This window comes from Coregonus clupeaformis, chromosome 2 (assembly GCF_020615455.1).
Source record: "Coregonus clupeaformis isolate EN_2021a chromosome 2, ASM2061545v1, whole genome shotgun sequence".
In the NCBI taxonomy this organism is placed as follows: Eukaryota; Metazoa; Chordata; class Actinopteri; order Salmoniformes; family Salmonidae; genus Coregonus; species Coregonus clupeaformis.
The window spans coordinates 10,909,138-10,967,856 of NC_059193.1; the positions used below are offsets into that span (position 1 = coordinate 10,909,138).

Consider the following 58,719-nt stretch of genomic DNA (forward strand, 5'->3'; position numbering starts at 1 on the left):
GTAAATTCTTGTTCTACCGCCATGCTGTCTCACAGAAGGTTGTGACGGTGGAGAACACTTCAGGGGATCATTTGGTCTCAGGATCGTCTGAGAAGACCAAAGAAAATATCATACCGTTGATTTATAGGCTATTATCTGATTATATAATTTACATTTTGGCAACCTAGTTTGTATATCAATTGACACACGCGATGGATACAAATCAAAATGAACACTTATTTTTGCCTATAATAGTCATATGGGAAAAGTTAGTTTCAAAAGGGAAAATCAAGGTAGGTTGTGGTGAAATGTACTAATCATTTTGAAGTACTCAGATATGCCTAATAGGCTATCAATGTATTTTAGAATTTAGAATATCATATTTAGATATTTCATTATTGATAAGGAAGCTATAGCCCTACTTTATTTTCCACTGTATATCCCAATACACATCACACTTTTAATGCCACGTTTTTTACATACTTATAAATGGTGTTTGACTTGGGATGAAATAAGTGCAGGAGCTGTCTTTTTCCATGTCGGTCCATTAGACTATGTTCACCGAAATTCCCAAATGACATTATGCTATAGAGACCTCTGATTATTCACTTGAGGGTTCATACACATTTTCCATGACTTAGCCAAATTTTCATGACTATTATTATAGCCTACATAAAAAAGTAACCATTGTTGACACTGGAAGGCCGCTGAGTCTGATCCCATGTTGGCCTGCCATTGATTTAGATCCGGGCTCTTCGCTGGCCATGGCAGAACACTGACATTCCTGTCTTGCAGGAAATCATGCACAGAACGAGCAGTATGGCTGGTGGCATTGTCATGCTGGAGGGTCATGTCAGGATGAGCCTGCAGGAAGGGTACCACATGAGGGAGGAGGATGTCTTTCCTGTAACGCACAGCGTTGAGATTGCCTGCATTGACAACAAGCTCAGTCCGATGATGCTGTGACACACCGCCCCAGACCATGACGGAACCTCCACCTCCAAATCGATCCCGCTCCAGAGTACAGGCCTCGGTGTAACGCTCATTCCTTCGACGATAAACGCAAATCCGACCATCACCCCTGGTGAGACAAAACCGCGACTCGTCAGTGAAGAGCACTTTTTGCCAGTCCTGTCTGGTCCAGCGATGGTGGGTTTATGCCCATAGGCAACATTTTTGCCGGTGATGTCTGGTGAGGACCTGCCTTACAACAGGCCTACAAGCCCTCAGTCCAGCCTCTCTCAGCCTATTGCGGACAGTCTGAGCACTGATGGAGGGATTGTGCGTTCCTGGTGTAACTCGGGCAGTTGTTGTTGCCATCCTGTACCTGTCCCGCAGGTGTGATGTTCGGATGTACCGATCCTGTGCAGGTGTTGTTACACGTGGTCTGCCACTGTGAGGACGATCAGCTGTCTGTCCTGTCTCCCTGTCTTAGGCATCTCACAGTACAGACATTGCAATTTATTGCCCTGGCCACATCTGCAGTCCTCATGCCTCCTTGCAGCATGCCTAAGGCACGTTCACGCAGATGAGCAGGGACCCTGGGCATCTTTCTTTTGGTGTTTTTCAGAGTCAGTAGAAAGGCCTCTTTAGTGTCCTAGGTTTTCATAACTGTGACCTTAATTGCCTACCGTCTGTAAGCTGTTAGTGTCTTAACGACCGTTCCACAGGTGCATGTTCATTAATTGTTTATGGTTCATTGAACAAGCATGGGACACAGTGTTTAAACCCTTTACAATGAAGATCTGTTATTTGGATTTTTTCGAATTATCTTTGAAAGACAGGGTCCTGAAAAAGGGACGTTTCTTTTTTTGCTGAGTTTATATAAATGTGCAAACATTTCTAAAAACTTGTTTTTGCTTTGTCATTATGGGGTATTGTGTGTAGATTGATGAGGGGGAAAACAACTATTTAATCAATTTTAGAATAAGGCTGTAACGTAACAAACTGTGGAAAAGGTCAAGGGTTCTGAATACTTTACGAAAACACTGTAGATCTGTCATTCTCATTGAAAGCATGTTGGAAATTCTGAGGAAATGTGTATATATTTTTTTATTTTAATGATTCATCAGGAGGTGCTGCAGCACTCTTTGCACCCCTACTTCCCACGGCTATGCTGCCACTTGAAAATGGGGAAGAGGCAAGGCCTTCATATTGAGGTATTCACTGACTGGCTTTCCTATTATGTAAAACTGACATATGATGGTGATTGACTATAGAGAAGGTGTGCTGCCACTTGACAATGGGAAAGAGCATGAGAATGGGGAATAGTACCGATTATTACTGTAAACCTATTATTACTGTAAACCCAACGATGTGAGAAACCTGAGGAAATACTAGACTGGTTGTTTTAAAACTGACTCAAATGATAGATCGAGAAAGGTATGCTACCAGCTGAGAATGGCCCTGTAATTAGGCCCAACAATGTGAGAAATGTGGACCTACGTTTGAGAGAAATACTGGATGTTGTCACGGTTTCGGCCGAGGCTGCCTCTCTTCCTTGTTCGGGCAGGCTTCGGCGTTCGTTGTCTCCGGAATACTAGCTGCCACCGTTGTATGTTTCATGTTCGTTTGCTTTTGTCTGTTTGTTGTGACACCTGTTCTCGTTTAGCGTAATTAGTGTCCTATAAGTTTCTCGTTGTGTTTGTCTAGTGTTGTGTGTTATTGATTTAGGTCTGTCGTGTGTTGGGCTTGTATTTTGCTATTTAGCTCGGTTGAGCTTCCCTCCACTGCGTTGGAGCGTTTACGCACCTGTTTAGTGCGCCTTTTGTTTTGTTCGCCTTCGTGCGTAATTTCGCCTTCGGGCAAGTCTGTTCGTATTTTTCCTTGTTGGAAATTTACTAAAGTCTTTTGGACTATACTTCGGTGTCCTGCGTTTGATTCCACCACTACACCCACCTACAGCATTCGTGACAGAATAACACACCCTTGAGAATGGAATCAGCAGGAGCCGCAGCAGCCCCGGCGACGCTGGAGGACAAGGTCCGGGAACAAAGTGACCAGATCCTGCAGATGGGGACCACACTGCAGGAGGTGATCACCACCATCCGAGGCTGGGGGACGCCTCCACCGCCATCCTCCCTGCCAGCACCATCGGCCAGTCAGCCCCTTCCCGCACCGGAACCCCGAGGAGTCCGACTCTCGCTCCCGAGGGCCTACGATGGGACCGCGGCCGGGTGTCAGGGATTCCTTCTCCAGGTGGAGCTGTACCTGGCCACCGTGCACCCGGGCGCCCTCGGGACATGAGAGCGTGTCCGCCCTGATCTCCTGCCTTTCCGGGAAGGCGTTGGAATGGGCCAACGCGGAGTGGAGGAGGATCGACGCGGACACCATCACATACGACGAGTTCTCCCGCCGCTTCAGGGCGGTGTTTGACCATCCCCGGAGGGGAAAGCGGCGGGGAGCGTCTGGTCTTCCTCCGGCAGGGAGGAGGAGTGCCCAGGAGTTCGCCCTCGAGATTCCGTACTCTAGCGGCAGATGCAGGGTGGAATGAGCGGGCTCTCGTCGATCACTACAGATGTAGTCTACGAGAGGGCGTCCGTCGGGAGCTGGCCTGTAGGGACACCAGCCTCTCGTTCGACCAGTTGGTCGACATGTCCATCAGGCTGGATAACCTGCTAGCTACCCGCGGGCGTCCCGAGGGGGTCCGTCCATTTCACCCTCCAGCGCCTCCGAGCCGTGCCCCATGGAGCTCGGGGCGCTGGCGCTAGAGAGAGGAGGGGTCGGCTTACTAGGGGTCCATCTCCTGCACCAACTGTGGTCGGGGAGGACACACCGCGGCTAGGTGCTGGGGATGGCCTCCTAGGGGAGAGGACGACAGGTCCCGCACTGGGGATTCCTTCCAGGTGAGTAGGCGCCCCACTCACCCAGAGCTCTCTGTTGCACATTTCTGTATACCTGTGAGTTTTCCACAGGTAGCACCTCATTCCCAGCATAAGGCGCTGGTAGATTCAGGCGCAGCTGGGAATTTTGTTGATAAGAAGTTTTGTTTAGCCTTAGGGATTCCCCTTCTTCCTGTTGATGTTCCTTTCCCCGTTCATGCCCTAGATAGCCGTCCATTGGGTGCGGGCTTGATCAGGGAAGTCACTGCGCCACTTAGGATGTGTGCGCAGGGGGGTCATCAGGAGATGATTCAGCTATTTCTGATTGACTCGCCTGCGTATCCGGTGGTGCTGGGCATGCCCTGGTTGAGTACCCATAACCCATCTATTTCGTGGCAGGAGAGGGCTCTGATGGAGTGGTCTGCCCAGTGTGTGGGTCGATGTTTGGGCGTTTCCGTAGGGGCTACCTCGGTGGAGAGTCCAAACCAGGTGCCCGCATTGCACGTTCCCCCTGAGTATGGGGATTTGGCTATCGCGTTTAGTAAGTCGAGGGCGACGCGGTTGCCACCCCATAGGCAGGGAGATTGTGCGATAGACCTCCAGGCAGGAGCTGCGCTCCCACGGAGCCATGTGTATCCTCTGTCTCAGGAGGAGAAGAAAGCTATGGAGACTTACATAGACGAATCTCTGAGACAAGGATACATACGGCCTTCCACTTCCCCTGCGTCCTCGAGTTTCTTTTTGTGAAGAAGAAGGATGGTGGTTTACGCCCGTGCATCGATTACCGTGGTCTCAATCAGATCACGGTGAAGTACAGTTATCCACTCCCGCTGATTGCGACCATGACTGAGTCCTTGCATGGGGCGCGTTTCTTCACTAAATTAGATCTCAGGAGCGCGTACAACTTGGTGCGCATCAGGGAGGGCGATGAATGGAAGACAGCCTTTAGTACCACCTCGGGCCATTACGAGTATCTTGTCATGCCATACGGGTTGATGAACGCTCCGTCAGTTTTCCAATCATTCGTGGATGAGATCTTCAGGGACATGCAGGGGGTCGTTGTGTACATAGATGACATTCTCGTGTACTCGCCTACCCGTGTCGAGCATGTGGCCCTGGTGCGCAGAGTGTTGCGGAGGCTGGTGGAGCACGACCTGTATGTTAAGGCAGAGAAGTGTCTGTTTTTCCAGGAGTCGGTCTCCTTTTTGGGGGTATCAGTTGTCTGCGTCAGGGGTGAAGATGGAGGTAGACCGGGTGTCAGCCGTGCGTAATTGGCAAACACCAACCACTGTGAAGGAGGTGCAGCAGTTTTTGGGGTTTGCGAATTACTACCGGAGGTTTATCCGGGGTTTTGGACAGGTGGCAGCTCCCATCACGTCTCTTTTGAAGGGGGGTCCGGTGCGTCTGCAGTGGTCTGCCGAGGCGGACAGGGCGTTTGGGAGGCTGAAGGACCTGTTTACCTCGGCCCCGGTGCTGGCGCATCCGGATCCCTCTTTACCATTTCAGGTAGAGGTGGACGCGTCTGAGGCCGGTATAGGAGCCGTGCTTTCACAACGGTCAGGCGCGCCACCTAAACTCCGCCCCTGTGCCTTTTATTCCAAGAAGCTCAGTCCGGGCGGAGCGAAACTATGACGTAGGGGACAGGGAGCTGTTAGCCGTGGTACAGGCCCTAAAGGTGTGGAGGCACTGGCTTGAGGGGGCTCAACACCCTTTCCTCATTTTGACGGACCACCGTAACCTGGAGTACATCCGGGCAGCGAGGAGGCTAATCCCTCGGCAGGCAAGATGGAATATGTTTTGACCCGGTTTACATTTAAGATCACGTACATCCCTGGGTCACAGAACGGTAAGGCAGATGCGCTGTCTCGGCGGTATGACACGGAGGAGAGGTCCGTGGAGCCCACTCCCATACTGCCGGAGTCGTGTCTGGTGGCACCGGTAGTGTGGGAGGTCGATGCTGAGCTCGAGCGGGCGTTACGCACCGACCCTAGTCCACCGCAATGCCCGGAGGGTCGGAAGTACGTTCCGCTCGAGGTTCGGGATCGATTGATCTATTGGGCTCACACGTCACCCTCCTCTGGACACCCTGGTATCGGCCGGACAGTGCATTGTCTTAGTGCCAAGTACTGGTGGCCCACGTTGGCAAGGGATGTGAGGGTTTATGTTTCCTCCTGCTCGGTGTGCGCCCAGTGTAAGGCGCCTAGACATCTGCCTAGGGGTAAGTTACTACCCCTGCCCGTTCCACAACGACCATGGTCCCACCTCTCGGTGGATTTCCTTACTGACCTTCCTCCTTCACAGGGGAATACCACTATACTGGTCGTTGTGGACCGGTTTTCTAAGGCCTGTCGTTTGCTCCCCATGCCGGGCCTTCCTACCGCCCTGCAAACTGCCGAAGCCCTATTCACCCATGTGTTCCGGCACTACGGGGTACCCGAGGATATTGTGTCTGATCGAGGTCCCCAATTTACCTCCAGAGTCTGGAGAGCTTTTATGGAGCGGTTGGGGGTCTCGGTGAGCCTCACCTCGGGTTACCACCCGGAGAGTAATGGGCAGGTGGAACGTGTGAACCAGGATGTGGGTAGGTTTCTTAGAACATACTGCCAGGACCGGCCGGAGGAGTGGGCAAGGTACGTTCCCTGGGCCGAAATGGCCCAGAATTCCCTACGCCATTCCTCCACTAACCTAACCCCTTTCCAATGTGTGTTAGGTTACCAGCCGGTTCTGGCACCTTGGCAGCAGAGCCAGATCGAGGCTCCTGCGGTGGATGAGTGGGCGCGGCGCTCGGAGGAGACATGGAACGCTGCACACGTCCACCTGCAGCGGGCCCTCCGACGTCATAAGGCGAGCACCGATCTCCACCGCAGTGAGGGACCGGTGTACGCACCTGGTGATCGAGTCTGGCTCTCTACCAGAAACCTGCCCCTCCGCCTGCCCTGTCGGAAACTGGGTCGGCGGTTTGTAGGGCCATTTAAAGTCCTGGGAAGGTTGAACGAGGTGTGTTACAAATTACAACTACCTGTTGAATATAAAAGTATTAACCCCTCGTTCCATGTGTCCCTTCTCAGGCCGGTGGTAGCTGGCCCACTCCAAGAAAGTGAGATCAGGGAGACTCCTCCGCCCCCATTGGACATCGAGGGGGCACCGGCGTACTCCGTGAGGTCCATCTTGGATTCGAGGCGTCGGATGGGGGTCTCCAATATCTAGTGGAGTGGGAGAGTGCGGTCCGGAGGAGCGGTGCTGGGTGCCGAGGGGAGACATTTTGGACCCGTCTCTCCTGACGGAATTCCATCGTGGGCACCCGACGCACCCTGCTCCGCGTCCTCCGGGTCGTCCCCGAGGCCGGAGTCGGCGCACGTCTGGAGCCACGCGTCAAGGGGGGGGGTACTGTCACGGTTTCGGCCAAGGCTGCCTCTCTTCCTTGTTCGGGCAGGCTTCGGCGTTCGTTGTCTCCGGAATACTAGCTGCCACCGTTGTATGTTTCATGTTCGTTTGCTTTTGTCTGTTTGTTGTGACACCTGTTCTCGTTTAGCGTAATTAGTGTCCTATAAGTTTCTCGTTGTGTTTGTCTAGTGTTGTGTGTTATTGATTTAGGTCTGTCGTGTGTTGGGCTTGTATTTTGCTATTTAGCTCGGTTGAGCTTCCCTCCACTGCGTTGGAGCGTTTACGCACCTGTTTAGTGCGCCTTTTGTTTTGTTCGCCTTCGTGCGTAATTTCGCCTTCGGGCAAGTCTGTTCGTATTTTTCCTTGTTGGAAATTTACTAAAGTCTTTTGGACTATACTTCGGTGTCCTGCGTTTGATTCCACCACTACACCCACCTACAGCATTCGTGACAGATGTCGTTTGTTTTTACTGATGTTGAAGAAACGTTTGTTTGTGACAGCATGTAACTATTTATTGAAGTATTAACCAGAATGACCTACTTGGTACACAGTCAACTGTGATGACTGTCACTGTGAAGGCCATACATTGCTTAACTGCCTCCTGTTGAACAGGTTTTGGTCCCATGCTGTGGGCAGGAATTCTCATGCTCAGTTTTTGGGCTCGGGGGCTAGTTATGAGCAAAGTCAGACATGTTTATATGAATACATTTGACTGATTTAACCACTGCCGCTGCATAATGGCTGAGTTAGATCTGAGGTTTGGTTATCTGAAACCAACAGGTGAATGAGTAAATAAATGTGTAAATGAACCTCTCTGACAAATGTTGTGCACTTTTCAATGTTTCTCTAAACATTAAGCAATTTTAATCTTTGATTATTTAAATTTGAATCAAACACACTGGACAAAAAATCTTAACCCTCTCAGTCCCGAGACCCCCCCAAAAAATGTCCAGCCCTTACAGGACAACCAGGGCTACAAGTAGAACACAAAACAATTTGACAAACATTAGTTTTACTGACAAATGTCAATAAAAAATGTCTGCCAAAGCAAAAACCTGATAAAAAGGTGGCCTTGCAGTTACCATGGTAATGGAAGTGCTGACAAAATGGGGTTTACTGGTATGTTACTTCTATATGTGAAGCTACACTATATATACAAAAGTATGAGGACAGCCCCTTCAAATTAGTGGATTCTGCTATTTCAACAACACCTGTTGCTGATAGGTATATAAAATCAAGCACACAGCCATGCAATCTCCATAGACAAACATTGGCAGTAGAATGGCCTTACTGAAGAGCTCAGTGACTTTCAACGTGGCACCGTCATAGAATGCCACCTTTCCAACGAGTCAGTTCGTCAAATTTCTGCACTGCTAGAGCTGCCCTGGTCAACTATAAGTGCTGTTATTGTGAAGTGGAAACGTCTAGGAGCAACAACAACTCAGCCACGAAGTGGGAGGCCACACAAGCTCACAGAACGGGACCACCGAGTGCTGAAGCTCGTAAAAACCGCCTGTCCTCTGTTGCAACACTCACTACCGAGTTCCAAGCTGCCTCTGGAAGCAATGTCAGCACAAGAACTGTTCGTCGGGAGCTTCATGAAATGGGTTTTCATGGCCGAGCAGCCGCACACAAGCCTAAGATCACCATGCGCAATGCCAAGCGTCGGCTGGAGTGGTGTAAAGCTCACCGCCATTGGACTCTGGAGCAGTGGAAACACGTTCTCTGGAGTGATGAATCACGCTTCACCATCTGTCAGTCCAACAAACTAATCTGGGTTTGGCGGATGCCAGGAGAACGCTACCTGCCCGAATGCATAGTGCCAACTATTACGTTTGGTGGAGGAGGAATAATGGTCTGGGGGTGTTTTTCATGGTTCACTAATGCCCTTGTGGCTGAATGGAAGCAAGTCCCCGCAGCAATGTTCCAACATCTAGTGGAAAGCCTTCCCAGAAGAGTGGAGGCTGTTATAGCAGCAAAGGGGGGACCAACTCCATATTAATGCCCATGATCTTGGAATGAGATGTTCGACGAGCAGGTGTCCAGATACTTTTGGTCATGTAGTGTATATACTGAACGATGTATTAGCCATCATGGTGAGATAAGGGTCTAAGGTGCACTCACCAGGGTGTGAGTTTCTGCAGGTGTTGAATGTGGTCTCTGTAGAGTATGAAGCTGATCTCTCCCCTCACCTTCTCTCCTCTATAGGGTGTACAATCACATAGTCACCTGGGAGGGAGGGAGAGAGGGAGAGAGGGAGAGAGGGAGAGAACAAACCAATACTGAGTGGGACACAAAGAGCTTCATTGTGTTCAGTAGAAACCCACAGTGATTCTGTCAGTGTGACATTGAGGTGGTTGAACAACGAACAAAAGCACACTGTGACAGACGGGTATGCAGATAACATATGCAAACTAGCCAGTCAAGTTCAGGACAATCAGCCTTCTTTGGTGTTTCACTGCCAGTGGTAGTTACGCAGGAGCACTGGTGACTGTCAACCCACTACTAGACACAGTAGTAGGGATTAGATGCATCCCAAATGGCACCCTATTCCTTATGTAGTGCACTACTTTTGACCTGAGCCCTTTGGGTCCTAGTCAAAAGTAGTACACTACATAAGGAATAGGGTGCCATTTGGGATGCAACGTAGTATAAGGGGACATGTTACCTCTCTTGAATTTTTGCGGAATTTGGGGGGCATGCTGACCAGTAAGTTCTCCCCCTGGGCCGTGACAGCCTCATGCAGATTGTTGCCACGACTACCAAGAACCTGCATGGAGACAGGTACAGAGAGAGGGGATTTGTATGACAAAGAAACAGGTAAAATGTGTGTGCAGAAACAGATAATTAACTACAGGTGTAGGAGAGGTAAATGTGTGTGTCAGAGTCATCTTACATAAAGAATTTGCAGGCAGGCCAAAACACAAAAGGTGATCATCTTTAGTATGCAATGGAATCAAAAAGAGCCAGAATAACTTCAACTTCAAAGGGACAATAAACACTTCTTCCAGTAAATGTCAGTAGTATTCTGTTACATTAAAACTACTTAAAAGTTCCCATCCTCTTGCTTCATCCACTGACCCTATCTGTTTGGTAGAGTGGCTGAATGAGCGAATCAGGAGGGCAGACATCTAGGCTACACTCTTTGTTATGTGTGTGTTCAGTAAAACATCCTTCATGTCTGACTGCACAGTAACCAGAAGATTCCGACCCAACCGTTACGCTTGTTTACACCAAACTGCACTGGGGTCAGAACGGCATCATGGTTAGATTAAGACACTGCGGAGCCCGCACGAGATATGGGTCCAAAAACGTACCTCAATGCAGGGATGGGCCATTCAAAAATGGTTGTGGTGGCTTCTGCTAGCTAGCATGAGGATGAAAAGGGCAGTTTTCCAAATAACTAGCAGTATTTCAATCTTCTCCATTTATCAGTTTGGATAAAGGTAAAGTTTGGAGTACAGTGGCATATCCCATCCCTGCATTGAGGTATGTTTTCCGACCCATACCTCGCACCGGCTCCGCGGTGTCTTAATCTAACAGTGCAGCTCAGTGTAAACAAGTGTAATGGTAGAGTCGGAATCTTCTGGCTAACAGCACAGGTACTCACCCTCACGATCTGTTGGTTCTCTGTAGGTGTGATGTAGTCGTTGAGTGTCTGTTCGGGAAACGTACCTCTAACCAGGGATGAGAAATTCGTTGTACTCCGAATTGTCCTATTATCCCAACTGTTACACAGAGAAGATTCAACGACTGCTAATTTTCTAGCAGTCGTTCAATCTTCTCTGTGAAACAGTTGGGATAATGTGACAATTCAGAGTACAATGCATTTCTCATCCCTGGATTGCAGTGTTTGAAAATATACACAGGAATGCCTTCCGACCCTAGTGCAGCTATAAGCAAGCGGGTCAGATCTGCTGGTTAGTATGTGAGGAGGTCAGAATAGAGTCCCACAGCAGAGGTGTCATAATACCCATAACACCTAGCGGTCAAACAGGGAAATGGTTCCAATCGTTTTTCCACCATTCATTTTTCCCATTGGGAATTTTTGAAACACTTAAAATAAGGGCTGTGTTTCCTGGCATGAAGTTTTGATAACCATGTAAATCTCTCTTGGACAAGGTGACTTATCAATATATTTGGCTATATTGCAAACTATTACAGACTACAAAGGGTAGCACAGCCATGAGCTGCCCAGTGACACGAGCCTACCAGACGAGCGAAATTACTTCTATGCTCGCTTCGAGGCAAGCAACACTGAAGCATGCATGAGAGCATCAGCTGTTCAGGATGACTGTGTGATCACGCTCTCCGTAGCCGATGTGAGTAAGACCTTTAAACAGGTCAACATTCACAAGGCCGTAGGGCCAGACGGATTACCAGGACGTGTACTCCGAGCATGCGTTGACCAACTGGCAAGTGTCTTCACTGACATTTTCAACATGTCCCTGACTGAGTCTGTAATACCAACATGTTTCAAGCAGACCACCATAGTCCCTGTGTCCAAGAACACTAAGGTAACCTGCCTAAATGACTACCGACCCGTAGCACTCACGTCTGTAGCCATGAAGTGCTTTGAAAGGCTAGTCATGGCTCACATCATCACCATTATCCCAGAAACCCTAGACCCACTCCAATTTGCATACCGCCCCAACAGATCCACAGATGATGCAATCTCTATTGCACTTCACACTGCCCTTTCCCACCTGGACAAAAGGGACACCTACGTGAGAATGCTATTCATTGACTACACCTCAGTGTTCAACACCATAGTGACCTGAAAGCTCATCACTAAGCTAACACATCAGCCACGCTGATCCTCAACACGGGGCCCCTCAGGGGTGCGTGCTCAGACAACAATGGTGAGTCCAAAAATGTGTTGTATGCTGCTGCATAAATTAGCTCATGTGCTTTTCTTCAGGAGGAGGGGATACTATATAATGTTGTTGGGTCTATTCCCATTCAAATATTTGTTTTCAACAGAAAGTTCAGTAATAGACCCATGTAATTCCAGTTGATATCGCAACAGTTGTTTTGTTTGCGCAATGCGCTGTCTGTGAGTCGGTATATTGTCTACAAAAGTGGATCCTCGTGATTGTATTTTCCTTCCTTTTTAGACCACATAGGCCTAATAAAATAATTCAAATAATAGGCTAACCGCGTCTCTCTCTCTCTCTCCCTGTGGTGACTTAAAGAAGAGTAAAGTTAAGGCCTCAACATCTTGCTGAATTGATCTGAACTAACATCTATCTGAATTTCTGTCGGTGTCCATATTGAATGTGCTGAACAAAAAGGCCTACCTTGTCGCAGCTCGTTTGCTTGCACTTGCTAATACTTAGAGCTAAGTGTTAATGATATAAGAACAAACATTATGAATTTACTTAACATAAATGTAATAATGTTTGTGTATGTTTCAATAGTCAAAACTCATGTTGGCGTTCGTTATTATTAAAGGACAATGCGGTTCTTATCGACTTACACAAATCCACTAGGTGTCAGAAACCACATTTGTTTAAGCAAATCAGCCATGGTTTTAAAAAGTCAGTAAATGAGGCTGAATGAACTGTTTTGCTGCTAGACAAGGCTCCGCTGATAACCAGGTGTAGCGGTGGTAAGGATTCACTCCATGGTGCTGAAAGGAAATCTCCGCTCTCGGGACAGCTTTATGTAGGCCCTAACAGTTTGTGGGCACCGTTTGTCACCGTTGTAGCGCAATTAATGTATTGTTTAGTGTTGTGGCTTTGCTTTTGCCCCACCAAGATGTACACGCTAAAATCGCCATTGGGTATTATGACTCATGCTGTGGTACTCTATAAGTTAATAGATAGCAAAAATATGAGAAGAACATTGTAGGCTGTATACATATCCAATAACAGGCTAGCTAGTAATAATAAAAAATTAAAACATGTCAGCCAGAGCGATGTGATGCCATAAAATGAACAAGTTTTGTTTTGGGAGAAGTGGCAAGCTGTCCACGCTAGCTAGCTGGCTGGCTAAGTAAACAAAAAAAGCCTGTATTTACACAAACAGCTATCTAATGGTCAGAATTATACTAGCTCTTATGTTATGAATTTATAGAAGATTAGACCATATGATATTATATAACGATGTATTTCTAGATCTTTCTTGGTAACGTTAGCTAAGTTAAGTTAGCACGCACATACACTTGAAATTAGCCACTTCCTACATTCTTTGTAAATCTGAACTGCGAAAATGTGTATCTTTACTGTAGGTCAAAGATTCAGGATTGTTGAAAGGCATGTAAACTACAAAAAATACATTTATTTCTCAAATATTAGTTTATAGCAGCTAAGAAACGGCAAACGCATGCACTTCCTTTCCTTTTCGGCAACTCTTACCCCAGTTGCACTATGGGAGTTGTAGCAAAGGGTTGAAGCTAGCAAAGATATTTATAACCAACCCTTCTGTCTGTAGTTTTATTAAGAACCGAATGTTGCTGTGAATAGATAGTATTTGTTTCTCCAATGAGCCAGACAACATACAGAGGATATTGACTTCAGAAATGACAGTCAAAAGATAAAATATTGTTTTATTCAACCTTAGTTTGTCTAGTTACACAGCACAGCAATATGTATCATAGTTAATAGGCTACACATCAGCCGATGTTTGATCCTTTTAACAGCTCAGAAACCATGCCAATCCATTAATTCTAAGGACTTGTATAGTCAAGTTGTAAATTGTATACTAAGGGGAGAGATTGACATTACATGATATTGCACGGAACATGTTACAACAGAGGGGAAACTAGCAAAAATAATGCACAAGCATTCATTCTACACTAGAGCATCAGCACAGAGAGTGGTCACATTCAGGGGAGCATAACGGACACTAAAGAGCATGACCTGAAGTCTATCATTTAGACTCCGTTAATGTAAAGAGATAGATTACTGAATTTACCTCTGCCTAAAACACAACAATTAAATTAAAATATTCTAAAAGACTCATACTGAACAAAAATATAAACACAACATGTAGTGTTGGTCCCATCTTTCATGAGATGAAATAAAAGATCCCAGAAATTTTCCATTCGCACAAAAAGCTTATTTCTCTCAAATGTAATGCACAAATGTGTTTACATCCCTGTTAGTGAGCATTTCTCCTTTGCCAAGATAATCCATCCACCTGACAGGTGTAGCATATCAAGACGCTGATTAAACAGAACGCTCATTACACAGGTGCACCTTGTGCTGGGGACAATAAAAGGGCACTCTAAAATGTGCTGTTTTGTCACACAACACAATGCCACAGACATCTCAAGTGTTAAGCGAGTGTGCAATTGGCATGCTGACTGCTACCCCGTGGGTGGGCCAGTCATTTGAAATCCATAGATTAGGGACTAATTCATTTATTTCAATATAATTATTTCCTTATATGAACTGTAACTCAGTAAAATCTTTGAAATTGTTGCATGTTATGTTTATATTTTTGTTCAGTATAGATACAAATGTAAAAACCTACAGTAAAATCACAACAAAATATTAGTACTACCTTGAAACTATAACTTAATCGGAGCTGGTTTGTTTTGGTAAAGAAGAATGAGGTGATGTATGAATTAATACTGCCTCCCCTATTTGAGTAAGGTGTCAGCAGGTCTTCCAGTGCTCTGTGCAGTGTTCTGACTACACAATTATGGGGGTAGGGTGAGTAGCATTGCAGTTTGGTCAGTTTGTAGGTAGTGTGTGTGTGTGTGTTTTGGGGAGGGTGTTGGGTTTGTTTTTCTGTGTCAGGAAAAGGTTGGCATCAAATATTATTCAGGTCGTGTATATATATATATATATATATATATATATATGTGTGTGTGTGTGTGTGTTTGTCATATCGCCTAGTTCACAATGGCAGACGAGCACATCTTGTTGATCCCACAGAGCCTGGATCCTCTGTACAGGTAGTAGTAACCCTGGAGGGAAGGAAGAGGCAACAGGACATGTCAGTCCATGAACACACAAATACACATGTCAAAACTTCTATTTGCACAATATGTTCCAAGAGTTCATGCCTGACTACACTCTTAGAAAAAAGGGTTCCAAAAGGGTTCTGCGGCTGTCCCCATAGAAGCAATTTTAGATCCAAGTAAAACTATTTGGGGTTCCATATAGAACCCTCTGTGGAAAGGGTTCTTCTATGGGGACAGCCGAAGAATCCTTTTTGGTTCTGGATAGCACCTTTTTTCTAAGAGTGTAGGTTTTATGCATGCATTGCAAACAAATACACTCGGTTTGCAAATCCCCACATAATGCCTCTTCATAGAGGTTCAGTGTGACAGCTTTCTCTTACCTGTTCTCCATAGTCCTCTCCCCAGCTGTTCTTGATGGCCCAGAAAGGTTTGCCTTGACCTGTACACAGAAACAACCAGACACACGACTCACAAATTCTGACTCATCACTGTGTTGTTATTGCGCTAGGTTAATGTAAGGTAAATTAGTAGTTAAGTGTCAGTCTCACGTTCTCCGTAGCCCACGAGCAGCACTGCATGGTCAATCATCCAGGGGTTGCAAAATATCTTCAGAGGGTGGGAAACGCCCTTCCTGTAGAACTGAGGAGAAAAGGAGAGAAAGGGTGGTGGGATTAGACAGATGTATACTAGTATAGTGACTAGTATCTTAGTTACTGCCATGTTGTGTTCCTACCATGTTGTTGTCATGTGGTGTTGCTACCATGCTGTGTTGTCATGTGTTGCTGCCATGCTGTGTTGTCATGTGTTGCTGCCATGCATTTGTTGTCGTCTTAGGTCTCTCTTTATGTAGTGTTGTGGTGTCTCTTGTCGTGATGTGTGTTTTGTCCTATATTTTTATTTTTAATCCCAGTCCCCGTCCCCGCAGGAGGCCTTTTGCCAGGCTGTCATTGTAAATAAGAATTTGTTCTTAACTGACTTGCCTAGTTAAATAAAGGTTAAATTAAAAATAAAACGTAATTGTTCAGTTGCGTTTTAGTGATGCTAATTTAAGTATCAATAAGGAGCATACAGCAGTGATGCCTGTTACCTGCATTGCGAAGGCGTTCAGGGCCACAGATACTGGTCCATTCTCAGCCAGCCAAGCAGCGATTTCTAAACATAAAAAGGGAAGGAAACCAAGATTAACACATGAAGCCAACCCTCCTCCATATGTACCACATTGTTCAATCTTCATCCAAACGTCTGTGTCTTTCTGTGTACCCTACCCTCTCACGCTACCTTTTTTCAAAGTATCTTTATCCTCTTCTCCCACTCACCGTTCTCGTCCTTGGACAGCTCCACAGAGCTGTTGATGTAGGCGGTGACTTTGTTGGCGGTGAAGTCACAGCTCTGCTTCTTGCCGGTGTAGCTGTAGTCAGTCTCTGTCTCCAGACCACCCAGCTTCTCGATAGCTTCATATGCGTTTGATGGAAGCCCGCCCCCACAGGCCTGGTCCACAGTATCACAGTCCACCAACTCTGTGAGTCACAGGACATTGAACCAATCAATTCAAGGCTCTTATGTAGAAAAGGGAAACTGTACTGTTGTACAGGTGAATGTATGATACCTACAAATGCTTGTGCTTACCTTGCTCAGAGAGAGACACTAGTTTGCCAGTTTTCGCGAACCACTGGCCCTCAATGTTGCCTGTCACTGAGAATGCCCAGCAAGAACCACACATGCCCTGCAATACAAACACAAACCACATAATCAGCCGTACACACACACAGGCATTACCTACCTCCACACACAGCCATTACCTACCTCCACATTTTCCATGAATTGTGTCATATCTACAGTATGAATGACTTTTGCGTACCTATAAATGTTTAGTGAAGCATCAATGCAGAGTCATGAATACTTTATGAATGCTATATAAAGCCTTTTTAAGTTATTTGCCCGATCATAAATACACATTTACAGTCATACCTGTAGTCATCTCCAGTCTGTAAGACCATCTCTAAACCCGGTCCTACCTGGTTCTTGACGGGGCTGACAGCTCCATGCTCTCTCCAGTCCCAGCTAGGCGGGGCAGGGCCGCGGGGCATGGCTGCAGGCTTCATGGACTGCTGGAGGTTCTGCTGGCTCAGCAGGGGGTTCAGGTACAGAGTCCTAAACTCCTCCTCTGTAGGGAGAGAGAAAGAGGGTTGAGGGAGGAGAGAAAGAAAAGATAAGGATTATTCACAGTGTATAGCTGAGGAGTTGTACTGTAGCTTTGTGGGACTACCTTCGAGATCTGCTACCCGACCCGAGCCCGACATTATACATCGGGTTAGGGCCAGGTAGGGTCTGTTTTTTCATCAATAAATAGGTTACGGGCAGGGCTCTGGTATCAATAAAGTGTTCACAAACATTTTGAAGCTGAGCCATTTGCTCGTGCTCTGCTGCAGTAATCATATCTGACTAAGGTCATAACATGGTGTCAGAAGTGCATCAAACTCATCAAATACAAGTCAGGAGAGACTCAGAGTGCATGCAGAGTGAGCTGCGTGCAGGGAGCGAGTGACTGACAGAGAGGAGCAGCTAATGGATTTCAAATTAAATAAAATGTTATTTGCCACATGCGCCGAATACAACAGGTGTAGACCTTAGAGTGAAATGCTTACTTACAAGCCCTTAACCAACAACGTAGTTTTAAGAAAAAAAGTTAGTCGAGGTAATTGAGGTACTATGTACATGTGGGTAGAGTTAGTGACTATGCATACATAATAAACAGAGAGTAGCAGCAGCGTAAAAGAGGGGGTGGGGTGGGACAATGCAAATAGTCCGGGTAGCCATGATTAGCTGTTCAGGAGTCTTATGGCTTGGGGGGGTAGAAGCTGTTATGAAGCCTTTTGGACCTAGACTTGGCGCTCCGGTACCGCTTGCCGTGCGGTAGCAGAGAGAACAGTCTATGACTAGGGTGGCTGGAGTCTTTTACCCTTTTTAGAGCCTTCCTCTGACACCGCCTGGTATAGAGGTCCTGGATGGCAGGAAGCTTGGCCCCAGTGATGTACTGGGCCGTACACACTACCCTCTGTAGTGCCTTGCGGTCGGAGGCCGAGCAGTTGCCATACCAGGCAGTGATGCAACCAGTCAGGATGCTCTCGATGGTGCAGCTGTAGAACTTTTTGAGGATCTGAGGACCCATGCCAAATCTTTTCAGTCTCCTGATGGGGAATAGGCTTTGTCGTGCCCTCTTCACGAATGTCTTGGTGTGTTTGGAACATGGTAGTTTGTTGGTGATGTGGACACCAAGGAACTTGAAGCTCTCAACCTGTTCCACTACAGCCCCGTCGATGAGAATGGGGGCGTGCTCAGTCCTCATTTTTTTCCCTGTAGTCCACAAACATCTAATTGTTTTAAATTTTTTAGTCATTTATCCAGAGCGACTTACAGTTAGTGAGTGCGTACATTTTCATACTGGCCCCCCGTGGGAATTGAACCCACAACCCTGGCGTTGCAAACGCCATGCTCTACCAACTGAGCTACATCTCCTTTGTCTTGATCACGTTGCGGGAGAGGTTGTTATCCTGGCACGTACACCGCCAGGTCTCTGACCTCCTCCCTATAGGCTGTCTCATTGTTGTTGGTGATCAGGCCTACCACTGTTGTGTCGTCGGCAAACTTAATGATGGTGTTGGAGTCGTGCCTGGCCATGCAGTCATGGGTGAACAGGGAGTACAGGAGGGGACTGAGCACGCACCCCTGAAGGGCCCCTGTGTTGAGGATCAGCGTGGCAGATGTGTTGTTACCTACCCTTACCACCTGGGGGCAGCCCGTCAGGAAGTCCAGGATCCAGTTGCAGAGGGAGGTGTTTAGTCCCATGGTCCTTAGCTTAGTGATGAGCTTTGAGGGCACTATTGTGTTGAACGCTGAGCTGTAGTCTGTGAATAGCATTCTCACATAGGTGTTCCTCTTGTCCAGGTGGGAAAGGGCAGTGTGGAGTGCAATAGAGATTGCATCATCTGTGGATTTGTTGGGGCGGTATGCAAATTGGAGTGGGTCTAGGGTTTCTGGGATAATGGTGTTGATGTGAGCCATGACCAGCCTTTCAAAGCACTTCATGGCTACAGACGGGTCGGTAGTCATTTAGGCAGGTTACCTTAGTGTTCTTGGGCACAGGGAGTATGGTGGTCTGCTTGAAACATGTTGGTATTACAGACTCAGTCAGGGACATGTTGAAAATGTCAGAGAAGACATTTTCAGCGCATTGGTCAGCGCATGCTCGGAGTACACATCCTGGTAATCCGTCTGGCCCTGCGGCCTTGTGAATGTTGACCTGCTTAAATGGCTTACGCACATTGGCTATGGAGAGCGTGATCAGTCATCTGGAACATTCAGTGTTGCTTGCCTCGACGTCTGGTAAGCTCGTGGCTGGGTTTCCCTTTGTACTCTGTAATAGTTTGCAAGTCCTGCCACATTCGACGAGCGTCAGAGCCGGTGTAGTACGATTCAATCTTAGTCCTGTATTGACTCTTTGCCTGTTGAATGGTTCGTCGGAGGGCATAGCGGGATTTCTTATAAGCGTCCGGGTTAGAGTAACGCTCCATGAAAGCGGCAGCTCTACCCTTTAGCTCAGTGCGGATGTTGCCTGAAATCCATGGCTTCTGGTTGGGGTATGTACGTATGGTCACTGTGGGGACGAAGTCATCGATGCACTTATTGATTTACATTTGAGTCATTTAGCAGACGCTCTTATCCAGAGCGACTTACAGTTAGTGAATACATATATATATATATATATATTTTTTTTATACTGGCCCCCCGTGGGAATCGAACCCACAACCCTGGCGTTGCAAACGCCATGCCGGCCATTCCCTCCCCTACCCTGGACGACGCTGGGCCAATTGTGCGCCGCCCATGAGTCTCCCGGTCGCGGCCGGCTGCGATGCAGTGCCTTAGACCACTGCGCCACTCAGGGGTACCTATGAAGCCAGTGACTGTATTGATGAAGCCAGTGACTGATGTGGTGTACTCCTCAATGCCATCGGAAGAATCCCAGAATATATTCCAGTCTGTGCTAGCAAAACAGTCCTGTAGCTTAGCATCTGTGTCATCTGACCACTTCCTTATTAACCGAGTCACTGGTGCTTCCTGCTTTAGTTTTTGCTTATAAGCAGGAATCAAATGGAGGGCGAGGGAGAGCTTTGTACGCATCTCTGTGTGTGGAGTAAAGGTGGTCTATTGATTTTTTTCTTCTAGTTGCACATTTAACATGCTGGTAGAAATTAGGTAGAACGGATTTAAGTTTCCCTGCATTAAAGTCCCCGGCCACTAGGAGCGCTGCCTCTGGATGAGCGTTTTCCTGTTTACTTATGGCCTTATACAGCTCATTGAGTGTAATCTTAGTGCCAGCATCGGTTTGTGGTGGTAAATAGACAACTACCAAAAATATAGAAGAAAACTCTTGGTAAATAGTGTGGTCTACAGCTTATCATGAGATACTCTACCTCAGCGAGCAACACCTCGAGACTTCCTTAGTATTAGATTTTGTGCACCAGCTGTTGTTTAACAAATATACACAGACCGCCACCCCTTGTCTTACCGGAGTCAGCCGTTCTATCCTGCCGATGTAGCGTATATCCCGCCAGCTGTATGTTATCCATGTCGTCGTTCAGGCACGACTCGGTGAAACATAAGATATTACAGTTTTTTATGTCCCGTTGGTAGGATATCCTTGATCTTAGGTCGTCCATTTTGTTTTTTAATGATTGTACGTTGGCTAATAGGCCTGATGGAAGAGGCAGATTACTCGCTCGCTGTCGTATCTTTACAAGGCACCCCGACCTACATTCACGATATCTGTCTCTTTCTCATTCGGATGACAGGGATTTGGGCCTTGTCGGGTGTTTGTAGAATATCCTTCCGACTCGTTGAAGAAAAAATCTGTCCAATACGAGGTGAGTAATCGCTGTCCTGATATCCAGAAACTATTTTTAGTCATAAGAGACGGTGGCAGAAACATTATGTACAGAATAAATTACAAATAACGTGAAAAAGAACACAATAGCACAATTGGTTAGGGGGCCGTAAAACGGCAGCCATCTCCTCCGGCGCCATCTTTACTAACGGAGGAGGTTATTTCTGATTTGAGGTTGAGCGGGGCCTCAAATTTGGCAGAAGTAATCAGGCCATTGGTAGGGTGGGGCCTGAACGTCGCAGGCATGGGTAGGGCTTAACATTCATGCCTGCGCAAGTCTCTAAATCAGCTATGTAGAAGTGGAATTACTCAACAGATTAGCTCTCTTTGCAAGGGAACATGTTTCAAACTGTGACAGAATCACACACAGGATGTGCTGTTGCTCCAGAGAGGGCAGACAGTGAGCTCTCCGGCACGCTCAATGGTTGTTCTGGAATTGTGTCAGGCTTGTTAATCTGCATTCTCACACATGCACACACACCTGTGAGGTCGCTGAACTTGGTGACCCCGTACTCAGCTGTGCCCTTGTCCAGAGACTGGAGCTTCTCAGCGGTCTTCATGTTCTCATGGAAAATACGCAGCCGCCGGTCAGCCTCTGTAGCAGCAAAGGTCAGAGGTCAGACAAAAACGTTATGTTTAGATGTTTTACCATCTCATCTGTGGAGTTGGATGGACGGTATTGTGTAAAATTATGGATTTACATTTATCGCTTACCCTCTTGGCTGCTGTAAGTCCTATTGTATCTGACCATGAACTCTTTGAACTGACCCAGAAGCTCCACGGAATCCACTGACTCCTGTCACAAAAGAGAAGTTGATTATTGACAAGTAAATGAAATATATACACATACAGAATAAAAGAGAAACTCAAACACACATACAACAAACGCTATGTTTTCTATTACCTCAACTGGTTTGGTGGAGAGGGGCAGAAATTCAACTTTGTTGGTCTCAACTGGTTTGGGATCAACTGGAAACCAAGTATTATGAAAAACTATTAGATGTAGCTATGAGTATTTATATAAACAATCCTGAAACAAATAAACACACAAAGGTCAATTTAGTTCCCACAGTTGAACCTATGACACTAACCTGCTGGCTGGCACTTCTGTTTGAGCAGGGTGGACTTGCTCTCCCAGGGAATGTCCCAGACCTCAAACACACACACCTCCGTCTGACAGAGAACACATAAGCGGAGAGAACATGGTTAGTGAGATAATCTGTGTTTGTTTTATTGGGCTGCTGTGTTCATGACTTGTTTATAGACGGTGTATTAGAACGTAATGTATTGTTATGTGCGCTTTAGAGAAATGCCTGTTTAAAATGATTCACGTCAAATTAAATTAGATGTTCAATAGCATGGGAACATACAGTACATGTCCTTTGCATGTGGCCTAATGTTAACAATAATAACTAATTTCCTCCGTCAACAACAGTCTATTTCTGAACCTATACAGAAATGAAGCAGAGGGGTGACCACTAGGAACACTTTGTTCCCTTGACCTTGGAGACATTTCTGATTAAGTTTCTGCTAAGTCATGAAAACAAATACACAGGCGGAACAAAGAATAATATATAATAATATGCCATTTAGCAGACGCTTTTATCCAAAGCGACTTACAGTCATGTGTGCATACATTTTTACGTATGGGTGGTCCCGGGGATCGAACCCACTACCTTGGCATTACAAGCGCCATGCTCTACCAATTGAGCTACAGAGGACCAGGGGGAACAGAACTGGTCTGGTTGTGCACATAGTTGCAGTAACAGTGTGTCAAATCCAAGTCATGAGAAGTTATTTATCTTAAGGTCTTGGTCACATGACTAGCGGAAGGGCGAGCTGAACAGACGGACAGAATAATAACCTCCTGTAGACCCAGATACACACAATGGCCTTGATACTGGATACTCAGTGTTGCCAGTTTATTTATATTAGGTATTGCCAATGTTCACTATTGCGAAACTTTGAGTTTTTATTTTATTTGATGAGGAGGTCTCTGATATTAGTTTAGCTGTAATTTACCTCCAACAACCCACACTGTTATCATCCCAAGACAGAAAAACAAACAGACCCACACATACTGGCCTCACCTTCAGGTTGTGTTCCTCGGGGTAGAAGTCACAGGTCCTCAGTCTGGCAGCCTTCTTACACTGGGTGTTACTTAGCTCCACCATGATGCTGTATCGGATACCCTTCACCAGCTACAAGACAGTCAATACACAGTGAAGGTAGGCCTCTTTAAAAAAAGTATTAAATTCTGCAGTTGTTGTTTTGCCATCTAGCCTACAATTTAGCTCTGACGTCACTTTCAAGACCAATCCAGTAATTATGGCATTTATAGGCCTAGCTAAACGGTCTGATTATGCTGGAAATTGCAGGTCTCTAATTCAGCTTGTCTAGCGGAGACAATAGGTGTCACGGATCCCCCCGGTACTGCTGCTCATTCCGTTCACCAGCTCCGGAGGTCTACCTCACCGGCCTTCTAGGTGTCACTGAACTAGATCATTACCACCAACCCCGGACTGTCTTGTCTCATTAAGCACACCTGGTTCCCATTCCCCCTGATTAGTAAGTGTATATATATGCCCTCTGTTCCCCATTGTCCTTGTTGATAATTGTCCGTTGGTCTCGTGAGTACCGTGTGGAGGTTACACCTCGCTCTTTGTTTGGGTTACATCCCTTTGATATGTGTTTGTGTTAGGTGGAGTAAAATACACCCCTAATACGTATTCCTGCGCTTGTCTTCTAATCATTATACAACGTGACAATAGGTTTGTTGAGTCCGAGACCAGTGTAGGGGAAGTTACCTTGGAAAGGTAGTTTACCAAGCTAACAATTACTACACACAAAGAAGTTAAGCTAAACTAAAAAGGTACCCTTAAGAAACATAACTTACTGAACTAAAGTTACTCTGAAAAAGTACTTCACTACATCCAAACTACTTCATGAAAAATTATCATATATAATCTGAAATGTCAGACTACAAATTGCAAGAACAAATCACTTTGGGGTCGTATGTTAGCAGAATGTGTAACTTCGTTTTTAATAGGCTAAATTACATTCTGTTAACATGACCCCAAAGTGATTTGTTCTTGCAATTTGTAGTCTGACATTTCAGATATGATAATTTATCATGAAGTAGTAACTTTAGTTCAGAGTAACTTTAGTTCAGTAAGCTATGTTTCTTAAGGGTACCTTTTTAGTTTAGCTTAACTTATTTTAGTGTGTAGTAATTGTTAGCTTGGTAAACTCTTGAGTAACTTCCCCAACACTGGTCTCTGTCTCAACAAACCTATTGTCACGTTGTATAATGATTAGAAGACAGGCGCAGGAATACGTTTTAGGGGTTTATTTTATGCCACCTAACATGTTACACAAAAGGATGTAACCCAAACAAAAAGTGAGGTGTAACCTCTACACAATACACGGGATGAAACCCGTTAACAACAAGAGCACAATACACGGTACTCACGAGACCAACGGACATGAGAAAATTATCGACAATGGGGAACAGAGGGCACATATACACTTACTAATCAGGGGGAATGGGAACCAGGTGTGCTTAATGAGACAAGACAGTCCGGGGTTGGTGGTAATGACCTAGTTCAGTGACACCTAGAAGGCCGGTGAGGTAGACCTCCGAAGCTGGTGAACGGAATGAGCAGCAGTACAGGGGGGATCCGTGACACCTATTGTCTCCGCTAGACAAGCTGAATTAGAGACCTGTAATTTCCAGCATAATCAGACCGTTTAGCTAGGCCTATAAATGTCATAATTACTGGATTGGTCTTGAAAGTGACGTCAGAGCTAAATTGTAGGCTAGATGCCAAAACAACAACCGCAGAGCTTAATTCTTCTTTGCAATGTAGCTAACTACTTGAACTACACAAATTTTTTTGCAAAAATAAAATGTGGGTGAAGTAGGCAAGAATTTATTTTCCGGCATCAGACCTGCCAAATGATCACGTGAAACAGTTTGTGTTTAATAGGCTGTTTCACGTGATCATTTGGCAGATCTGATGCCGGAAAAGAAAGGAAATTCTTGCCTACTTCACCCACATTTTATTTTTGCAAAAAAATTAGTGTAGTTCAAGTAGTTAGTTACATTGCAAAAAAGTAATTAACTACTCGAAAGCACTACGTAGACTACCACCAAACTACTTCAAAATGTAGTTAGATTAGTTGAACTACATGTATAGGACACTGGTATTATTCCTGTGGACATCAAATGTAATGTGGATACAGGTTAGTCATTAGGCAGTATGAAAAGCAGCATTTTTTAAATTGTAGGCTTAGTTGATAATGTGGAAAACTTAACTGAAATCATTGTTAAATATTAGCGTGCTTGGTTGGGCTGCAGTAGAGTTAAAGGCCTATACAATTTAGGCTGAGCTACACAGATGTCATGCAGTTCAGACGCACTAGAACAGGTTGGTGCGCTCTGACGTAGGCAGTGGCATTATCTCACGAACTGAAATCTGTGATGGCCTACAATCACAATGGACATACACTTGATTTTAGGCTAATAACAGATTTATTTACATAGCACATGTTATGAGATAAAAAATAATAATAAACAAATATACATTTTCACAAGACTGTAGTCTACCTGTTTACTGGCAGAGAGGATCTTGCTAACTCTGCGAACGTGCATCGCATTGGACCCCTTGTTATAGCGCTCTTCTGCAAATTTCAGTGCCTTCTTCAAACCTGGGTCATTTTCCGACACACGGACGGCAGACCCGGGTGCCCCCATCAAAGGGCCATCCAAATCAGCCAGAACCGAGCCCAAAACCGCCAGGGTTAGGCAAAAGAGAACGGGGTGCCGAAATCCGACGTCCATGTTTACCCGTCTGTCTGTAGAGCAAAACAACTCCAACGGAGGGTGGACGGTGAGATTATAAAACGGGATGTTTGTTTTTCCCAGTTACCTATCAATGCGACAACAAATCAGAAGACCGCCCCAAATAGAAATGGTTACACAATGGCTACAATGGCCGTGTTCGAGAGGATGAAACCCGCAATGTATCATGGGTAAATTGTGACTGGCTGACCGATCTACATTAATGAGTAGTTATTGGCAGGTGATTTGTAGATATAATATTTGAATTAATATCCATTCCAAAGACAAGAAATTGTGTAATATCCTATTGTGAAGAGACTGGCTCAGACTTGGTGCCAAATTGTGAAATATTTCTACATCCAAAATATTACTCAACAACCGCAACTTTGTCCTGTCTCACACACAGACTTGTGATATTCTGCTATGTATTACACTTACAAAAGTCTTGATAATTAGAAAATATTGAATGCACCTGTTTAAAAAAAGAGTAAAATAAATGGAAACTATATACATATTAGATGTGCAAAAGCCATTTGTTTCTTATTTTTAAAAATATAATACAGTTCTCTAGTATAGTGTCACTACCACCACGACGAGCAAATTACATGATAATAACGTTTTTTCAAAGGTTTGTGTACTTGGTTACCATGGAAATGAATAGTGACAGTGGAGCACATGGACGTCATGGAGAGATTCAAATTTGGAGTTCGCATGCTAGAATCCCTGCTATTTATGACCAAATACTGTAAAAATGTCATTCCCACCACATAATGAACTGTGATGGTAAGGACAGAATATGGTGGTAATGACAAAATGTATTAGTTAATCAATTTTTACTTACCTTAATACCTGAAAAGACACACACATTACATATATGATCATGGTTCAGTTGAAATTGAACACGTATTTGCTAAATAAGACCATTACATGTTGTATCATGTTAAGATGATTGAGTGATTTTGATGTCTATTCATATGGTTGTTACTGACTTTCATTATTTATTTTCTATAAGATTCCCCCTAAATCAACCAAGGAGAGGACAAGGACATATATAAACAAAATCAAACAAGATCCTATAAGATACCAAGAGTATCTTAAGAAACAAAAAGGAAGATACCTCAATAGAAAAGAAAGTGGATAACTGAACCCCATCTCACAACTTTACCAGTGAGAAAAAAAGGGGGGGGAAGTATGTAAAGCAAAATAAACCAAAGAAACAGAAGATCAACTATCCAGAAAATAGTGATTATGGAGTCATACCTGTCAAGGAACACACCACCACACTCACCTGAAGTCTTACAGCTACAGAATGATGACCTACCTGCCCCTCGAATGACTCCACATCTATGTGATTGTTTTGGCCCACAGACCGTGATAATTCAACAAACAGAGGCAAACAAAGCACAACCTTCCACTTCAACCTACACAGCACCACAGCCATCTCCTAGCTCAATACAGCCCATTGCAGACATACATGAGGGACTGATTGGAAAGTGGTGTGTTGTGAAATATAATGAAGACCCTTACCCTGGTATTATACAAGATGATGATGCAGAGAGCTGCGCTCTAGTCAAGCTGATGAGTCGTGTGGGAGCCAATCTATTGTTTTGGCCTATGAGAGAGGACATTGTATGGTACCAACCAGAGAATGTGCTTGGGCTTGTCCCTGAGCCTCATCCAGTGACAAAACAGCATATGATGCTTGATGGCGCAGTCTGGGAGGAAATTTGCTCTCTCGTTAAGCATTAAGGGCAAAACCTAATCTTGAGTGAGCACACACCTGTCTGAATCAATAGACTGTAACCAGTGAACAATCATTTGTTTAATGTCAACCAGTGTTTCCAACCTTGTACATGTATTTCTGCCTAATGCATTGAATCACAAAATTGTTCTAAAATATGCTTTAAGTTCTTGAGGCATGTAACCTTTGTTTTTTTAGGTTTTGAATGGTGTGTTCTATATCTTCAATAAAATTAAACATGTTCAACTGTGATATTAAAATGTTTAATGGTATTTTTCATCAGTTGTTTTATATGAAATGTCTTTTCCACCAGACTGTCATTACCACAACGCTAAGTCATTACCATCACGGTACATATTGTTGAGGAAAAGGTGTATGAAATTACACTTGATATAGATTATTTTTCCCATAAGTGAACCTTATATGCTTGCTCTTAAGATAATTCCTAAAATAATGTAAAATATTAAGATTTTGATATGGTAAATACATGTTTCTGAGTATCATCAAGGCAAATATGGACATTTAGACATGACAATGATGAATATATATAATTAAGAAAACTTCCAAATAGTAAAAAAAAACATAATTAAAAAATAAACATTTGAAATGTTATATAAAATAACAAATTTTATGATGTGGTGGTAATGACATTTCTCCTCTGGTATTTGGGGAAACCGATAAAAATCTTTATATTCTTAAATAGTATGGTCTCAGCCACTATTAGATCTTGCTTCCAGGCAGAGTGAAGAAAATATTCAGCTAGATAAAAAGCAGTTTCAAGAGGTTTCATTTTCAAAAACATCTAACATCCAAAAGCGCCCGTATTTGCAAAATCAACCTTATACATTATGAAGTTTCATTTACATTTAAAAAAGTAATTTGAAACTGTAACCTTCCGTGAGCGATGTGACCCATCCGGTGCTTTTTTCTATCTCAGTAGCCTATTGGAGAGCTTGTCTATAAAGGGACTGACGCAGTGTTTTATATCATTTTATTTGTGCTGCAATAAACGCTCTAGAAGTTGGGAGAAGGTGGACAACTTTTACTGCTGTTCTCAAATTAGTTATTGAAACAGTAGCCCAATTCTATCTCTACACTGTCACGATCGTCGTAGGAGTGAGTAGACCAAGGCGCAGCGTGTGAAACAAACATGACTTTATTTAATTAAAGTACTAACAAAACACGACTCGTGAAGTCCACGGTTAACAATACCGACACGGAACAAAACCCACAACACCCAAGGGAAAACATACAGTTTAAATATGGCTCCCAATCAGAGACAACCCACAACAGCTGACACTCGTTGCCTCTGATTGGGAGCCACTCTGGCCAACATAGACATAGAACAACTTAGAATACCCAACATAGAAAATGAACACATAGAATGAACACACCCTGGCTCAACATATAGAGTCCCAGAGCCAGGGTGTGACAGTACTCCCTAAAGGCGCGGACTGCGACCGCGCCTCAACTAAAGCAAAACAGGGGAGGGCTGGGCGGGCATACCTCCTCGGCGGCGCTCCGGCTCGGGCTTGCCCACCACCCTCCAACAAACCCCCATAGCGCCCCTGGTCCGGTCTGGCCCCGCTGGCTGGAGCTGGACTGGACGTAGCAGGAGCGGTAGGCTTCAGCTCCTTAGTGGAGCAGTAGAGCGGTACCTGAATTGGCACCGATGACCCAGGCACGGGTTGTGCCGGACTGACGACTTCGCACCCCTGGCTTGGTGCGAGTGGCGAACGGGCCGGGCCGGCTGGCGACGCGCACCGTAGACTTGGTGCGAGTGGCAGGAACAGGCCGGACCGGGCTGGCGACGCGCACCGTAGACTTGGTGCGTGGAGCAGGGACAGGCCGGACAGGGCTGGCGACGCACACCGCAGGCTTGGTGCGTGGAGCAGGGACAGGCCGGGCAGGGCTGGCGACGCACACCGTAGGCTTGGTGCGTGGAGCAGGAACAGGCCGGGCTGGGCTGGCGACGCACACCGTAGGTTTGGTGCGTGGAGCAGGGACAGGCCGGGCCGGGCTGTCGACGCACACCGTAGGCTTGGTGCGTGGAGCAGGAACAGGCCGGGCAGGGCTGGCGACGCACACCGTAGGCTTGGTGCGTGGAGCAGGGACAGGCCGGACAGGGCTGGCGACGCACACCGTAGGCTTGGTGCGTGGAGCAGGAACAGGCCGGGCTGGGCTGTCGACGCACACAGTAGGCTTGGTGCGTGGAGCAGGAACAGGCTGGGCAGGGCTGGCGACGCACACCGTAGGCTTGGTGCGTGGAGCAGGAACAGGCCGGGCTGGGCTGTCGACGCACACCATAGGCTTGGTGCGTGGAGCAGGGACAGGCCGGGCTGGGCTGTCGACGCACACCGTAGTCTTGGTGCGTGGAGCAGGAACAGGCCGGGCTGGGCTGGCGACGCACACCGTAGGCTTGGTGCGTGGAGCAGGGACAGGCCGGGCTGGGCTGGCGACGCACACCGTAGGCTTGGTGCGTGGAGCAGGAACAGGCCGGGCAGGGCTGGCGACGCACACCGTAGGCTTGGTGCGTGGAGCAGGGACAGGCCGGACAGGGCTGGCGACGCACACCGTAGGCTTGGTGCGTGGAGCAGGAACAGGCCGGGCTGGGCTGTCGACGCACACAGTAGGCTTGGTGCGTGGAGCAGGAACAGGCCGGGCAGGGCTGGCGACGCACACCGTAGGCTTGGTGCGTGGAGCAGGAACAGGCCGGGCTGGGCTGTCGACGCACACCGTAGGCTTGGTGCGTGGAGCAGGGACAGGCCGGGCTGGGCTGTCGACGCACACCGTAGTCTTGGTGCGTGGAGCAGGAACAGGCCGGGCTGGGCTGGCGACGCACACCGTAGGCTTGGTGCGTGGAGCAGGGACAGGCCGGGCTGGCGACGCACACCGTAGGTTTGGTGCGTGGAGCAGGAACAGGCCGGGCTGGGCTGACGACGCACACCGTAGGCTTGGTGCGTGGAGCAGGGACAGGCCGGACAGGGCTGGCGACGCACACCGTAGGCTTGGTGCGTGGAGCAGGGACAGGCCGGGCAGGGCTGGCGACGCACACCGTAGGCTTGGTGCGTGGAGCAGGAACAGGCCGGGCTGGGCTGGCGACGCACACCGTAGGTTTGGTGCGTGGAGCAGGGACAGGCCGGGCCGGGCTGTCGACGCACACCGTAGGCTTGGTGCGTGGAGCAGGAACAGGCCGGGCAGGGCTGGCGAACGCACACCGTAGGCTTGGTGCGTGGAGCAGGGACAGGCCGGACAGGGGCTGGCGACGCACACCGTAGGCTTGGTGCGTGGAGCAGGAACAGGCCGGGCTGGGCTGTCGACGCACACAGTAGGCTTGGTGCGTGGAGCAGGAACAGGCCGGGCAGGGGCTGGCGACGCACACCGTAGGCTTTGTGCGTGGAGCAGGAACAGGCCGGGCTGGGCTGTCGACGCACACCGTAGGCTTGGTGCGTGGAGCAGGGACAGGCCGGGCTGGGCTGTCGACGCACACCGTAGTCTTGGTGCGTGGAGCAGGAACAGGCCGGGCTGGGCTGGCGACGCACACCGTAGGCTTGGTGCGTGGAGCAGGGACAGGCCGGGCTGGGCTGGCGACGCACACCGTAGGCTTGGTGCGTGGAGCAGGGACAGGCCGGGCAGGGCTGGCGACGCACACCGTAGGCTTGGTGCGTGGAGCAGGGACAGGCCGGACAGGGCTGGCGACGCACACCGTAGGCTTGGTGCGTGGAGCAGGAACAGGCCGGGCTGGGCTGTCGACGCACACAGTAGACTTGGTGCGTGGAGCAGGAACAGGCCGGGCAGGGCTGGCGACGCACACCGTAGGCTTGGTGCGTGGAGCAGGAACAGGCCGGGCTGGGCTGTCGACGCACACCGTAGGCTTGGTGCGTGGAGCAGGGACAGGCCGGGCTGGGCTGTCGACGCACACCGTAGTCTTGGTGCGTGGAGCAGGAACAGGCCGGGCAGGGCTGGCGACGCACACCGTAGGCTTGGTGCGTGGAGCAGGGACAGGCCGGGCTGGGCTGGCGACGCACACCGTAGGTTTGGTGCGTGGAGCAGGAACAGGACGGGCTGGGCTGACGACGCACACCGTAGGCTTGGTGCGTGGAGCAGGGACAGGCCGGACAGGGCTGGCGACGCACACCGTAGGCTTGGTGCGTGGAGCAGGGACAGGCCGGGCAGGGCTGGCGACGCACACCGTAGGCTTGGTGCGTGGAGCAGGAACAGGCCGGACCGTACTGGGAACACACACCACTGGCCTTAAACGGGGATCAGGAACGGGCCGGACCGGACTGGCAATACACCTCAGTACCTCTCGCCGTGCCTCTACAACTTCCTTCCCTCCTCTCGCCAATGGCTCCCGTAACCCGGTGGCCTTCTCTCCTCGTCTCCCCTTTCGCCCTGTGGCAGCCTCCTGCTGCCCAGTCGCCCATGCCGTGTGCCCCCCCCTAAAAATTTCTTGGGGTTGCCTCTCGCCTGTCCGACGTTGACCCGTTTGGCGCCGCTGCTCCTCTCCTGCCTGGGTCTCCCCCTTTATCGCCTTCCGGTACCGGACGGCCTCCTCCTCAGTAATCTGCCCCCAACCGAGGAGGACATCCACAAGAGTCACCTCCTGCGTGTGTTCCTGGACACGCTGCTTGGTCCTGGTATGGTGGGTTTTTCTGTCCCGATCGTCGTAGGAGTGAGTAGACCAAGGCGCAGCGTGTGAAACAAACATGACTTTATTTAATTAAAGTACTAACAAAACACGACTCGTGAAGTCCACGGTTAACAATACCGACACGGAACAAAACCCACAACACCCAAGGGAAAACATACAGTTTAAATATGGCTCCCAATCAGAGACAACCCACAACAGCTGACACTCGTTGCCTCTGATTGGGAGCCACTCTGGCCAACATAGACATAGAACAACTTAGAATACCCAACATAGAAAATGAACACATAGAATGAACACACCCTGGCTCAACATATAGAGTCCCAGAGCCAGGGTGTGACATACACCAATATCCGAAGTCATTGAGACATTTGGAGGTGAGTTGTAATGCTTTAGCAGGGTGCTCTCTATGTCAGCAACAGTCAGAGTTTATTCATATGGGACTATATCTTTCCACCCAGTTGTATCATTTAATAGCAATATTAAAAGTGTAATTTCATGTTAATGTTGGTATATTTTTGTAAAATTAGTGTCGATTGTTGAATTAGGTCCTTCATAAATCAGCTTTTTAGGAATATTCTGTATTCTCCAAACTCTCTATCTTGACAAACTTCTCTCATCTCATCATCTGATGTAGTTTGGTTACACTAGCCTCTTCTCATAAGCCCTCACATATAGAGTGCATTCAGAAAGTATTCAGACCCATTGACTTTTTCCACATTTTGTTATGTTACAGCCTTATTCTAAAATTGATTAAATTGTTATTTCCCCCCTCATCAATCTACACACAATACCCCATAATGACAAAGCAAAAAAAGGTTTTTAGAAATGTTTGCTAATTTATATATTTTTTAAAAACTGAAATATTAAATTTACATAACTATTCAGACCCTTTACTCAGTACTTTGTTGAAGCACCTTTGGCAGTGACTACACCCAGCCTCATGTCTTTCCACTCCTTTCCTCTTTTGACCTCACCCTCTCACCGTCCCCCCCTACTCACAAGGCAGGCAATACGCTTGACCTCATCTTTACTAGATGCTGTTCTTCTACTAATCTCACTGCAACTCCCCTCCAAGTCTCCGACCACTACTTTGTATCCTTTTCTCTCTCGCTCTCCTCCAACACTACTCACTCTGCCCCTACTCAGATGGTAATGTGCTGTCGCAACCTTCGCTCTCTCTCTCCCGCTACTCTCTTCTCTTCCATCCTATCATCTCTTCCCTCAGCTAAATCCTTCTCCCTCCGATCTCCTGATTCTGCCTCCTCAACCCTCCTCTCCTCCCTTTCTGCATCTTTTGACTCTCTATGTCCCCTATCCTCCCGGCCGGCTCAGTCCTCCCCTCCTGCTCTGTGGCTTGACGACTCATTGCGAGCTGACAGAAGAGGGCTCCGGGCAGCCGAGCGGAAATGGAGAAAAACTAGACTCCCTGCGGATCTGTCATCTTTTCACTCCCTCCTCTCTACATTTTCTTCCTCTGTTTCTGCTGCTAAAGCCACTTTCTACCACTCTAAATTTCAAGCCTCTGCCTTTAACCCTAGGAAGCTCTTTGCCACCTTCTCCTCCCTGCTGAATCCTCCTCCTCCTCCCCCTCCCTCCTCCCTCTCTGTGGATGACTTCGTCAACCATTTAAAAAAGAAAGTTGACGACATCCGAACCTCATTTATTAAGTTAAATGACACCGCTGGTCCTGCTCACACTGCCCTACACGATGCTTTGACTTCTTTCTCCCCTCTCTCTCCAGATGAAATCTTGCAACTTGTGACGGCCGGCCGTCCAACAACCTGCCCGCTTGACCCTATCCCCTCCTCTCTTCTCCAGACCATTTCTGGAGACCTTCTCCCTTACCTCACCTCATTCATCAACTCATCCTTGACCGCTGGCCATGTCCCTTCCGTCTTCAAGAGAGCGAGAGTTGCACCCCTCCTCAAAAAACCTACACTTGATCCCTCCGATTTCAACAACTACAGACCAGTATCCCTTCTTTCTTTTCTCTCCAAAACTCTTGAGCGTGCCGTCTCTAGCCAACTCTCCTGCTATCTAACTCAGAATGACCTTCTTGATCCAAACCAGTCAGGTTTCACAACTGGTCATTCAACTGAGACTGCTCTTCTCTGTGTCACGGAGGCTCTCCGCACTGCTAAAGCTAACTCTCTCTCCTCTGCTCTTATCCTTCTAGACCTTCTAGGCCTTTTAGATCCTCCTCTCCACCCTCTCCGAGTTGGGCATCTCCGGCGCTGCTCACTCTTGGATTGCGTCCTACCTGATAGGTCGCTCCTACCAGGTGGCGTGGCGAGAATCTCTCTCAGGGCTCAGTTCTAGGCCCTCTCCTATTCTCTCTATACACCAAGTCACTTGGCTCTGTCATATCCTCACATGGTCTCTCCTATCATTGCTACGCAGACGACACACAATTCATTTTCTCCTTTCCCCCTTCTGATAACCAGGTGGCGAATCGCATCTCTGCATGTCTGGCAGACATATCAGTGTGGATGTCGGATCACCACTTCAAGCTGAACCTCGGCAGGACGGAGCTGCTCTTCCTCCCGGGGAAGGACTGCCCGCTCCATGATCTTGCCATCACGGTTGACAACTCCACTGTGTCCTCCTCCCAGAGTGCAAAGAACCTTGGCGTGACCCTGGGAAACACCCTGTCGTTCTCCACTAACATCAAAGCAGTGACCTGATCCTGCAGGTTCATGCTCTACAACATTCGCAGAGTACGACCCTACCTTACACAGAATGCGGCACAGGTCCTAATCCAGGCACTTGTCATCTCCCGTCTGGATTACTGCAACTCGCTGTTGGCTGGGCTCCCTGCCTGTGCCATTAAACCCCTACAACTTATCCAGGACGCTGCAGCCCGTCTGGTGTTCAACCTTCCCAAGTTCTCTCATGTCACCCGCTCCTCCGCACACTCCACTGGCTTCCAGTTGAAGCTCGCATCTACTACAAAACCATGGTGCTTGCCTACGGAGTTGTGAGGGGAACGGCACCTCCTTACCTTCAGGCTCTGATCAGACCCTACACCCAAACGAGGGCACTACGTTCATCCACCTCTGGCCTGCTAGCCCCCCTACCTCTATGGAAGCACAGTTTCCGCTCAGCCCAGTCAAAGCTATTCGCTGCTCTGGCACCCCAATGGTGGAACAAGCTCACCCACGACGCCAGGACAGCGGAGTCACTGACCACCTTCCGGAGTCACTTGAAACCCTACCTCTTTAAGGAATACCTGGAATAGTATAACAGTAATCCTTCTACATTTTCAGGTCTCTCCAGAGATGTTCGATCGGGTTCACGTCTGGGCTCTGGCTGGGCCACTCAAGGACATTCAGAGACTTGTCCCGAAGCTACTCCTGCATTGTCTTGGCTATGTGCTTAGGGTCATTGTCCTGTTGGAAGGTGAACCTTCGCCCCAGTCAGGTCCTGAGCGCTCTGGAGAAGGTTTTCATCAAGGATCTCTTTGTACTTTGCTCCGTTCATCTTTGCCTCAATCCTGACTAGTCTCCCAGTCCCTGCCGCTGAAAAACATCCCCACAGCATGATACTGCCACCACCATGCTTCACAGTAGGGATGGTGCCAGGTTTCCTCCAGATGTGACGCTTGTCATTCAGGCCAAAGAGTTCCATCTTGGTTTCATCAGACCAGAGAATCTTGTTTCTCTGAGAGTCTTTAGGTTCTTTTTGTCTCCAAGCAGGCTGTCATGTGCCTTTTACTGAGGAGTGGCTTGCGTCTGGCCACTCTACCATAAAGGCCTGATTAGTGGAGCGCTACAGAGATGGTTGTCCTTCTGGAAGGTTCTCCCATCTCCACAGACGAACTCTGGAGCTCTGTCAGGGTGACCATCGGGTTCTTGGTCACCTCTCTGACCAAGGCCCTTCTCCCCCGATTGCTCAGTTTGGTCGGGCGGCCAGCTCTAGGAAGAATCTTGGTGGTTCCAAACTTCTTCAGTTTAAGAATGATGGAGGCCTCTGTGTTCTTGGGGACTGTCAATGCTGCAGAAATGTTTTGGTACTCTTCCCCAGATTTGTGCCTCGACACAATCCTGTCTCGGAGCTCTACGGACAATTCCTTCAACCTCATGGCTTGGTTTTTGCTGTGACATGCACTGTCAACTGTGGGAACTTTGATAGACAGTTGTGTGCCTTCCAAATCATGTCCAATTAATTGAATTTACCATAGGTAGCCTCCAATCAAGTTGTAGAAACATCTCAAGGATGATCAATGGAAACAGGATGCACCTGAGCTCAATTTCGAGTCTCATAGCAAAGTGTCTGAATACTGATGTAAATAAGGTATTTCTGTTTTTATTTTTACTAAATTCGCAAAAAATGTTTAACTTGTTTTGATTTGTCATTATGGGGTATTGTGTGTAGATTGCTGAGGATTTTTATTTATTTAATCTATTTTAGAATAAGGCTGTAACATAACAAAATGTGGAAAAAGTCAAGGGGTCTGAATACTTTCCGAAGGCACTGTATGTATCTTCAACGGTGCTCTTTATAGTCCATATACTCTCTATAGTCTCTGAGTGTCTATAGTCTCTATAGTCTCTATAACCTCTCAGTCTATACTCTCTATAGTCTCTATAGTCTCTATAACCTCTCAGTCTATAGTCTCTATAGTCTCTATAACCTCTCAGTCTATACTCTCTATAGTCTCTATAACCTCTCAGTCTATACTCTCTATAGTCTCTATAACTCTCAGTCTATACTCTCTATAGTCTCTATAACCTCTCAGTCTATACTCTCTATAGTCTCTATAACCTCTCAGTCTATACTCTCTATAGTCTCTATAACCTCTCAGTCTATACTCTCTATAGTCTCTAGTCTATATAGTCTCTATAATCTCTGTAGACTCTATAGTCTTGCTGCTACTTCCTAAACATATAGAATAACACCTCGTTCTCAATAACACCTTGTGCTATTATCAGTGGTTCTCAGACCACGTAGACACTTCTCATAAATGCCTACAAACAATTGTCAGTGGGGCTTTTTCTGCCCTCACTCTAGCCTTCTCCTAAGACTAGCTATAGCATTCTTAAGACTATGGTACCTTACTTCCTTTTTATGGTTAGTTTTATTTTAAATTTTAAATTATGTTTTATACAAATTCATTGAAATGGACTTACTGAAATTCAGTAGACGTGTCCCTCAGAGGTTCGCGGATCAGGTGTCTTCCCCTGGGCAGCTCACAGTGAAAGTCTGGTCTGGGCGGGTCCACGTCGTCGTTGGTCAGACTTGAATTTCCCTCACGCCTTCACGCGGAATGTGCCACCGGTGTTTCCTCGCAGACCTTCACTGGGATGCCACCGGTGGAATCACTGATTGTTCGTGACGCCAAGATTGTGGTGGAAATTCAACACCATGGACACCTGAAGTCAATATTAAATGAATCACTCTTTATTATCACGGCCGGAGAGGTTTACATTATTCATTATTCATTATTAACGTTGGTTCCTGCATGTGACTGACTGATACCTCACGACTGATACCTCACGACTGATACCTCTTTCAAAGCTGGGACCTTGAAACTGAGATACTCCTTTGGTTCCCAGAGCAATGTTCTGGGCATACACTGACAATTGGTCTGAGGAGGAGGTCACAGTCACCTGCACTAAACAAGATAGAGTGAGAGGAGATGCTGTGTACAATTCAAGGCTATCTCTTCAGACAATAAAAATGTCCCTCACAGTAGAGTGCTGCAGAGATGTTTGTCCTTCTGGATGGTTCTCCCATCTCCACAGAGGAACTCTGGAGCTCTTTCAGAGTGACCATCGGGTTCTTGGTCACCTCCCTGACCAAGGCCCTTCTCCCCCGATTGCTCAGTTTGCCCGGGCTGCCAGCTCTAGGAAGAGTCTTGGTGGTTCCAAACTTATTCCATTTAAGAATGATGGAGGCTACTGTGTTCTTGGGGACCTTCAATGCTGCAGAAATTTTTTGGTACCCTTCCCCAATCCTGTCTCGGAGCTCTACGGACAATTCCTTCATCCTCATGGCTTGGTTTTTGCTCTGACATGCACTGTCAACTGTGGGACCTTATATAGACAGGTGTGTGTGCCTTTCCAAATCATGTCCAATCAATTTAATTTACCACAGGTGGACTCCAATCAAGTTGTAGAAACATCTCAAGGATGATCAATGGAAATAGGATGCACCTGAGCTAAATTTCAAGTCTCATAGCAAAGGGCCTGAATACTTATGTAAATAAGGTATTTCTGTTTTTTATTTGTAATCAATTTGCAAAAATGTCAAAAAACCTGTTTTCACTTTGTCATAATGGGGTATTGTGTGTAGATTGATGAGGGATAAAACATTTTTGAATAAGGCTGTAACGTAACAAAATGTGGAAAAAGGGAAGGGGTCTGAATACTTTACGAATGCACTATAGGTCTCCCTGTTCATAGAATAGATCAAGCACTCTTAAAGGAAGACTCATGGGGACCTGACAGGATAGCTTGACCCGAGAAGTTCTATCGCGCATCAGAACAGATCATCCACACTCCAGAGATGGACACAGGAAGTGAACCTATGGGCACTGGAGGTCATTATGGGTCAGGTGATCCAGTTGGACCTGCACTGCTCTGGCTCCAGGACACGGTTATGACGGTAACGCTGCAGGCGTGTAAGATGGTGTTACAGGGAGCGTTGTTACTGTGTGCTCTGGGACTGTTGCTACTGACCACCATCTTCCTCTACGGGAGCTTCTACTACTCATACATGCCCCTAGCCACCTACAGTTCACCTGTCCACTACTACTGCAAGTGTGTCTCACACACTCACTCTCTCACGCATACAGACTCTCTCTCTCACACACATGCTCTCTCTGTCTCTCTTTCTCTCTCTCTCTCTGTCTGTCTGTCTGTCTGTCTGTCTGTCTGTCTGTCTGTCTGCCTGTCTGTCTGTCTGTCTGTCTGTCTGTCTGTCTCTCTATCTCACACACTCTCTCTGTCTGTCTGTCTGTCTGTCTGTCTGTCTGTCTGTCTGTCTGTCTGTCTGTCTGTCTGTCTGTCTGTCTGTCTGTCTGTCTGTCTGTCTGTCTGTCTCGTCTCTCTCTCTCTCTCTCTCTCTCTCTCTCTCTCTCTCTCTCTCTCTCTCTCTCTCTCTCTCTCTCTCTCTCTCTCTCTCTCTCTCTCTCTCTCTCTCTCTCTCTCTCTCTCTCTCTCTCTCTCTCACACCTCAGTACATACTTTTGCAATAGGAATTCAATTATTTTCCTTTCCTTTTGCAGGACGGACTGTGACTCCTCAGCTTCCCTTCTCTGCTCCTTCCCCACTGCCTACGTCTCTCTCCTGAGGAATGGCAAGAACCAGGTGATCCTTTATACACTGTTTATCCACCCACCTTCATTAGCCTTAGCGTATGTAACGTATAGAAAAGTCTTGCCAATCAACAGAATGAATTGGGAGGTTTTCATTATGATGTTTGAACTCATTTGAACCCTCCCACTGAAGGCGATGACATACAGCCAGCCCTATCAGATCTCTCTGGAGCTGGAGATGCCCGAGTTGCCAGCCAATCAGGAATGTTCATGGTTAAGATTTCCTGTTACTCCAGACAGGGCTTGTGCATCTAACATTTGCATATTAACTCTGCTTTGCACTTTTTAACTATCTGTTTTGATCTGTATTGGTGTGGTGTGATTTGAGTATATGTTCGATTTTTTTATACTGCTGCAACCAAATTGCCCAGCAATGGGGATTAATCAATATCTTCTGAATCTGTACAAATCAGCTGCACATTTAAATACTCACAGTAACCAATAATGGACTCTGATTGTCCTGTGTTGGTAAATTGACCACCCTGTTGGTCTGCCTCTCTGACTCAGGTAAGGCAGCTCAGCTCCTGCTCTCGCCGCTGCCGCACACTGACCTCCCATGCAGCTGTCATACTGCATGCTATGACTGCTTATGACATCTCTTAAATAGTTAAACATAACTATATAACTGCTTATGACATCTCTTATGTAGTGGTCATAACATTGTAATATGTTTTATGACAGAGGAATGTGGCAATGGACAATAAAGTCAAATATGCATGAGATGCTGTGTTCCCCCCCCCCCCTTCTCCGTGTCCTGTTCCTGTCAGACGATGCTGCGGTATCGCTCCGGCCTGCTCCAGACTGCGGACCAGAGACAGCTGGTAGAGGTGGAGCTCTTCTCCCAATACAGAGAGGATTCTGTGAGTCTCTGGCCGCCCAGTGTGTGTGTGTGAGTGTGTGTGTGTGTGTGTGTATGAGTGTGTGTATGTGTGTGTACAGGGCTAATCCCTCTCTCTCTGTAGTATGCCCCCTCTATAGGAGCCATCATTGAGATCCAGTCTCAGAGGGTGCAGATCTACTCAGCACAGCTCTACATTCATGCTGACTTCACTGGCATAAGGTTAGCTTTACCTCATATTAAATCATTTACATTTTGATTTACAAAAAATATATATACATATATATATATATATATATATACAGTGGGGAGAACAAGTATTTGATACACTGCCGATTTTGCAGGTTTTCCTACTTACAAAGCATGTAGAGGTCTGTAATTTTTATCATTGGTACACTTCAACTGTGAGAGACGGAATCTAAAACAAAAATCCAGAAAATCACATTGTATGATTTTAAAGTAATTAATTTGCATTTTATTGCATGACATAACTATTTGATCACCTACCAACCATTAAGAATTCCGGCTCTCACAGACCTGTTAGTTTTTCTTTAAGAAGCCCTCCTGTTCTCCACTCATTACCTATAGTAACTGCACCTGTTTGAACTCGTTACCTGTATAAAAGACACCTGTCCACACACTCAATCAAACAGACTCCAACCTCTCCACAATGGCCAAGACCAGAGAGCTGTGTAAGGACATCAGGGATACAATTGTAGACCTGCACAAGGCTGGGATGGGCTACAGGACAATAACCAACCAGCTTGGTGAGACGGCAACAACTGTTGGCGCAATTATTAGAAAATGGAAGAAGTTCAAGATGACGGTTAATCACCCTCGGTCTGGGGCTCCATGCAAGATCTCACCTCGTGGGGCATCAAAGATCATGAGGAAGGTGAGGGATCAGCCCAGAACTTCACGTCAGGACCTGGTCAATGATCTGAAGAGAGCTGGGACCACAGTCTCAAAGAAAACCATTAGTAACTGTCACGGTGCTGTGTATGGGTGTGGTGTGGAATCAGGCGCAGGCAGCAGAGGGTAAGTCCACCAAGACTTTACTGAGCACGAAAAGTAATCCAAAACAGCCCGGAGGCAAAAGACGCACACAGGCATAAATACAAGCGCACACACAGGTGCATAAATCTCTCCTCACACAACAAGGAGGAAGCTCAGGAAAAATAGCGTACCGACACGGGTAGCGCAACCACGACACGAACAATCACACACAACACAAACCTAACAACAAGGAAACTAAATAGGGTGCTAAATGAGACCTAACACAAAACAGGTGTGACTAACAGACAAAACCAAACAAACACGAAACATCGAGCGGTGGCAGCTAGAACTCCGGAGATGACGACCGGCGAAACCTGCCCGAACAAGGAGGAGGAGCCGCCTCGGCCGAAACCGTGACAGTACCCCCCCCTTGACGCGCGCCGCCTCCGGCCTCGGGGACGACCAGGGGGACGCGGAGCAGGGCGCGTAGGATGACCACGATGGAATTCGGTCATCAGGGACGGATCCAGAATGTCCCTCCTTGGCACCCAGCACCGCTCCTCCGGACCGTACCCCTCCCACTCCACGAGATATTGGAGACCCCCCATCCGGCGTCTCGAATCCAGGATGGTCCGAACCGTGTACGCCGGAGCCCCCTCGATGTCCAAAGTCCTGGAGTGGACCAGCTACCACCGGCCTGAGGAGAGACACATGGAACGAGGGGTTAATATTCTTGTAATCAATAGGTAGTTCTAACCTGTAACTCACCTCGTTCAATCTCCTCAGGACTTTAAAAGGCCCCACAAACCGCCGACCCAGCTTCCGGCAGGGCAGGCGGAGGGGCAGGTTTCTGGTTGAGAGCCAGACTCGATCTCCAGGTGCGTACACTGGCCCCTCACTGCGGTGTAGGTCGGCGCTCGTCTTCTGTCGACGTATGGCACGCTGCAGATGGACGTGTGCAGCGTCCCACGTCTCCTCCGAGCGCCGCACCCACTCATCCACAGCGGGGGCCTCGATCTGGCTCTCATGCCATGGTGCCAGAACCGGCTGGTACCCTAATACACACTGAAAAGGGGTTAGTTGGGTGGAGGAGTGGCGGAGAGAGTTCTGTGCCATCTCGGCCCAGGGCACATATCTCGCCCACTCCTCCGGCCGGCCCTGACAATATGACCTCAGAAACCTACCCACATCCTGGTTGACTCGTTCAACCTGCCCATTACTCTCCGGGTGGTAACCCGAGGTAAGGCTCACCGAGACCCCCAAACGTTCCATAAATGCTCTCCAGACTCTGGAGGTAAACTGGGGGCCTCGATCGGACACTATATCCTCGGGCACCCCGTAATGCCGGAAGACGTGAGTAAATAGAGCCTCAGCGGTCTGTAGGGCCGTAGGAAGACCCGGCATGGGAAGGAGACGACAGGCCTTCGAGAACCGATCCACAACGACCAGGATGGTGGTATTCCCCTGGGAGGAGGGAAGATCGGTAACAAAATCCACCGAGAGGTGAGACCAGGGTCGTTGTGGAACGGGCAGGGGCTGTAATTTACCCCTGGGCAAGTGTCTGGGCGCCTTACACTGGGCACATACTGAGCAGGAGGAGACATAAACCCTCACATCCCTGGCTAACGTTGGCCACCAGTACTTCGTACTAAGGCAGTGCACCGTCCGGCCAATACCCGGATGTCCAGAGGAGGGGGACGTGTGAGCCCAATAAATCAGCCGATCCCGGACCTCGAGCGGGACGTACACCCGACCCACCGGACACTGTGGAGGACTAGGCTCGGTGCGTAACGCCCGCTCGATCTCCGCATCGACCTCCCACACCACCGGTGCCACCAGACAAGACTCCGGTAGTATGGGAATGGACTCCACGCACCTCTCCTCCGTGTCATACCGACGGGACAGAGCATCTGCCTTCCCGTTCTGGGACCCAGGGATGTAAGTGATCTTGAACACAAACCGGGCGAGAAACATAGTCCATCGAGCCTGGCGAGGATTCAGTCTCCTAGCTGCCCGAATGTACTCCAGGTTACGATGGTCGGTCAGAATGAGGAAAGGGTGCTGAGCCCCCTCAAGCCAATGCCTCCACACCTTTAGGGCCTGTACTACGGCTAACAGCTCCCTGTCCCCTACGTCATAATTCCGCTCCGCCGGACTGAGCTTCTTAGAATAAAAAGCACAGGGGCGGAGCTTAGGTGGTGTACCGGATCGTTGAGAAAGAACTGCCCCGATACCGGCCTCAGACGCGTCCACCTCAACTTGGAAGGGTAAAGTGGGATCCGGGTGCGCCAACACCGGGGCCGAGGTAAACAGGTCCTTCAGTCTCCCAAAGGCCCTGTCCGCCTCAGCTGACCACTGCAAGCGCACCGGACCCCCTTTCAGAAGAGACGTTATGGGAGCTGCCACCTGTCCAAAACCCCGGATAAACCTCCGGTAGAAATTCGCAAAACCCAAGAACCGCTGCACCTCTTTAACCGTAGTTGGGGTTTGCCAATTACGCACGGCGGACACTCGGTCCACCTCCATTCTCACCCCTGACGCAGACAACTGGTAACCCAAAAAGGAAACTGACTCCTGGAAGAACAGACATTTCTCAGCTTTGACATACAGGTCATGCTCCAACAGTCTCCTCAATACCCGGCGCACCAGGGCTACATGCTCGGCCCGAGTAGCACTGTACACAAGAATATCATCTATGTACACCACTACTCCCTGCGCCTGCATGTCCCGGAAAAGTTCGTCTATGAACGATTGGAAGACTGATGGAGCATTCATTAACCCATATGGCATGACGAGATACTCGTAATGGCCGGATGTAGTACTAAATGCTGTCTTCCACTCATCGCCCTCCCTAATGCGCACCAAGTTATATGCGCTCCTGAGATCCAATTTTGTGAAGAACCTTGCCCCGTGTAAGGACTCCGTCATGGTCCCAATCAGAGGAAGTGGATAGCTGTACTTCACCGTCACCTGATTGAGACCGCGGTAATCAATACACGGACGCAAACCTCCATCCTTTTTCTTCACAAAAAAGAAGCTCGAGGACGCGGGAGAAGTGGAGGCCCGTATGTATCCCTGTCTCAGAGACTCGGCAATGTAAGTCTCCATTGCCCTTTTCTCCTCCTGTGACAAAGGATACACATGGCTCCGCGAGCGCTGCTCCTGTCTGGAGGTCTATCGCACAATCCCCCTGTCTATGAGGTGGCAACTGTGCCGCTCTGGTCTTACTGAACACGAGCGCCAAATCCTCATACTCAGGAGGAATGTGCAGTGCTGGCATCTGGTTCGGACTCTCCACCGAGGTCGCCCCTACGGAAACACCCAGACATAACCCCTCACACTGAGCAGACCACCCTTTAAGAGCTTTCTCTCGCCACGAAATAGTAGGATCATGGGTCATCAACCAGGGAAGCCCCAGTACCACCGGATACGCAGGAGAGTCGATAAGATAGAGTTGAATCGTCTCCTCATGACCCCCTGCGTCATCATCCGGTGGCGCTGTGACCTCCCCAATCAACCCAGATCCTAACGGACGACTATCTAGGGCATGTACAGGAAAGGGTTTGTCGACTGGAAGGAGGGGAATCCCTAACTTAACACAGAATCTCCGGTCTACAAAATTCCCAGCTGCGCCTGAATCGACTAGCGCCTTATGCTGGGACCGAGGTGCAACCTGTGGGAAACAAACAGGTAAGGTAATGTGAACGACAGAAAGCTCTGGGTAAGTAGGGCGCCTACTCACCTGGGTGGACTCCCCCACTGTACGACCTGCTCTCTCCCTCACCAGGGGACCCTCCCCAGCACCTAGCCGCGGTGTGCCCTCCGCGCCCACACTTGGTGCAGGAGACTGCCCCCCTCGGGCTCCTACCTCTTCTCCCTCTAGCGCCAGCACCTCCAAGCTCCATCGGACACTGCTCGGAGGCGCTGGAGGGTGGAATGGGGGGCCCCCACCTGGGACGTCCGCGGGTCGCCAGCAGGTTGTCCAGTCGGATGGCCATGTCCACCAGCTGGTCAAATGTTAGTGTACTGTCCCTGCAGGCTAACTCCCTGCGGACGTCCTCCCGAAGGCTACATCGGGAAGTGGTCTATGAGGGCCCTCTCATTCCACCCCGCATCAGCCGCTAGAGTCCGGAACTCCAGCGCGAACGCCTGAGCGCTCCTCATCCCCTGTCGGAGGTGGAATAGACGTTCCCCCCGCCGCTCTCCCCTCTGGTGGATGGTCGAAGACCGCACGGAAGCGACGGGAGAACTCCGCATAGGTGACGGTGGCGGCGTCTATTCCCCTCCACTCGGCGTTGGCCCACTCCAACGCCTTGCCGGTGAGACAGGAGATGAGGGCGGAAACGCTCTCGTATCCCGAGGGCGCCGGGTGTATGGTGGCAATGTAGAGCTCCACTTGTAGGAGGAACCCCTGACACCCGGCAGCGGTGCCGTCGTACGCCCTCGGGAGCGAGAGCCGAATCCCACTGGGTTCCGGTCGATGGACGGGCTGGTTGTCCGGTGGTGAAGGTGATGGTGCGATAGGTGGGGCTATGGGAACCCCGCTGGTCTCCCATCGACGAAGGGTGTCCATGACGCCCTCCAAGGCGTGCCCGATACGGTTGATCCGGTGCTCGTGTCCAAGGAGACGCTCCTCCATGGGGTCGACGGGTGCTCCTGCTGATTCCATCTAATGGTGTGTGATTCTGTCACGGTGCTGTGTATGGGTGTGGTGTGGAATCAGGCGCAGGCAGCAGAGGGTAAGTCCACCAAGACTTTACTGAGCACGAAAAGTAATCCAAAACAGCCCGGAGGCAAAAGACGCACACAGGCGTAAATACAAGCGCACACACAGGTGCATAAATCTCTCCTCACACAACAAGGAGGAAGCTCAGGAAAAATAGCGTACCGACACGGGTAGCGCAACCACGACACGAACAATCACACACAACACAAACCTAACAACAAGGAAACTAAATAGGGTGCTAAATGAGACCTAACACAAAACAGGTGTGACTAACAGACAAAACCAAACAAACACGAAACATGAGACGACGACCGGCGAAACCTGCCCGAACAAGGAGGAGGAGCCGCCTCGGCCGAAACCGTGACAGTAACACACTACGCCGTCATGGATTAAAATCCTGCAGTGCACGCAAGGTCCCCCTGCTCAAGCCAGCGCATGTCCAGGCCCGTCTGAAGTTTGCCAATGACCATCTGGATGATCCAGAGGAGGAATGGGAGAAGGTCATGTGGTCTGATGAGACAAAAATATAGCTTTTTGGTCTAAACTCCACTTGCTGTGTTTGGAGGAAGAAGAAGGATGAGTACAACCCCAAGAACACCATCCCAACCGTGAAGCATGGAGGTGGAAACATCTTTCTTTGGGGATGCTTTTCTGCAAAGGGGACAGGACAACTGCACCGTATTGAGGGGAGGATGGATGGGTCCATGTATCGCGAGATCTTGGCCAACAACCTCCTTCCCTCAGTAAGAGCATTGAAGATGGGTCGTGGCTGGGTCTTCCAGCATGACAATGACCCAAAACACACAGCCAGGGCAACTAAGGAGTGGCTCCGTAAGAAGCATCTCAAGGTCCTGGAGTGGCCTAGCCAGTCTCCAGACCTGAACCCATTTAGAAAATCTTTGGAGGGAGCTGAAAGTCCGTATTGCCCAGCGACAGCCCCGAAACCTGAAGGATCTGGAGAAGGTCTGTATGGAAGAGTGGGCCAAAATCCCTTTTGCAGTGTGTGCAAACCTGGTCAAGACCTAGTCAGGAAACGTATGATCTCTGTAATTGCAAACAAAGGTTTCTGTACCAAATATTTAGTTCTGATTTTCTGATGTATCATATACTTATGTCATGCAATAAAATGCGAATTAATTACTTAAAAATCATACAATGTGATTTTCTGGATTTTTGTTTTAGATTCCGTCTCTCACAGTTGAAGTGTACCTATGATAAAAATGACAGACCTCTACATGCTTTGTAAGTAGGAAAACCTGCAAAATCGGCAGTGTATCAAATACTTGTTCTCTCCACTGTATATATATATATATATATGAAAATATGAACTCTTCTCCCCCCTCATCAGGTACTTCCTGTACAACTTCCTAACGCTGTCAGCAGTAATGGGTTTGGCCAGTATCTTTTTCTTCCTCAGTGTCCTCCTCTTCTTCAGCTACCTGAGGCTCATCTGGGGCTTAGCTGGGATGGACGAGAGCGAGGACACTGAACACCTGCAAGATGACCAGGATGACACTACAGGTAAGTACACACTTGTACACACACCTGTGTGAGATGTATCATGTGTTGTGTTTGGGTGTGCTTTTCACTCAGAAATCGAGAACTCCTCATCAGATGCACTACTGGAGGCACATCAGATTACTGCTTTGAGAATGGACTCTTCCTCCTGGCCCATCTGAGCCAGGAGGAAGAGTCCATTCTCAAAGCAGGAGGGGGGGAGTTGTCAAGCAGCCAGACAGCATCCGCAGCACACTGACTGGAACCTCAACCTGTGTGATATCCTGATGGAGAGCTCCTGATGGAGAGCTCCAGTTGCGTAATGACCAATAGGTGGCGCCAAAGTATTATATTTCGAGGGGGCCCTCTTGTACTTTGTTACAGCAAAACAATAGGAAGATTTGTTACATTTAAAAACCTGCTTATATGTTTAAATCTGTGTGAATGTATTACTTTTTGTGTCCTCTTTTATTTAGTTTATTTAAAATTGTGTGATAATTCATGCAAAAAACAGACAATGTTGAAATATTTCACCATAGGCCTCCACCTAAGATGACCATTTTACTGTAGCCTACAGTTTTGCAAAAATGGAGTAAGGGTTATATCAGATGATCTCAGTATTATGAAACATCCAGGGTGGATGATAACACAAACAAAGTGCCTTCCTCATTTTCATATATTTGCAGGGCCGGTTCCAGACATAAGAGACATAAGCGGTCGCTTAGGGCCCCGGCCGCTAATGACATGACATTTCTTATCAAATGGCTACTTTTTCTCTCCGCCCCATGGCGAAATGTGTAGAATTGCAAGAAATTTACTTTAAAACACCATCAAGAGGGGGGCCACTAAAATGTTTTGCCACGAGATGAAGGGCCCCCAAAAGGCTAGAGCCGGCCTTTATATTTGCAATGTTACTGACAAACATTCCTATGTCTCCCATGTTCTCCTCATCATTGTCATGTAATAAATACTACAAATGTCTTTATTGGTGTTTGTATATTTACATCCTACATTTCGCAGTCTGTCACTCAAAAACATGCTCACAGCACAATCTGTCCAAAAATTGCAGCGTATACTTTTTGATTTTATGTCATTAATGAAGCCACCTAAGATGTTTTAAAATGTCCTATAGTAGCATAGGCCTGTTAGTAAAACCCCTCTGTATTTGGATACTAGACAGAGTACCCTATTCAGATGACGGAGATGCATTTCCTAAGAAACACACAAACAAGAGACACTCCTGTCAACCTGCAGTTCACTGCCATGCTGCCAGTCACACTCACTCACTTACCACAATGTTTTGAAAATGTTGTTGCATCACATCATGCAAAATACTACCACATCAGGGATAACGCAGGGAGACAGAGCTTATCCTATCCTACTACAGTCTACCTACTGTACAGGTGTCATTTCTACGGACTAAATGAACCCCTAGGGTCCATAAAGGGTTCCACAAATGTATCAAGGGGATGCTGTTGGATGCACAAGGTAGGCTACTGCAAGCAACTTTTATTATCAGTATTTCAAAATCCTTATTGCAACACCTAAATAGACATTGTCATTGCATTGTCAGTCCTGTACGTGTTTTTAAAAAAAAGTGTTGTAGCTATAGCTTATTCATGTGTCTCTTGTTAGTGAAATAATTTTTCATTAACAATTTTAGACTTAACCATTCAACTACCTTAATTTGCCTGTGTGTTTTGTGCTGTATATGATTTTATAAATATGTTTTCACATATGGAACATATAATCTCTACTCAGGAGACTTATCTAACACTCACAAAGAGGACTAGGCCTACTAACAATTGGAGTGGATTTATCAGGATAACTACATCCCCTGGAATATCACCCTTTCACCTGGGAATGATGGACAACACAACACCCCCAGCTCTGGATGAAATGAAGGATGTGGAGAAAGAAAAGGAGACGGTAGAAGGAGAGTTGGGGAATGAAGAACAGGATGATGGATTTCTTGGACTCTTGAATGACGTCGACCAACATCTGCCCATTGGTGACAGGACACCCAGTGTGTTTAGTGGGGTGAAACCCCAAACCAAACTTCTCTCTAGCCAGGACTCACCATCTAACAGTCTGGAACTACAAAACCATGATGGAGTACCAGAAGAGAGATACAGGCATCTGGGAGACACAGAACCAGGCTCTGAACTGCATGTGACTCAAGCCCTTTTGGTGGATATTCAAAGATGTGACAGTGGAGTGTGGGAAAGGGGAGAAGAGAGGGGAAAATAACATGTAGAGAAGGAGGAGGGGTCAGCGAGTGAAATAGTAAAGGATTCAAGGATGAGCAGAAGGAGCGTGAAGGAGAGATGGAGACTGAGGAAGAGGGAGAGGTTGGGAGGGAGCATGCCAGCAGCAAAGACAGAGGGATGGGAAAAGATGGAGAGAAGAAAGAGATGGAGCGGGTCAGGGAGGATGAGAAAGATGGAAGAGGAAGAGGGGATGCAAGATGGAGGTGTGCCGAATGAGAGGAGCGAGGAGAGGAAGAGTGCAGAGCAGACAGGTGATAAAGAGACAGAGAGGATAGGGGATAGAGAGATAGACAGAGAGGGCACAGGGGATAGAGAGATGAAAGGAGAAAGATCAGGGGATAGAAAGACGGAAGGAGAAAGTGTCAGGGATAGAAGGAAGGATGGAGAGAAGGAAGGTGCCAGCAGCCTGAGCTCTGAGGGGAGCTGTAGTGAACCCCCCTGGTCTGCTTCCCCCCATCCCATCCTCTCCAGGATGCTCATGCACTCCTCTGTCTCATCCTCCTCTTCCTCATTCAACTGCTCCTCAGCAGAGAGCGATGAGGTCTTCAGCGAAGGAGAGGACACTGCCAGCAAGAGGAGCACCATGAGAAGGGTGAGATTGAGAACTGAATGTGAAAAGAGAAAGTATACACCATACTTTTGGAGATAATATTTCAAATAGACAATATCTCACTGATTTCCTCCACTGTAGGCCTACACTGTAAATATTAGGGCTGGGAATTGCCAGGGTCCTCACAATACGATATTATCACCATACTTAGGTGCCAATATGATATGTATTGCGATTCTCACCATTCTATATGTATTGCAATTCAATTCTGTGATTTTATTCAGATTCCATGGTCCAAACATATTGCTCACCATATGTCTGCTGCAGAGAGACAAGAGAGAGCATAAGATTGCGAGTTTTGATCAGTCATGGAAATATAAGTGCTGAAAACAAATTGGCTCCATATTGAAAAAGAATATGGAGAACAAGCTATGAAGGAAAAATACTGTTATTTTGGTGCAGGTACCGCCAACTAGAGCAAAAATAATATTGCGATATTATCAAATTGATACAATACATCGTCCAAAATATATGTAACTGTATCGATTTTTTCCATTGATGCCTTTATTCTCCATGAAAGAATGTGTGTAATTTCCATCCCATTTTCAACCCCTCTGTCTAACTGCTGTCTGCGATTTGCATGAGTTTGAAAGCGAGCCTTGAGCCGGGCACATTTGAATAGGATTTGAATGGGTCCTACTGATGGAAATAGGGGAGACCGGAGACAGAGGGTGATGGGTGTTCCACCAGAGTTTTCCCACTCCCCTTAGTGTGAGCCTACAGAATTTTGACTCAAGTTATTCCACATTGCCCATTATGAAGCTAAGGAGAGAGATAATAGAAAGTAGACTATTTTAAAGTGCATTTGACAATGGAAATTCTCTTTACGCCAGTGTCGCTCCTGGAGGACCTTCCTGATGATGATACAGTGGTCAGTGCGTCGGCAGAGCTCATGGGTCCAGCTAGCAGGACATCAAGGCATGTGTCCATTCAACAACACAAACACATCTCTATAGCACTTTATATGTACTGTATAACTCACTCTATCACATCTCTCCCCTGCCTCTGTGTTGCTAGGTAACTTCCAGCTGAGTGAGGGGGGCGAGGTGCTGAAGCGTTTCAGTGAGGTGGAGGCTGTGTGTCTGCAGGCCCTCATGGTTGACCCCCTCCGTCCGTTTGTACCGCAGTACCATGGGTCGGTCACCAGGGGGGGTAACAGTTACATCCGCCTGGAGGATTTACTGAGTGGCCTGAAGAACCCAGTCATCATGGACTGCAAGATGGGCGTGAGGTACTGTGTGTGTGTGTGTGTGTGTGTGTGTGTGTGTGTGTGTGTGTTGGTTGGTTCTTCTATCCTCGTGGGGACCTAAACAAGGAAAATGATCTCTTATGGGGATCAGAAGAACATAACGTGTGTGTGTGTGTATCAGAGGAGTCTGGTGAGGGAGGACGGCTCAAATAATGGAAGGAATGGAGTGAATGGAATTGTATCAAACACATGGAACACCAGGTGTCTGATGTGTTTGATACCAGGCATTCCATTAATTCCGTTCCAGACATTACTGTGAGCCCATCCTCCCCATTTAAAGTGCCACCAGCCACCACTGGTGTGTGTGTGTGTGTGTGTGTGTGTGTGTGTGTGTGTGTGTGTGTGTGTGTGTGTGTGTGTGTGTGTGTGTGGGTGCTGGTGCGGGTGTGTGTGTGTAACTGTGTGTAATATAAACTACTGTTGCCCATAATGGTTTCTCTCAGGACATACCAGGAGGAGGAATTAACCAAATCACACACCAAGCCCACCCTGCGGACTGATATGTACCAGAAGATGGTAAAAGTAGATCCGACGGCTCCCACGGTGGAGGAACATGAGCAGCGAGGCGTGACGAAGTGGCGCTACCTGCAGTGGAGGGATAACACCAGCTCCACCTCCACACTAGGCTTCAGGATTGAGGGCATCATGGTGAGAGACACGGCTTCAACGCCCAAACCTCTGCTGTCCTCTGATTGGCTAAATGATAACGGAAGGAAATAAACATCAGCATCCAGATCAAAAATCTAGTTTTTTGCCAAAGTCTTTATTTATTGACTGCATCATTGATGTTTTAAAAGTCCTGACTGTTCTCGACCCCTCTGTCTCTCAGGCTACTAACCTCCCTGGATTATATATACTGGGGTTATATACAGTGCATTCGGAAAGTATTCAGAGGCCTTGACTTTTCCCACATTTTGTTGCGTTACAGCCTTATTCAAAAATGGATTACATAGTTTTTTTCCTCATCAATCTAGACACAATACCCCATAATGACAAAGCAAAAACAGGTTTTTAGAAATGTTTGCAAATGTATTAAAAATTAAAAACGGAAATATCACATTTACATAAGTATTCAGACCCTTTGCTATGAGACACAAAATTGAGCTCAGGTGCATCCTATTTCCATTGATCATCCTTGAGATGTTTCTACAACTTGATTGAAGTCCACCTGTGGTCAATTCAATTGATTGGACATGATTTGGAAAGGCACACACCTGTCTATATATGGTCCCACAGTTGACAGTGCATGTCAGAGCATAAACCCAAGCCATGAGGTCGAAGGAATTGTCCGTAGAGCTCAGAGAAAGGATTGTGTCGAGACACAAATATGGGGAAGGGTACCTAAACATTTATTCAGCATTGAAGGTCCCCAAGAACACAATGGCCTCCATCATTCTTAAAGTTTGGAACCACCAAGACTCTTCCTAGAGCTGGCCGCCCGTCCAAACAGAACCATCGGGGGAGAAGGGCCTTGGTCAGGGAGGTGACCAAGAACCCGATGGTCACTTTGAAAGAGCTTCAGAGTTCCTCTGTGGAGATGGGAGAACCTTCGAGAAGGACAAACATCTCTGCAGCACTCCACCAATCAGGCCTTTATGGTAGAGTGGCCAGACGGAAGCCACTCCTCAGTAAAAGGCACATGACAGCCTGCTTGGAGTTTGCCAAAAGGCACCTAAAGGACTCTCAGACTATGAGAAACAAGATTATCTGGTCTGATGAAACCAAGATTCAACTCTTTGGCCTGAATGCCAAGCGTCTGTGGCCTGAATGCAAACCTGGCACCATCCCTACGGTGAAGCATGGTGGTGGCAGCATCATGCTGTGGGGATGTTTTTCAGTGGCAGGGACTGGGAGACTAGTCAGGATCGAGAGAAAGATGAACGGAGCAAAGTACAGAGAGATCCTTGATGAAAACCTGCTCCAGAGCGCTCAGGACCTCAGACTGGGGTGAAGGTTCACCTTCCAACAGGACAATGACCCTAAGCACACAGCCAAGACAATGCAGGAGTGGCTTCGGGACAAGTCTCTGAATGTCCTTGAGTGGCCCAGCCAGAGCACAGACTTGAACCTGATCGAACATCTCTGGAGAGACCTGAAAATAGCTGTGCAGCAACGCTCCCCATCCAACCTGACATAGTTTGAGAGGATCTCTAGAGAAGAATGGGAGACTTTCTGAATGCACTGTATACTGGGGTTATGTATACTGGGGTTATGTATACTGGGGTTATGTATGCTGGGGTTATGTATACTGGGGTTATGTATACTGGGGTTATGTATGCTGGGGTTATGTATACTGGGGTTATGTATACTGGGGTTATATATGCTGGGGTTATGTATACTGGGGTTATGTATACTGGGGTTATGTATGATGGGGTTATATATGCTGGGGTTATGTATACTGGGGTTATATATGTTGGCGTTATATATGTTGGGGTTATATATACTGGGGTTATATATGTTGGGGTTATATATGTTGGGGTTATATATGCTGGGGTTATATATGTTGGGGTTATGTATACGGGTTATATATGCTGGGGTTATGTATACTGGGGTTATATATGTTGGGGTTATATATGCTGGGGTTATATATGTTGGGGTTATATATGCTGGGGTTATATATGCTGGGGTTATGTATGCTGGGGTTATATATGCTGGGGTTATATATGCTGGGGTTATATATGTTGGGGTTATATATGCTGGGGTTATATGCTGGGGTTATATATGTTGGGGTTATATATGTTGGGGTTATGTATGCTGGGGTTATGTATACTGGGGTTATATATGTTGGGGTTATATATGTTGGGGTTATATATGCTGGGGTTATGTATGCTGGGGTTATGTATACTGGGGTTATATATGCTGGGGTTATATACAGTGGGGAGAAGAAGTATTTGATACACTGGCGATTTTGCAGGTTTTCCTACTTACAAAGCATGTAGAGGTCTGTAATTTTGATCATAGGTACACTTCAACTGTGAGAGACGGAATCTAAAACAAAAATCCAGAAAATCACATTGTATGATTTTTAAGTAATTAATTTGCATTTTATTGCATGACATAAGTATTTGATACATCAGAAAAGCAGAACTTAATATTTGGTACAGAAACCTTTGTTTGCAATTACAGAGATCATACGTTTCCTGTAGGTCTTGACCAGGTTTGCACACACTGCAGCAGGGATTTTGGCCCACTCCTCCATACAGACCTTCTCCAGATCCTTCAGGTTTCGGGGCTGTCGCTGGGCAATACGGACTTTCAGCTCCCTCCAAAGATTTTCTATTGGGTTCAGGTCTGGAGACTGGCTAGGCCACTCCAGGACCTTGAGATGCTTCTTACGGAGCCACTCCTTAGTTGCCCTGGCTGTGTGTTTCGGGTCGTTGTCATGCTGGAAGACCTTGCCATGACCCATCTTCAATGCTCTTACTGAGGGAAGGAGGTTGTTGGCCAAGATCTCGCGATACATGGCCCCATCCATCCTCCCCTCAATACGGTGCAGTCATCCTGTCCCCTTTGCAGAAAAGCATCCCCAAAGAATGATATTTCCACCTCCATGCTTCACGGTTGGGATGGTGTTCTTGGGGTTGTACTCATCCTTGTTCTTCCTCCAAACACAGCGAGTGGAGTTTAGACCAAAAAGCTATATTTTTGTCTCATCAGACCACATGACCTTCTCCCATTCCTCCTCTGGATCATCCAGATGGTCATTGGCAAACTTCAGACGGGCCTGGACATGCGCTGGCTTGAGCAGGGGGACCTTGCGTGCGCTGCAGGATTTTAATCCATGACGGCGTAGTGTGTTACTAATGGTTTTCTTTGAGACTGTGGTCCCAGCTCTCTTCAGGTCATTGACCAGGTCCTGCCGTGTAGTTCTGGGCTGATCCCTCACCTTTCTCATGATCATTGATGCCCCACGAGGTGAGATCTTGCATGGAGCCCCAGACCGTGGGTGATTGACCGTCATCTTGAACTTCTTCCATTTTCTAATAATTGCGCCAACAGTTGTTGCCTTCACACCAAGCTGCTTGCCTATTGTCCTGTAGCCCATCCCAGCCTTGTGTAGGTCTACAATTTTATCCCTGATGTCCTTACACAGCTCTCTGGTCTTGGCCATTGTGGAGAGGTTGGAGTCTGTTTGATTGAGTGTGTGGACAGGTGTCTTTTATACAGGTAATGAGTTCAAACAGGTGCAGTTAATACAGGTAATGAGTGGAGAACAGGAGGGCTTCTTAAAGAAAAACTAACAGGTCTGTGAGAGCCGGAATTCTTACTGGTTGGTAGGTGATCAAATTCTTATGTCATGCAATAAAATGCAAATTAATTACTTAAAAATCATACAATGTGATTTTCTGGATTTTTGTTTTAGATTCCGTCTCTCACAGTTGAAGTGTACCTATTATATAATTTACAGACCTCTACATGCTTTGTAAGTAGGAAAACCTGCAAAATCTCCCCACTGTATGTTAGGGTTATGTATTTTTTTACATTTTAGCAGACGCTCTTATCCAGAGCGACTTACAGGAGCAATTAGGGTTAAGTGCCTTGCTCAAGGGCACAGACAGATTTTTCACCTAGTCGGCTCGGGGATTAGAACCAGCGACCTTTCGGTTACTGGCACAACGCTCTTAACCACTAAGCTACTTGCCGCCCACTGTGGTTATGTATGCTGTTGGTGGTCTACAATTGTCCCAGGGTTTTAGGGCCCGATTCAATCAGTTCCGCTTTAGCCAACATCCGCATAGCTGATGTTTTGACGGTGTCGGAGGTTGAACTGTGTTAGAGCTGTCAAATCCACAAGTGGCTCCTGACATTATACCTAAAGCAAACATTGCCATTGGCTGCACGGAGTCGCATTAAGAGAAATACCATGCAGCCTTGTTTACAAGTTGTAACACTGGATGTGAGATGTAATCTACACCTCCATTAGGATGATAGAAATCCTCTTTATTTCGTTTAATGATTTTCAATTAGAGCATAATTATTTCTATATAGCCTACACTTTCTCATTCTGAAATTCTAACGTGAGTGGGATGGGTGTGGCTTCATGACAATGATCACAAGAGCAGCTGCTCACCGATTTGACAGATTGAATGCATTTCCATCGCCGATTAACACTTGATCTGATTGAATCTAGGCCTTAGTCTGTGTCTGTCCCTGTGTGTCCATGTTAGATGGAGAATGGTAGCGTAAAGCGGGACTTTAAGAAGATGCTCACCCCAGCCCAGGTCACTGAGGCACTCCTCTCCTTCACCAAGAGTCATCTACACATCCTGGTAAGTCATTTACCATCAACATCACCTACATTATATACAATGTACAGGTTTCACACACCTCTAATAATGTATCTGAAATATATCTCCTTTTCACGCTGCACTCTCCCTTCCTGGTTCTCACCCTTAGAAGGCCTACCATTCCAGACTTCAGGCTCTGGATGAAGCCCTGAAGGAATCCCCATTTTTCAAATCCCACGAGGTCAGTTGATATTTACCACTTAAACATGTCGACCCTCCCTCTACTTCATAATAACATATTTAGCCTCAGAACTAGTCATACAGTAATGTTTTGGTTCACTTGGCAGGTGATTGGCAGCTCGCTCCTCTTCGTCCACGACTGGACCAGTAAGGCCAGCATCTGGATGATAGACTTTGGGAAAACCATCCCGTCGCCCAGCAGTGTGCAGCTGAGGCACAACGTCCCGTGGGCCGAGGGGAATCGGGAGGACGGGTACCTGATCGGGCTGGCCGCCCTCACCTCCTTCGTGGATCAGGCTATCAGCCAGGCAGCCTGCATACAGGAGGAGAACCATGGAGAGGAGACGGACAGTGTCACACACACCCTGCAGGAACAGGAACACACACAGACTAAAAGTCAGGGCGAGGTAGCACAGAATGAAGGTACTTCTGATGGAACAAGAGAGGCCACATCAGGTCAATACTCACAGGAATGTGTTCTCTAATTTACATGGATTATGTTTGTGGATGATTTGAGGCATTGCAATATACACTATTAATGGATAGAATTCTCTTAACTGTTTAGACATAATATAGGGTGAGTTAAGTTGAATAAGGTGTTTATGGACAATATTTTTCAATTCTTCACAATAAAAATGACCTACTGTACAAATGCCTCATCTATAGACATCATATTGACAGTTATCAATGTGTTCTAACTCAAATTTGCGCCATACAGTGGGGAAAAAAAGTATTTAGTCAGCCACCAATTGTGCAAGTTCTCCCACTTAAAAAGATGAGAGAGGCCTGTAATTTTCATCATAGGTACACGTCAACTATGACAGACAAAATGAGAAAAAAAAATCCAGAAAATCACATTGTAGGATTTTTAATGAATTTATTTGCAAATTATGGTGGAAAATAAGTATTTGGTCAATAACAAAAGTTTCTCAATACTTTGTTATATACCCTTTGTTGGCAATGACACAGGTCAAACGTTTTCTGTAAGTCTTCACAAGGTTTTCACACACTGTTGCTGGTATTTTGGCCCATTCCTCCATGCAGATCTCCTCTAGAGCAGTGATGTTTTGGGGCTGTCACTGGGCAACACAGACTTTCAACTCCCCTCCAAAGATTTTCTATGGGGTTGAGATCAGGAGACTGGCTAGGCCACTCCAGGACCTTGAAATGCTTCTTACGAAGCCACTCCTTCATTGCCCGGGCGGTGTGTTTGGGATCATTGTCATGCTGAAAGACCCAGCCACGCTTAATCTTCAATGCCCTTGCTGATGGAAGGAGGTTTTCACTCAAAATCTCACGATACATGGCCCCATTCATTCGTTCCTTTACACGGATCAGTCGTCCTGGTCCCTTTGCAGAAAAACAGCCCCAAAGCATGATGTTTCCACCCCCATACTTCACAGTAGGTATGGTGTTCTTTGGATGCAACTCAGCATTCTTTGTCCTCCAAACACGACGAGTTGAGTTTT

The 58,719-nt window shown here is 47.3% G+C and overlaps 2 protein-coding genes and 1 pseudogene across 3 annotated transcripts; 2 read left to right on the forward strand and 1 right to left on the reverse strand.

The window, feature by feature from the left end:
• Nucleotides 1-14,869: 14,869 nt before the first annotated feature.
• LOC121533542 (cathepsin F) lies at nucleotides 14,870-26,058 on the reverse strand. 2 transcript variants are annotated; one of them, XM_041839597.2, is made up of 13 exons: nucleotides 25,650-26,058; nucleotides 23,131-23,241; nucleotides 22,132-22,213; nucleotides 21,945-22,009; nucleotides 21,755-21,833; nucleotides 21,522-21,635; nucleotides 17,115-17,263; nucleotides 16,726-16,822; nucleotides 16,416-16,616; nucleotides 16,187-16,251; nucleotides 15,648-15,738; nucleotides 15,480-15,538; nucleotides 14,870-15,102 (listed from the first exon to the last, which is right to left on the reverse strand). In XM_041839597.2, the coding sequence occupies exons 1-13, from the start codon at nucleotides 25,881-25,883 to the stop codon at nucleotides 15,028-15,030; spliced, it is 1,422 nt and encodes a 473-aa protein (XP_041695531.1). In that variant the 5' UTR covers nucleotides 25,884-26,058; the 3' UTR covers nucleotides 14,870-15,027. The 2 variants fall into 2 exon arrangements, with proteins under 2 accessions (XP_041695531.1, XP_041695523.1); XM_041839589.2 differs by having other exon boundaries at nucleotides 21,755-21,836; nucleotides 25,650-26,057.
• Nucleotides 26,059-38,785: 12,727 nt separating this feature from the next.
• Nucleotides 38,786-47,780, forward strand: LOC121535670 (annotated as a pseudogene).
• Nucleotides 47,781-49,519: 1,739 nt separating this feature from the next.
• LOC121535663 (inositol-trisphosphate 3-kinase B-like) lies at nucleotides 49,520-57,831 on the forward strand. Its single transcript, XM_045225478.1, has 6 exons — nucleotides 49,520-49,664; nucleotides 51,551-51,764; nucleotides 52,226-52,430; nucleotides 56,951-57,052; nucleotides 57,180-57,251; nucleotides 57,358-57,831. Exons 1-6 carry the CDS (start codon nucleotides 49,520-49,522, stop codon nucleotides 57,733-57,735), a joined length of 1,116 nt encoding a protein of 371 aa, XP_045081413.1. The 3' UTR covers nucleotides 57,736-57,831.
• Nucleotides 57,832-58,719: the final 888 nt, after the last annotated feature.

Coding starts and splice junctions, on each gene's coding strand:
- LOC121535663 (XM_045225478.1), top strand. CDS start 49,520: ATGGACAACACAACACCCCCAGCTCTGGATGAAATGAAGGATGTGGAG. Junction 49,665..51,550: donor CGACCAACATCTGCCCATTG/GTGACAGGACAC, acceptor CTGTGTTGCTAG/GTAACTTCCAGCTGAGTGAG. Junction 52,431..56,950: donor TCAGGATTGAGGGCATCATG/GTGAGAGACACG, acceptor TGTCCATGTTAG/ATGGAGAATGGTAGCGTAAA.
- LOC121533542 (XM_041839589.2), bottom strand. CDS start 25,883: ATGGACGTCGGATTTCGGCACCCCGTTCTCTTTTGCCTAACCCTGGCG. Junction 21,837..21,944: donor TCTCCACCAAACCAGTTGAG/GTAATAGAAAAC, acceptor CTTTTGTGACAG/GAGTCAGTGGATTCCGTGGA. Junction 15,739..16,186: donor TGAACGCCTTCGCAATGCAG/GTAACAGGCATC, acceptor TTTTCTCCTCAG/TTCTACAGGAAGGGCGTTTC.